This window comes from Typopeltis vanoorti, chromosome 5 (assembly GCF_054136105.1).
Source record: "Typopeltis vanoorti isolate ZY-2024b chromosome 5, IOZ_Tvanoo_1.0, whole genome shotgun sequence".
Lineage (NCBI taxonomy): Eukaryota > Metazoa > Arthropoda > Arachnida > Uropygi > Thelyphonidae > Typopeltis > Typopeltis vanoorti.
Window position 1 is genome coordinate 87,172,198 of NC_143553.1, and position 60,948 is coordinate 87,233,145.

At 33.9% G+C, this 60,948-nt stretch overlaps 1 long non-coding RNA gene across 1 annotated transcript; it reads right to left on the minus strand.

Moving 5' to 3' along the window:
• Window positions 1–49,403: 49,403 nt before the first annotated feature.
• Window positions 49,404–60,723, minus strand: LOC150106622 (uncharacterized). The gene is made up of 2 exons (XR_016548321.1): window positions 60,400–60,723; window positions 49,404–49,633 (listed from the first exon to the last, which is right to left on the minus strand). It is a non-coding gene; the product is annotated as an uncharacterized LOC150106622 (long non-coding RNA).
• Window positions 60,724–60,948: the final 225 nt, after the last annotated feature.

A 60,948-nucleotide genomic window follows, 5' to 3' on the forward strand; every position in this document is an offset into this window, starting at 1 on the left:
ATTCCTAATTAATATTCAATCCTAAAACACAGATATGCAGATACACGCTCTCCTCCCCCCCCACTTCCCTTTAGGATAATAAACGTCACCTTCCTCTACTCCGTAATCAACCGACATAAAACAGGTGGTAACCTTATGACCTAGAAATATCCTCTGCTTTCGAGATAAAAATGATAAGGATTAATGTTTCGAGGGGAAAAGGTTAAAAAAGCTCATCAGGAAATAGTTCATATGTTTGTTTGTTTTTTTGTTTTCTTTTTTATCTAAAACTGTTATTAATGATCTATTTTGAAGCGAAAATTGAGCGCTGTAATATGAAAGAATTGCCGTAATGACTACGCTAAGGTAAGAGAATTTTCGCATTTTGAAATTAAGATTTCAATCTCCGGTATAACAGATTGAAATTAAGATTTCAATCTGTTATACCGAAAAAAGCACAGTGTATATTTGTGCCTTCTTTGGTATGAGAAGGTACCAAATATATATTTGGCACCTTCTTATACCAAATATATATAGTTTTATATATATTTGGCATAAGTATAGCATAATTTTCTTTGTATATTATTTATTAAGGCGTTTCTTTTAATATTTCATTTATATCATAGTCTTACTGCAAGTAAGTGTTAATATTAATGATTAATAAAAGGAAAAGATCCGACACTATTCCGATTTATTTATTTATTTATTTTGGAATGCTGGACTTGCAGAACCTATTTGATGATTCATAAAGCAAATAGATGTTTCATAAAGAAACATCTATTTATTTCATAAAAAAAATGCGGAAATCATTTTTTATTCAAGCATGCAATCGTACGTTGACGCTCGCTATTGTGAAGTCTTATTTCCCGGAATAGAAATCCATCGTCGGCGACTCCTCCTCTCATCCGTGTATTTAATATTTTTGACACTGCATTCAAACACTGAGTATTTACTTGAAAATTGTTCACAAGTATCCTTTTCAATGAATGTTCACTATTTTTTTTAATTTTTTAATTTATTATTATTTTTATTCCATTAATTTTCAGTTTTATTCATTTGACAGTTAAACTTTAAATGACATTTATTAAAATATATTGAAGTTATTATTATTATAGAACTTATATCACATAAGAAAACACAGGAAAAGAAAATGTAATATATTTATCAGATATTCCAATTCGACCGTAATTTTTAAGCTAAATCAAAAACTACTATTATTAATTTACACCACTTTATTTATTTAATAATAGTTATATTAGTAAGCTACATGAATTTAGAGTATAATATAATAAGAGGAAGGAATCAAAAGTCCTTTTTAGGACTTCCAAGGTAACAAATGGCGATGCTGTAGCCAATGAAGTTTTAACTGAGGCTTGGCTATTGCCGTTACCTAGCCATGACTAGAGCTTTTTAGCTCAACAACACTCCATCCATACAGATTTACTTCATTCAGATGACGGGATAAAGAGTCAAGGACTCAGTCCATCTCCCAGTTCTTTTAAGAACTTTAAGAGTATAATACTGGGGGGGGAATCAATCGAGCGTGAGATGCGGTGATTGATTGATTCAATCCAATACCCTTGGAGGGTAATGGATGGCAATGCTGTAGTCAATGAAGTTCTAACTGAGGTTCGGCTATTGCTGTTACCCTCCTGCCATGATCAGAGCTTTAATAGCTCAATAACACTTTATCCCTACACTGTCCTCTACAGATAACGGGGAAGATGAAAAGCATTCTTGCTTCGCCCCTTTAAGCCAGTCCTTATAAGGATAAGAGTATAATAATGGGTGAATCAATCGACCGTGAGATGCGGCGATTGATTCATTCAATCCAATACTCTTGGAGGGTAACCGATGGCAATGTTGTAGCCAATGAAGTTCTAACTGAGGCTCGGCTATTGCTGTTACCCTCCTGCCATGATCAGAGCATTAATTGCTCAATAACACCTTATACCTACAATGTCCTCTACAGATAACGGGGAAGATGAAAAGCATTCTTGCTTCGCCCCTTTAAGCCAGTCCTTATAAGGATAAGGATTTGAGTATAAGGAGGAACATGATTACGGAAAGAATCGACCGTGAGATGCAGTGATTTATTTATACCCTTGGAGGGTAATGGATGGCAATGCTGTAGCCAATGAAGTTCTAACTGAGGCTCGGCTATTGCTGTTACCCTCATGCATGATCAGAGCTTTAATAGCTCAATAACACCTTATCCCTACACTGTCCTCTACAGATAATGGCGAAGATGAAATCCTTATAAGACGAAGGCGAAGTCCTTATAAGGATAAGGACTTAAAGTTAGACTTATAACTTTATGTCCTTATAAGGATAAGGACTTAAAGTGGAACCAACGCTGAGTTAGACGATCTTTCGGTCAATATTGCGTGGTCTAGTGATCGTTCTAATTTTTATACAGGGCTTTACTTAAGTATCAGCTCCACTGCAGCCCATGCATATCGTACGAGGCGACTAAATGGATACCCAGGGAGGGTAACGGATGGCAATGCTATAGCCAATGAAGTTTTAACTGAGGCTCGGCTATTGCCGTTACCCAGCCATGACCAGAGGGATAAAGGAAGAAGGGATAAAGAATCAAGGACTCAGTCCATCTCCCCTCTCCCCAAATTTTAAAATGTATTGGAGATACCAAAATGAAATTAATAAGAATTTAAGAATTAAAATTTATTATTAATAGTAGACGTACAGTAGCGAACAAATTAATCCGAACAACTAAAGTTTTTCAAGTTTTTGATTTTGGTTTGGGTACTGTTAATGCGATTTTAAAGCTCTTAAGGAGACAGGTTTCTTTTCTCCTGACAGAAAAAGAAAATGTGGGCGAAAAAGGAAAACTACACTTACCCAAGATCGTTTAGTAGTTAAAAAAAAGCAAAATGAATCCAAGATTGTTTGCTAAATAGAGACTTGGCAGCTAGTGGGTTAATGTTTCCGACATGATAGTCCGTCGAAGATTGTTGGAAGCAGAGAGGACTGCCCAGAGACCAAAAAAGAAACAACTGTGGACGAAGGCTATGCAGGAAAAGAGGCTCCAGTGGGCACACGAGTACCAAGATTGCTGTTGAGGAGTGGAAGATGGTGGTCATATTCTCAGATGAAAGCCATTTCGTTGTCCAAGGAGAGCGAGATGTGATTCTTCCACACCACAAAAGTTGACAGTTATGTTTATGTTGGATCCATATCGGAATGAAAATAAAAGCTTCGAGTTGTTAAAAGAATCTTATTATTTAGGCGTTTTTTATCTTTATTTAAAAACAACAACAAAAAAATCTTGGTGTAGCCTCGTAGTTCAGTAGAACTAGTGGAAAGAACTGGGTTCGAATTCTTCTAATACACGAAAAACCTCTATAAAGCATAAGCTGAAGGTCAAGTATGGGTTGCTTAAGGAGATACCACTTTTTTCTTCCCGAACATTCGTGCTTTCATCCCGCAATATAAACAAACATAGCAGATAGACAGGCAGAGCAAACCATATCTGTATGGTTTGCTATCAGAGTGCAAAATTTGAAAGCATGAACTCCAGGTTTCTAGTCGTATAAAGTGAAGTTTCTTGGTTCTGACGATTCGTTAAACCCAGCACGTTATTGGTCAATGATGTGTCATTAAGCCTTAATTGGAAAAAAAAATAGGGAAAAATATTTTAAAAATTAATTAAAATTTTTAAAATAAATTTTTTAAAAAATTAGTTTTTTTAAATAAATAAACAAATTCATCTAAATAAACCCGATACTTCTGGTACATGCATACCTTAAGTTTAAATACTGTAATAATAATAATAATAATAATAATAATAATAATAATATTATTATTATTATTATTATTATTAAAAATGTGGTTTGCTATTGTGCAAATAATTGGATAAAAGCGTTAATTCGTACGAACGAATGAAATCCAGTAAGTATTGATATTATAACATTCATTGTATTTCACACATAAAACGTAATTGGCGTTTACAACAATCCGGTTATACGGGATATATGTTCGGGTGCAATATGCTGTCTGCCTATCAGTACTAAGAGATCAGTAGGTCGTTGCTGTGAAAACTAACACACGTGATTAAAAGAGGGCAGGAAACTGCTGTCAGTCATTTCCGAGCAGGGAATTCTCGCAATTCAGGGCGTGGTAAGCACTGGTTTTTGTACTATCACGAATAAAGTATCTTCGTTGAAAACAACGAACTCTATTGACCTCTTCTCGTCAGCAAGAATCTGGAGGTGGAGCTGCATTGAAAATATTTTTCTAGAGAACATGTTCTGGTTATATATTGAAGAATGCATTAATATTTACTCATCCGTTGGTTTTATTTATTTATTTTCCTTAACTGCTGTTGGTTTCAGCTGATGAACAATTTTCTTCTATTCAGTAATCCTTTGATAATAATAACAATCGAAATTGCCATCAGGAAAGTAACACCTTTTTAATCAGAGCAGGGGGGAGGGGGGGATAGAGGCTCCAGATCGTGGACGTATAACTGTCCAAATCAGTCAGCTAGAAAAGTAATAATAAATACTTATTTGGGTTAAAGAAGCAAACTTCTTACGACCTTGAATCTTAATGCGTTTGGTAATTCTACTGTTTTCAGGTATATCATTCAGAGAACGAGGACAAATTCATGGGTGGTCGCATCCTTGCAGGGACTGCGCAAGGATTAAATACGAATCATATTATGATGTTTTTGTATGCTTATGAAAAAATTAACAAAAATATTTTTGTTAATTGATATGATTGTACACATACGCTGTCTCATTCCCTTTAAATCACACTGTCAACTGCTAGATGGTGAACGCTTTTTTTTAGCTGAAAATAAAAATATTGTAATAAAATGTATTTACGATCCACGGTGACACATAGGGTTTAAACAGCCTTGCCTAATCCCCAGTGGAGTAAAAAGCGTTAGGGGATTTATTTTATTTTGGTTTATAACGACACCACATATAAAAACTGATGTATAAAAATTATCACAATTCGTAGAAGCCAAAGTCTATAGAATTAAATTATAATTAAATAATTTGTGTATAAAGTTTACTATAGATTCATGTAGATATAAAGTATTTAAATGCGTTTTTTTTAGATTCTAAATTAGGGCTTTGATAGAAAATATTTTAGTTACTCTTTACTATCAAAGCCTAAAAGTTTTGTTATAACAGAAAATAATTTAATATAATTATTTACAGTTTTCTGATTATAACGTTCATAAATTTATTATTATTAATTGTGTGTATTGCCAAGTTGATTTGCCAGATTGGATTGTGAAAGAAAAAAAAAACTGTACGAAAGCTTTATTAGGTCTTCGAATTCATATACATTTATTTAGGAAAATACAAGTAATCATCCTTAATATCAGGATGTAAGATAATTGTGTAAGATAATTACGATGTATACACATATGTAATGTGCAGTAAGATTATAAATCTGTAAACGATTCCTTAGGTCATAGCAATGGAAAGATTTTGAGTAATAAAATAAAATTTAAACAACAACATATATGCTCAAATCATTTTATTCTAACCATTGTCAATATTTATGAATACAGGCGGTCCTTGACTTAATACCATCATAAGGAATAGATTACTTATTGCTTATAATGAACATTTAAAAAAAATGCTTAATTTGGTCTTTCGATCTTCCTTGTGAAAGTATCAAGAGATGACTGAACAATAGCTCGTTTCTTCTCCTCATAAATTTCTTAATAAGAAGCTAACGTGTCACATATTTCTTTTGGGACTTTTAAGAACCACGCGGCATTAGAATGTATACAAAATGAAAATATGCACCACTAAAACTCTAAAAATATAACATATCCGTGTTGAAAAGTGAGACGGAGCACACATGTGTCACGTGCTTTGTGGGACACCTCTGTTAGATGGCTTGCGAATAAATAGGCGGGATAAATAAAAGTTTCGGTCCAGGATAATTTATCTAAGTCAGAGTTTACGTAAATCATTCGAATTTACACAAGTTGGGGATGAGGATTGTTCCTGTATTTGCATTCAGTTGTATGTAAATGTACCTTATTTAAAAGTTAAGAAAATTTTAGACTTTGGTAATATCTGTAATGCCGTTATAAATGTTCATTTGTCAAGTAGTGATTTAAGATGCCATTGCTTTCAGCTTTAGATAGTAATATTACAAAATGCTCCGAAAAGTTGGTGCAGGGTCTGAAAAAAAAAAAAAATATATATATATATATATATATATACTATCGCCTTGTATTTAGAAAAGGAAAAAAGAATTATTTGAAAAACTTAAATCTAAAAAATATATAAAACCTGTGTGCAGTTTGTTTTTTAAAAAAAAAAACTAGTTTACAAGGAAACGTGTTAAATTTATCCTCGTTAAATTAGGTGAATAATAACTAATTTATGATTTGTTAACATCAACACTATTACAAAGTTAATTATTGAACTAGAAAAGTAGTAAAATAAATCATGATTTCTGATAAGCTTTCATTAATATTTTTCTGCCTAATGAACCGCAGTCGATTTTATGACTACAAATAAATGCCCCAAAAAAGTTCCCAAGTTTATTTATTTTTGCAAAAACAAGAAAAAAATAAAAATATACACAATAAGCATTCAAAATTTAATTTCAATATAAAACTTTTTAATATCATTAAATTAAAAACTTAAGAATACATAAGTATTTAAATATAGTCTTAATAAAAAATATTTTGTCTTCCCGAAGCATTGCGTAATAGAAAAAAAAATAATAAAATCAATTTATAAATTTCCTCCCATAAGCTATATTAATTAATATTAATAAATATTAAAAGACGTTTAATTTATTTACTAAGATTAATAAATATTATTATTATTTTATTTTAATTTATAAATATAAACGTATTGTATTATATTATATTTATAAACATACATTTATATTTATAAATGTGTTATATAAAACGCATTTATATATAAAATGCATTTATATTAATTATATACTAATATTAATTAATATTAATTAACATTAATAAATAATCTACAAATCATACGATAAAAGAAAAGTGCCATCCTTTCAAAAGTTTTTATTTATTTATTTATTTATTTAAGTATGCTACAAAAGTTATTTATTAATATAGCATTTCTTCATTAAAAGAAAAGAAATTCACAAAAATTATAAATTTTTTATACATATAATACATATCTATTTAATGTATAACTTACATTGATTAACAACTGATGAGTTACATTCGTATGACATAAACAAAATGGATACTAGTTCATAAATAAAAGCGATCGATATAAATAATACGCCATTTTAAATCTAAATACAAATATTTCTTTAGAAATATCTGAAGATGAAGATGTATTTAGATTTGTATTTGAATGAAGGAATTTAATATATTTCTTCAGTCCAGAGTGCTAATGTGCTAAATAAATAAATTCTTGGTTTCTCATAATAAAAATAAATAAAAAAAACTACCCTGATCGTTACATTTTTTGTGGGAATTATATTTTATCCACTAACTGGAACTCGCAAAGTATAGTTTGTAATTTTTTTTTTCAAGTATCATTTTACAAAAACTTTTATGCATGTTCACTCACTTTAATCTCGTTACTTATTTTCCTTTATACTATTATTATGTGAGAGGATAATTAAACATACTTTGAGTATAAAATCGATAAGTACGAATAAATGGCCTCTTTACATTCATCGTTACTTTTTTATGTCTTGAGGTTTTCGTAATCTGTCTTCTAAGCAATTAGCAAAGGGAATGCGAAATCCAAGAAATTTACTTAGAAGTAATTAGTAACACACATTCATATTTTATATTATAAATAAATAAATCAAAACTTATTGCCAAGAAGAGATCGCAGTCTGACCATTGATATCAAGTGAAATATCTACGTTTTTTTATAAATATATGAAAGTACATGGATTTCTTGCAACAGAAAAATTTCAATCCAGATTAGAAAAACGAATTATTCCATAATGGTAGATACATTGATAAATAATATAAACACATTTAGTACCAATTACATTAAAAGCAGAACGTCACCATTTCAAAAGTACAAGCATGAAGATTCCAGAAAAAAGTGAAAAAAAGTCGAGATAAACTAAGTGATTTTTGTTTCTTTTTTGCTGAAATATTAATATTATTATTATTATATGGGCACCTCTATGGAATCTGAAGACTCATCGCGAGAGATCCAAATTATCAGCACAACTATCATACCTCTCCTTGAACCCATTAACAGACAAAGCATCATAACTGACTCTGGCAATCCATTCCACTCATTCACAACTCTCCAAGCAAAAAATCTAGTCCTCTCACTCCTACTGACCACACCTTTATTCAACTTCCAGGGATGACCCCTTGTTCTGGTCCCTCTAGCCAAGTACTGAAACATTTCTCCCATCTATCTATGCTATAAAGCCTTTAAGTTACTTAAATGTCTCATCATATCTCCTCTTTTTCTTCTATCAACTAACTTCTGCAATCCACCCCCCCCCCCATTCTATCCTCATAGGGAATTTCACAGGTCACTCGCTTCTGAATTCTTGCCACAGCTTCCTTATCCCTAAGAAACTCAGGGTACCAGACTTGAGTAGAGTAATCCAGATGTGGGCGTATCAAGGCCTTATGAATCCAACTTCCTTATCTCTATTAGGTAATGTGTTCTTCGCTAGCCAAGTAATCTTATGGGCTACTTTAGCAAACTTAAGAATATGTCCTCTAAACTTTAATTCTCTGTCTACCATCACCATCCCTAAATAATCTAGCTTCATCTCTTTCCTGGAGTACAATGCCATCAATATGATGTACGGCTTGTAATCTATTTATCCCAAAATATATAATTTTACATTCATTCACATTAAACTGATACCCATTATATTTTTCCCATACTGACAGCCTATTTAAATTGTCCTGCAAGTTCTCCACATGGCTTTGATTAACTATTACTCTACCTAATTTCGCATCATCAGCAAACAACTGAATATTTATTTTCAGGTTATTTCCTATAACATTTATGTACAAATCAAACAGCAATGGTCCCAGCACTGAACCTTGCGGCACACATCTAGTCACGGCCTCGATTCTACCCCCCCCCCATATACCACTTTTGATATATGTCCAACCCTCATAACCAGTGTCATGTCCATCCCCATTTGTTCAAATTGCGTAACAGAGTTCCATGTGATATTCTGCCAAATGCCTTTGCAAAATCCAGTAAAATCATCGTGTAGCCATTTCCTTTATCCAACTTAGCGGTTACTTTATTATAAAAAGGTAGTAAATTACTAAGTCATGATTGACCCTTCACAAAGCCATGTTGACCCTAATACAGCATCACATTTTTATCTACTCATTCTTGAATTCTCTTTATTACCAATTTTTCTAGTACTTTTACCGCCACGCCTGAGATACTGATTGGTTTATAATTTGCTATGGTAGTCTTAGAACCTCCTTTACACAAAGGAATAATTTTGCCCTCTTTCCACGCCCTTGGAACTCTACCAGAGCTGAGACTTAAATTAAACAGCTTAGTCAAAGGCATTGCCAGTTTCCTTGCACATTCTCGCAAAACCCTAGCAGATATCCCATTTAATCCACACAGCTGTATTTATATTGAGATTCTACAATATCCTAAGAACCTAGAATTCATCCATCTATTCCCGCATTAGTGTCTGTCACATATGTTAAAGCAGTGACCTAGGATGTTATGTGCTTGCAAAGTGGTCACTCAGTAACTCAACTATTTCATTCACTTCTCTCTTCTCGTGACCGTCATCACTCACTAAGGTTAATCTTCCATAGTTATTCTTCATCTTATTTGCCACATAACAAAACTCTTTGGATTTCCTTTGGCCTGCTCAATTAAATTCTTCTCATAATCTGATTTTGGTTTCCTTGACATGCTCGTCAACTTTCTTGCCCGAGCCCTGTACTCTTTATGAGTTTGCTTGTCCCTTTCTCTTTATACACCCTCCACAAGCACTTCTGCAGCTCGTGCTTAATGATATTACTTGTCGATCTAACTCCTACCTGATAAATCCTTCTTATCCTAGGTATGCAATTTAATACCGTTTCCTCTAGATATTCCTTAATTATATCCAATGCACTACTAACATCCTTACCCTGCAGTGTTTTATGCCATAATACAGATTTTAGCTTCTTCCTAAGCATGTCATAATCACCTGCCTTGTAGTTCCACAAATACTCCATCTTGATACAATATTCCTCATGTTTTACAATCTCCCAAGTCAAGACCGCATGGTCACCTTCACTGATTGGAGGCAATGTTGTCGCCTTGGTTATGGATAGCTCTTCTGATCCCATGACAAGGTCCAATACTCTCTCACCCCTACTCCCCTCCATAACATGCTGCCTTAAGTAATTATCTCTTAGTAGGTGAATAAATTCTATTTCTTTCCTGCTATGTGATCTTTCTTCCTTCCAGTCTATATCTCCATAGTTGAAGTGCTCCATAATAATAATTCGACCTGTACTCAAAGTACTAATTTGGCAATGAATGTCTTCCAGATCATCTGTTGAAATCCCTAGCCTATAGCAACGACCAACTGTATATTTTGTGTTACTGGCCTTAATCTCACACCAGATTGTTTCAAATGAATAGCCACCCTCCCGCCTGTTTCCTATTCTTTTTGGTCGAAATTCGTCCGCTATCATACGCAGATCCTCCCCATCCCCATCCTGTCATCTCTATCTTCCCCGAGAATATTAAATCCTTCACATTTAATCCTTGCAACTACATCATCTGTTGTTAGCTAAGTCTCACTAATGTCTACAACTGTTGGTGAGGTTGGACTAACCAATGCCAAAAACTCCTTCCTGTTGTTCCTGATACTTCTGGTATTAATATATAGAACCTGCAGAATCCCTTTACTCACTTACTTCCACCCTAATTGCTTACGTTTTTCCTGAATTCGCGCTTCAACATGCTCGGTCTCCAGATACCTAATACCAAAATCATTTAAATGCAGCCATCAACATTGTACAACTCCTTTCCGTCAAACACAGACCAGAGACCAACAAAATCCTACATCATTCCTACTATACAATCTACGTATAGTTTAATTGGATGCCAACGCCCTCCTCCTTAGTTCGCCTCTATCATAGCGTGGTAGGAGACACAATTTTCACCTTCTGGCCCTTCAGTTTTTCCTCTTCTAACAACTCCTTTACACCCTCCTTTATAGAATACTGAAGAATATCATAATAAGATGCTTCTACTACTTGAAAGTGACACATATTCCATGTTACAGGATGATCCAACTCGGGAACTACAAAACCGAACTAACAACTTACTACAAAATACTAGTGAACTTCCTCGTGATGTACGTCTCTCTCTTCGCTCCCTTCATTCACTTATACCATGGAGTCTCTCTCTCTCTATGGAGTTCGAAAAGTACATAAGGAAAACACTCCTCTTCGCCCTATTGTCGAGGATATTGACTCTCCAACAGATAAACTATCAAAATATCTTGCAAAATATCTCAAGTCTTTTTCTAATAAGTCTTCATCGTTCATCAACTATACCTTAGATTTTGTATCTGGTATTAAAAATTTTTCCATCAACGATGATGATATTATAGCCAGTTTAGATATTATTTCATTATTCTCAAATGTACCAACTGAAGAAGTATTAATATTATTAAAGGATAAATTATCCAAAACAATGTTTACCTTATTAAAGCATTACGTTCAATCTGGCTACTTCCGATATCAAGATACAATCTATAAACAGAACCAGGGCTTGGCGATGGGGAACCCTTTTCCCCCCATTTTGGCGAATATTTTCCTAGAAGACTTTGAAACAAGAGCTATATCTTCCTCTTCATTTAAACCAAAAGTTTGGAAACGTTATGTAGATGATGTTTTTATTATATGGAGTCATGGTGAAAACTGTTTCACGAATTTTCTTCATCATCTAAATAACCAGCATCCAAATATAAAATTCACGGCAGAACTAGAACATGATAACTCCCTTCCTTTCCTGGATATAAAACTCTCATTCTGTTCTGTAAAATTTAGAATCTCCATGTACAGAAAACCGACGCATGCTAATAGATATCTTCACAGTCTTTCTCATCATTTTCCACCACAGAAACTCGGAACTATTTCCACTTTGGGACACAGAGCTCGCTCTATTTTAAACGATCCAGATGACCTTCAAAACGAAATTAATCACCTCTCACATATTTTGAACAAAATGGATATCATAAAAGAACAATTAAGAAATTTCTTATAGATCCTCCTAGGCACCACAATACAGAAACTGCCTATTTTAAAGATAACATCTCAATCCCGTACATCAGTTCGGTCTCCCAAAAATTGGCAAAAGTCCTACAAATGTGCAACATCAGGACGTTGTTCACCACTCTTCCAAAAATCAGATCTCTTATAAGCCATCCTAAACCTAAGCATCATAATCTAAAATATCCTGACGTATGTAAACTATGGTGTGACTGTAATGTTCCTTATTACGGTCAAACTAATAAATCTGTTTAACTTCGCATGGAGGAGCATAAAAGATATTTATATATATAATATATATATTATATATATAAATTATATAATTTATATATATAATGTATATAATTTATATATATAATATTTATTATATATATAAATTATATTAAAAATTTATTAAAAGTTAAAAATTCATTTTCATCTATATCTCCTCCAGAGATTTTTATTAAAAATTAAAACACCTTGTAGCAACTTGTATAAGTAAAGTTGATAAGGCTCTGTATTACTAAGCTTTTTTTTTTTTTTTTTTTTAGCCAATGAAGTTTTAACTGAGGCTCGGCTATTGCTGTTATTACCCAGCCATGACTAGAGCTTTTTAGCTCAATAACACTCCATCCACACAGATTTTCTTCATTCAGATGATAAAGAGTCAAGAACTCAGTCCATCGCCCAGTTCTTATAAGAACTATAAGAACTTTGGTATTTACCTCAGGACAAGACAGTGCTTAACAGATTGAATGGAGCAGTAAGAGATGCACTTAAAACACACAGAAACGAAGTTTGGGATAAAAAGTTAGCCTCTATCTCACCTATTGATCACTCTATCTGGGGCCTACTGAGAAACATCAAAAATAAAACCAGATCCCTCCCCCCTATAATCTCAAACCAGGGCCTAGTCCACACAGATGCAGATAAGGCAGAAGCCATACTTAAAAATCTTGAGGATCAGTGCAAACCTTCTTATAACAACATTGATTTCAATCATCTGTACAAAATCCACAGACAAGTTAGGCATGCACTAAACCTCCCGGATACCAGTGCTGATCATATTGCACTCGCATCACCTGTTGAATTATATGATATTATTAAAAAACTTAAGAACAATAAAGCTCCTGGACCAGACAGCATCTCAAACAGGGTGATCAAGCTGCTGCCTCGAAAAGCTATAGTGCATCTGACCAGTATAATAAATGCAATCTTAAGACTTCACTATTTTCCTTCCACCTGGAAAATGGCTGATGTGATTTCTATACATAAGCCAGGCAAAGACCCACACTTACCGCAGAATTATCGTCCAATCAGTCTCATCTCCAATCTGGGTAAGGTTGCAGAGAAGATCATCCTCTCACGACTTCAAACCTCAGTAAATGACCTAAACATCCTCCCTAAAGAACAGTTTGGATTTCGACAACACCATAGTACTACCCAGCAAATCCACAGAATTGTGGAATATATCACCACCAGCTACAACTAGCGCCAGTGCACAGGAGCGGTATTCCTAGACCTATCTAAAGCATTTGACAAAATCTGGCATTTTGGACTCCTGCACAAACTTATCTCAGCCGGTATCTCACTAAAAATGGTTCATCTAATCCGTTCATATCTTCAGAATAGATCAATCCAAGTTAAAATTAACGGTTCTACATAGTCCCAGCGCCATATCTTTGCTGGAGTGCCGCAGGGATCTCTACTGGCTCCATTGCTGTTTTCTGTATACATGTCAGACATCCCACACAATCCGATGACTTCCATTTTAGTACTGTTTGCGGACGATACGGCAATACTAACCAGATCTCTCAGACCCCACTTCGTTACCAGAAAGCTTCAAGAAAAATCTTCTAAAGCTGGAGGGTTGGTTCTCCAAGTGGAGATTGGAAGTCAACCCCCTGAAAAGCTCAGCGGTTCTCTTCTCAAAACGGCCAATGTCTCCTGCAGGAGATGTGTTACTATTCAATACTAAAATTCCCTGGCAGAAAGAAACAAATTACCTGGGTGTAATTCTCGACAAAAAGCTATCTTTCAACCAACATATCAAGTCTGCATGTGCAAAAGCATCTTAAGCCATAGCTCAGATCTACCCGCTAATTAATAGAAATAGCAAACTCAGCAACAGAATCAAATTGCAGTATACCAGATGACGATTCGTCCTATAATCACCTATGCCTCTCCAGCCTGGAGCCACACCTCTAATACTAACATTATTAAGATACAGCGAGTGCAGAACAAGTGCTTGAGAATGATTTTGAACGCCCCGTGGTATGTTAGAAATAGCCAACTCCACAGAGACACAAATATTCCTATATTCTCTCTTATCTACAATCCTTAGCTTCCAAATTTTTTCTAAAGACGTCCACACATCCCAACGATTTGGTTCAACAAGCTGCATCATACGAGCCAACGGACATATTTAAATATAGAAGACCAAAAACTATATTAGCCTCCTATAGCGATACATAATCTCCATGCCCATTCAGGGCGAGCAAACTTCTCGTAAATTTTACCCTCACTGTAACCACGACAGATAGCGGGGAATATGAAAAGCATTTTGCTTCACCCTTAAAGAATAAATGTCAATTGTCAGTCACTTTGGTATTTAGGAAATTAAAGTCCTTTTTAGGACTTCCAGGGTAACGAATGGCAATGCTGTAGCCAATGAAGTTTTAACTGAGGCTCGGCTATTGCCGTTACCCAGCCATGACTAGAGCTTTTTAGCTCAATAACACTCCATTCACACAGATTTTCTTCATTCAGATGACGGGATAAAGAGTCAAGGACTCAGTCCATCGCCCAGTTCTTTTAAGAACTTTAAGAACCTTGGTATTTAGGATCTAGCTACTCAATGTGGAGACCTCAAAAAAGGTTGAAACCGGTCTGGGTAGTCACCCCAACCCATAATGTATCGCAGTATACATCTTTTAGTGAGATGTGCTTTACATTATGGGAAATACTAAGAATAGTGATCAGAGCTTTACCCACCTTTACAATGAGTTGCCCTGGTGTTGTACCTTCTTTGACTTGAACTAAGTTTCAGGCACAAACTTAGCTGTTTGCTTACTTGGGATTAGGTGTAAAAATAACCAAGCTTATAAAATTACTTGGTTATCCTAATATACAATATCCCCAAGTTAAAAATTAATTTTCATATATATATATATATATATATATATATATATATAAAATATAAATATATAAATATATAAAAAAAGATAAAAAGTGTGAACAGCACAGGAAAGGCACTATACATATGGCAACGTGAAACGTGAAAACGTTATAGTTAGCGTATTCAAAGCTGTTCCTTCGTTGGCCACGTTGTTGGGTGAGTGCGTGCGTATAGCATCTCGTGAGCGCCAGTATGTGATTACAGCAAAATGACAGTCTGGGAGGTTATAGCTTATATATCCCGGTGTATACAAAATATGGTGTGACTGCGACATTCCTTATTTTGGCCAGACGGATAAACGTATTGGATTGCGTATAGAGGAGCACAGGAGGGACATCACTTACAAGGGAACACGTGCCAGTGCTTTATTCAGCCATATCCTTTTTTCTGCCGATTCTGATGATCAAAACTCATAGTCATACAATCCTTTCGGATAGATCTAACAACATTTTCCGTTGCCATGACGAATTGGAGAAAAAAATTGTGGAATCTAGAGAAATCATCCTCAACCCTGTACATTTAAATAATAATTTTAGCTATAACCTCCCAGACTGTCATTCTGCTGTGATCACATACTGGCGCTCACGAGATGCTATACGCACGCACTCACCCAACCATGTGGACAACGAAGGAACAGTTTGAATACGTTAACTACAATGTTTTCACGTTAAATATGTATATTGACTTTCCTGTGCTGTTCGCAGTTTTTATCTTCAATGTTTAATGTTTCTTTTTGTATAAAAACACCTGAAGAAGGCTGTAAAAAGCCGAAACTAGTCGTGTGATACCATTAAAGCTTTTTCCTTTACTCTCGGTTTATGTCATTCAATTCTTTTGAAATATATATATATATATATATATATTACCTTGATGGACCCGCGTTTCATTCAGGATTTCTCTATGAGTGCAGATCAAAAAGATACCTCCAACGATCTCGATCTTCAGCCTTTCTCTTCCATGTTATACCCACATAGATTTCACTAGTGGATCTTCCCATCTTGTAGGTGGTCTTCCTGGTTTTCTCTTTATTCTTGGTTGCCAGTTGAGTATTCTGTATGTCCATCTGTTATCCTTGAGTCTGACTATGTGACCTTCCCATCTCATCTTGCCTTCATATACTGCAGTTGCCACATCTTTTATGCCTGATCTCTTTCTTAGTTCCGTGTTTCCTAACGTGTTCCATTTTTCTGATGTTACAAATCCTGCGTTTTATTGCATGCTGAGTTATTCTGAGAGTCTCTTCTTCTTTTCTTGTCGTGTGCCATGTTTCTGACCCATATGTGAGTGATGGAAGAATGTCACTATTAAATAGTTTTGCCTTCGCAGAGATGTCAAGATTTGGATCAGTAAGTGTTTCTTTTAGTCTGCTGAATGAGAGCCATGCAGCTTTCTTTATTTTTGCGAGTTTAATTATTCATTTTTATTGTTTGTCCTAAGTAACTGTAGAAGTCAACTTGTTCTATAGGGATGTTATCAATTTTGTTATCGATTTTGTTTTTGATCCATTTTGTTTTTTCCAAATTCATTTCTAAGCCTATCTTACTGCTGTTTGTGTATACTTTTTCACCCATTTCTTCTAGGTCTTTTCGGTTGTGGGATATGAGTATTAGATCATCGGCAAACATAAGAATTTGTAGCTTTTCACCATCTATGCTCATTCCTCCGTTTAGGTCTGTTTTTTTTTCAGAATGTATTCTAAAGTGCTAGTAAATAGATTTGGGGAGATCATATCTCCTTGGCGGACCCCTCTCTTTATATCTATATTTATAGGCTGATCGAATCGGGTTATTTTGTGTGGTTTGATTTTTGTTAATTTCTTTTATCATTGGTTGTAAGTAGGGTCCACATTTATTTCCAGTAAGGCACCGATGACTGCTTTGTGTTCTATGGTATCAAATGCTTTTTTAAAATCAATAAAGACAAAACATAGAGGGATTCGGTATTCTCTCCATTTTTCTGTAAGTTGTGAAATGACCTGGATAAGATCTATTGTGGAGAAGCCTCTTCTGAATCCTGCCTGTTCTCTTCTGAAGTTGTCTTCGAGAGTACTTTGAATTTTGTTCAATCTTACTCTGTTCATGATTTTATATATGTGAGAGAGTAGACAGATTGGACGATAGTGTTTTATGTCTTCCTTGTTCCCTTTTTTGAAGAGAAGTATGGTTTTTTAGGTTTTCGTTCAAAGAAAGAAAATCGTTCTTTCTTTGAAGTACCACGTGAATCTGGCAGCCAAGGCTTTGAAAATAATTGGACCACTTTGTTGGATTTCTTCAGCCTTAATATGATCAAGGCTGAAGAAGGCTGAGTAAAGGTAAAGCTGAGGCTTTACCTTTACTCATTTTCTTAAGAGCATGTTCTATTTCGTCTGGAAGTACATCTGGTATATTGCTTTGTTTTGGAATGATAGGTTCTGAAACTTGGCACTTAGTTGCATAGAGACCATTATAAAAATTCTGCACAATTTCTTCTATATTTAGTATATTAGTATGTTTTTTTTTTCCATTTTGATACTGTAAAGCAAATGGAATTGACTGTTTAAAATTAAGTCTTTCTCTCTATTTTTTTTTTCAGGCTTGTTTTTGCCTGCACTGCTTCTCTTAGTTTTTGTATCCCGAAAGCTTTGTAGTTTTCTGGAATTCTTTTTCTTAGTAACTTACAGATAATTTTGTATTCTAGAAAATGTTCTCCAGATTTCTTCAGTTCTTTTCTCTTTTTCATTAGTTCTATAGTTTGAGGTGAGAGTCGTTCTCTTTTCTTTTGTTTCACAGGGATTTCTGATTTTTTCTTGCACTCGTTGAATTTATTAATAAAGTGAATATAGTAATCATTTGTGTAACAGTTCTAAATAATTCATTCGGTCTCTTCTATGTACTTCCCGAACTTGTGGTAGTCTATTTGTTTGGATTGTCTTTTGTGGTTTGATGTTGCCCTGATATGTTGTTCTTTTTTGTGGTCTATTCTTATAATGGCTCTGAGGAGTCTGTGGTCAGAATCTGTGTTGAAGTATGTTTCGCCTATTGTACCAACATTTTGTATCAGTCTTTTCTCCCAGGCCATGTGGTACTATAAACTTTTCGTTTTCTTTTCCACATCCTATTTTGGCATTAAAGTCACCATCAACGAATGTGTATGTTGCCTTGCAATTTAATGCCTTTTCAAGATTCATGTAAAAATTTTCTATTTCTTGATTATCAGCTACAGATGTTGGAGCATAGTAGGATATTAATTTTATTGTTATATTGTTCTCTATTCCAATTACGAGTACACCTATTCTTTCAAATATGATATTACAAGAAAGGATCGACTTGATGAGCTTAGATTTAACAATGAAGCCCACTCCGCCTTGTTTGCCATTGTTTGAGGATGCTCCGAGGATTATTATTATTATTATTATTATTATTATTATTATTATTATTATTATTATTATTATTATTATTATTATTACGTGAGACTCCGAGGAGTCCTTAGACTCTCGAGGGAGGCCCTAAACACCATATCCATCACAACTATTTGACATTCACACAGCATCTATCATACTTTGCCTTGAACGCATTCACTGTCACAGCACCCACAACAGACTCAGGCGGCAGTTTATCCCACTCATTCACCACTCTAAAAGTAAAAAACCCAGCTCTAACACCCTTACTAACTACACTCTTTTCCAGCTTCCATGGATGTCCCCTAGTCCTCCCACTACGAGTCCTGTTCTCAAAAATATCCTCTGAATTAATCCTATAGAAACGCTTCAGCAATTTGAATGTCTCAATCATATCTCCCCTTTTCCGCCTATCAACCAATTTTTGCAACCCACAAATCTTCAACCTGTTTTCATAAGGTTCATTCCATAGACCTGCTATCATCTTGGTCACTCGCCTCTGGATCCTCTCAACCTCCTCCCCATCAAGAAGAAACCTAGGTGACCATATCTGGGCACAGTAGTCGAGATGGGTCTTATCAAGGCTCGATACAGAGGAACAATAACTTGCTTATCTCTGCTTGTCAAAGTATTCTTCAGCATCCAAGTGATTTGATGAGCTGATTTAGCCACTTTTGCAATGTGCCCCTAAACTTCAATTCCCTATCCACCAACACTCCCAAATCCCTGGCCTCATTAATCTCCTAGAGTACAGTTCCACCAATGTGATATACTGCTGCTAATGTTTTCACCCCAAAATGCAAAACCTTACACTTTGCCACATTAAATTGACATCCATTTTCCCTTGCCCAGTCCTCCAAACTATCCAAATCATCCTGCAAAATATTGACATCTTCTGCATTCAGTATTGCCCTACCCAACTTAGCATCATCAGCGAACAAATGAATCGTTCCTCTCAGATCCTTTCCTATATCATTAAAGAACAAATTAAACAGCAGTGGTCCAAGAACAGAACCCTGTGGCACACAACTAGTCACAGGCTGTCTTTTGGACTCTACTCCTGAGTAAACTACTCTCTGGTATCTCTCCATCAACCACCCTCCTATCCATCTCATTAACCCTATATCCATTCCCATATATTTCAGTTTACGGATTAGACTTCCATGTGGTATCCTGTCAAAGGCCTTAGCCAGGTCCAGCAGTATCACTGTAAACCCATTACCCTTATCCAGTTCAGCCGTCACTGTTATAAAACAAGTTACTGAGGCATGATCTACCCTTCACAAAACCATGCTGTCCCCCATACAGTATCTTATGTCCATCAATCCATTCCTGTATTTTTTCCTTGACTATTTTCTCCAAGACCTTGATAACGACTCTTGATATGCTGATCGGTCGGTAATTTGCAACAGTAGTCTTGGATCCTCTTTTATGCAGTGGAACTATTTTCCCCTCTTTCCATCCCTTCGGGACTAAACCAGACCCGAGACTCAGATTAAACAACATGGTCAAGGGCACTGATAATTGCTTAGCCGCTTCACGTAAGACCCCCTGCCGGTATACCATCCAATCCCACAGATGTATTCACATTAAGGTTCTGTAATAGACTATTCACCGCCACTTCATTCATCACAAATCCTATAAACTAATGGTTCCTTCATTTTTTCAATGTCACCAACTGGAAGATATACTCTTGCAAAATGCTCGCTCAGTAATTCCACTATATCAACTGATTCAGTGACCTCCCTACCATCGGCGTTCCTAAAAATCATTCTGCCGTGTACAGTTTTTCTTTTACTAGCAGCATATTGAAAGAACTGTTTGGGATTCTCTTTAGCTTGCATGGCTTATTTCCTCTCATAATCCGTTTTTGCTTTTTTCAACACACTCATTACCCTTCTGGCCTGCGCTTTATAAAGTATGTGCCTGCAGGTCACTATTCTTCTTAAATTCCTTCCACAGTTGTTTCTTTTTTTGGAACTCAAGTTTAATGGTGTTATTCATCCATTTACCCCCACTTGATTTACTATTCGGACTCTAGATATACAGTCAGCCATAACCTCCTGCAAATGCTCCTTGACCACATCCCATGCCCTATCAACATCCAGCCCTTGCAGTTTTACATGCCATGGCACTGAACCAAGCAATCTCCTAAGCTTGTCATACTTGCCAGCACGGTAATTCCACATGTACCCTGTCTTAATCGAAAATTTCGCACATTTAGCCACCTCCCAGGTCAAGACCCGATGATCACTCTCACCAATAGGTGGCAACATGGTCATATTCATTAGAGTCAAATTCTCAGACGCTATTACCAAGTCAAGCACTCTCTCGAACCCCAAGTATTTTCCATTACATGCTGTCTTAGATAGTTATCTCTCAGTAATTTGATAAAATCCAGTTACTTCCTCCCATGCGTATCTGTGAGCCATCGTACCATCTTGCTGTCAGTTCTTTCAATCTTTTTGTTTCATTCATTAGCAGGATACCAAGTTGATATTGGTTAGTTATTTGATTAATAAATCTATTCTGCAGTTTCTTGCCAAAGTTCGAGTATTGAGGGTAGCGATTTCTATTTTCATAGATTTAAGAGGCGTATATATATATATATATATACGCCTCTTAGATTTAAGAGGCCTATATATATATATATATATATATATTATAGCTTCTATATATGTATATTATATATATAGCTTCTACTCGGTTGTAATGATACATTTTAAAGAATAAATTTTAAATGATTTTAAACCGAGATAAAATATTATATTTAATGAAAATGATACAACTAGTTTCAGCCTTTTACAGCCTTCTTCAGGTATCCACTAAAGGTAGAACACAGTAATAAAAATTGAAGTTACAAAAAACTGACAATTACAGGCAAAAAATGCAATATACAATTGATACAAAAACGTTGTATTATTCAAGTCGTTCTATCTAACGCGTTATTGTTTGTTGCATACGTGCTTGCAAGTTCTCGTGAACGCCAGTATTGAACAACTGCAATATGGCTATCAGGGATGTTATAACTCAAACTGATGTTCAAATGTTCAGGATTAAGGAGGATTTCCCTGGACTCCACGAATTTCCTTTCAAACTCATCACTACAGCGAAAAATGTTTTCGGATTTATTCCAACAAACTGAGTGACTCTGTAGATCATCATGAGTAATGTTTGAGAAAAGAACATGACTGGATAGCGCAGATGCATATGATCTTTTATAGGAGATGTCTCTCTTATGCTCCTCAATACGAAGTTCAACAGATTTGTTAGTCAGTCAAAAATAAGGAATATTACAGTGGCACCATAACTTGTAAATACCTGGATATTTCAGGTTATGATGAATAGGCTTCGGATAGCTAATAAGAGAACGGACTTTAGGGAGTGTAGTGAAAAACGTCCCGATGTTGTATTTTTTAAGGACTTTAGCCAATTTATTGGAGACTGAAGTAATGTAAGGTATTGAGATGCTACCTTTAAAATCAGTAGTTTCCGTAGTACACTTCCTAGGAGGATCCAGAAGAAATTTCTTAATTGTTTTTTCAGAATATCCATTTTGTTTAAAGATAAGAGAAAGGTGATTAATTTCTTTTTGGAGTTCATCTGGTTCATTTAAAATAGATCGTGCTCTGTGTCCTAAGGTAGAAATAGTTCTGAACTTTTGCGGTGGAAAGAGATGAGATTGACAGTGCAGATGTCTGTTAGTATGAGTGTGTTTTCGGTATATAGAGATTTTAAATCTATCAGAGCATCGTGTAAGAATTACATCCAGGAAAGGAAGGCAGTTATTTCGTTCTAGTTCGGCAGTGAATTTTATATTAGAATGATGGTTGTTAAGATGTTGAAGAAACTCCATGAGAGATGTGTGTCCATGACTCCATATAATGAAAATGTCGTCAACATAACGCCTCCAAAGTTTCGGCTTAAGCGAGAAGGACGATATGGTTTTCGTTTCAAAATCTTCCAGGAAAATGTTTGCTAGAACCGGGAATAAATGGTTGCCCATTGCTAGGCCTTGGTTTTGTTTGTAAATGGAGTCCCTATATCTGAAGTAGCAAGATTGAATACAATGCTTTAATAAAGAATATCTTTTTAGACAATTTGTCCTTAAGTAATGTTAATACTTCCTCAGTAGGGACGTTAGTAAATAATGAGATAATGTCAAAACTTTCTATGATATCATTTTCACTGATTGAAATATTTTTGATTTGAGAAACGAAGTCTGTGGTGTTTTCGATGAACTATGAAGATTTATTGGAGAAACATTCGAGGTAATCTGCAAGATGTTTCGAAAGCTTATAAGTAGGACCAACAATTCCTTCAACAATAATTGTTGAAGGAATTGATGAAGGAAAAACAGTAATTTACAGTTGAATATATATATATATATATATAAAAGAAAAATTGAAACATTTGTTTATAAAACTAGACTATTGAATGACACAAATGTACAGTGGCTATATGAACAAAGAATTAACCAATATCTAGATAAAATAAAACAAAATGAAGAAATAGAAATGGAATGGCTTAATATAAAAACGATACTAAATGCAGCAGCAAATGAAAGCTTAGGAAAGACCAAAAAATTCAATAAAAGGAAAAAACTGATGATCTGGGATTATAAAATCAAAGAAATAATCAAAAAGAAAAAAGAAACCTATCACAAATGGTTAAGCAGTAAAAGATTAGAAGATGAAATAGATTATATAAAAGAATAAGAGCTATAGCTAAACGAGAAGTCAGAAAAAGGCACAGAGAATCATGGAACAAATTTGTTTCTAATTTAGAACATGATTTATATAAAATAAGACTCAATATATATAAGATTTTAAACACTTAAATGCAGATACCAAATAAAACATAAAATTAAACACCGAATTGAAATTAGAAGAATTTCTAAATTACTACACAGAATTGTGGACTGACAAATATTTTAAAAAATAAAACTTGCAAACAATTAACGAAAATGAAAAGGAAATAACTGAAGAAGAATTAGAAATCAGCCCGAAAGAAATAAGAAACGGAAAATCACCTGGAGAAGATAAGCTAGGTTCAGAACTATATAAATACGCAGGAACAAGATTCAAAGAAAGACTCTTATCATTTTTAAATAAAATTTATTCAACTGGTATCCCCCTGATTCCTATATTTAGTATCAGTATACTAAATTCCTATTACAAAATATATAGCAGAATTTTAAATAGCAAACTAATGAAATATTCTGAAAACTTATTTTAGAAGTACAGAATGGATTTAAAAAAGGACGATCATGTATGGACCCGGCCTTTTGACTAAAATTAATAATAGAGAAAAGAAGAGAATACAATTCAGAAACACATATTGCATTTATTGACTTTGAAAAAGCATTTGACAAAGTTAAAAGAAACATATTATTTAACATATTAAAAGAAAGACAAATACCAAATAATATCCTAAAATCTATCACAAGTATATATGAAAATAATCAAATACAAATAAGATTAAATCACGAGCTATCATATACGAGAGAGATAAACCAAGGGGTCCGACAGGGATGTCCCCTCTCAGCAACTCTTTTTAATATCTACTTAAATGAAATAATAATAAAATGGTATAAAAATTTACATCAAGAAATTAAACTTTCTCCTACAGTAAACTTAAACACTCTCCTCTTTGCCGACGACCAAATAATAATTGCAAATTCTGAAGATAACTTACAGGAAGCTATTTTAGATCTAAATGAGATATCTAAAGATTATGGTATGATGATATCAACAGAAAAATCAAAAACTATGGCCTTTAAAGGACAAGATCCAGCAAGAACTAAAATAGTAATAGATAACAAGATCTTAGAACAGGTGAATTCATTTAACTACCTAGGATGTACGATCACATACGAAATTGAAAAAGATATAAACTTAAAAATTGCAAAATATTTAAAATTAACAGGTGTGATTAACTCTATATTTAAACCAAACCTAGTTCAAAAACAAACCAGACTAAAAGTATGCAATACATTAGCCCTACCAGTCTTAATGTATGGAAGCGAAATCTGGACAATAAAACAAAAAGACAAATAAAGATTAACAATAGCAGAAATGAAGTTTATGAGAAAAACTGCAAAGTATACCCTATTTGATCACAAAAGAAATGAAGAACTTATGAAAGAATAAAACCAAGTACCAGTAATAGAAAAAAAAATATATAAACATAAATGGATGGAACACGTTCAAAGAATGAAAACAGAAAGATTACCAAAACAAGCCTTAAAGTATAAGCCATTAGGAAAAAGAAAACTAGGACGTCCTCTTAAACGATGACTTCTAAGGCCGGAACAGGCCACTAGGCCTAAATCCTTGATACGCATGATGATGATGATAATATATATATATATATATATATATATATATATATATATATATATATATATATATATATATATATATATATATATATATATATAATATTTATTGCATAAAGAGAGAATAATAATAAATATAGGCTGCGTTTTTGAATTCATTTTAATAACGTAGCATCACACTTTATACGATAAAATATCTTAGTATGAAATGTGAACAAAGAAATATTGAACGTTGTATAAATACATTCGGCTCGTATTGTTGTAATGAGAATTAATTGACTTAAAAGTAATAGAAAGGTGACTAAAATAACATCTAAAATGTTCAGACAATAGTTTAAGTATGTGACGAACACAGATGCTCTTTCGTAGGACATTGTGTATGAGGGCATTAATACTACCCGTCTCATTTTTACGAACTCGAAAAACATAATTATAAGAAGTTGGTTGTAATTACGGTATTATATATCGATTGTCTGAATACGACAAGGCAGTCGATGCACGATTTTATTAGTATTCCTAGGTGATGACTAGATTGTGTTACTCTGAAGGTTCTTTCCGATTAACTGTTTCAATGGTTGATTGCAAAGGTGTAGTCCGACCACAGAAGCAGGAGCTGTGGTTGGCAGACTGCCAAGAAGAGTCAATTCATGTTGAAGAGGAGAAAGAAATAAGGCGATGTACGAATTGATCACCAATACGCGAAATCACGTGCTTTATACTCAAACTTTTCCAACTGTTATACAAGCAAAATAGTTACCACTTTAAAAACTAGAATGATCATAAAAGAGAAGTTATTTTTCCGACGTGTAATAATAAACAACTCATCCCACAATACGCATTGATTACCCTATAATCAGAATGGATTCCTCTTCTTTTGACATGCGCAGAAGTGTCGAAGGGTCTCGCATCTGTGGGCGTACTATATAAAGGGCGGTCGCGAGAGAGAGAGAGGTGTGCGCATGTGCTAGCATTATGACTTCTTGGTGGTCACAGTAAATAACAAAATCAGTTTAGTATATATTGCAAATGTTGCTGAAAAGTCTAATAAATGGAACACGCAATAGACATATTTACTAATTTAAAAAAATCTCTGAGAATTGTGAAAAAAAAATATAAAATAAAAAATATTAAAAAAAATATATATATATAGGGATTTGGCACCACTATTCAAAAATATATAAACAAGATAATGATAATGATTACTGAAGCAGATAGAAGGTGAAATATTGATAATACAGGCGTTTTAGCAAGAACGAAAAGAAAGAGGCCCAGAAAGAAATCCAGACTGATATATTAATTGTGCTTTATGTACAGTTTTGATCGTTTTGCTTAGTTTTGATCGGCAAACTACGCCTCGCCTCCTATTATTTTACGACCTCCGTGTTAAGGATAGTTTTTAAATGGATTTCGTGGCAGAATCATGTATGAATAAATCATGTATCATGAATAAAGTATGAAAAATCAATAAAACTACTCTAATTTTTTCTATTTCTACAGAATATGAACAGTTGCAAAAGTTCGTATCCGTTAGTTCTAGTAAATCAGATGATCATTTCGCATGCAGACCAAGATGGAGAGTTTCTCTTGTTTATTTTAATAGCATCACCTCTCTTTCATATAAAAATGATTTTAAGATGTGAACATACTTATTTATTCTACAAAATGTTGAAAGTTTCTGAATTGTATTGTATTATTCTCACATTGTAAAATAGTGAAATTGCGGTTGTATGATTTCAGGGCAAGGTTGTTACTGCTGGCAAATGCAAGATCGTACAGCTGTACTCAGTTAAACAGAAATGGTGTATGGAAAGCATAATTTGAAGAACTGTGCCTGGCATTGGTCTATCTAACACGTCATTCTGAAGTGCCAGATATTCTGAAAACACAGAAAACTGAAAATAGCACTTAAATATTTTATAATTAAAGCAATATAATAATTTAAATTTAACAGAAGTTTAAAATCATTTTTATTTCATAATAATTTTGACTATAATTTTATCATGTATAATACTCTAATATAAAAAATTACCTAATCTTAAAGTCCTTAAAAGGACTGTCTTAAAAGGGCGAAGCAAGAATGCTTTTCATATTCCCCATTATCTGTAGAGGGCAGTGTAAGGATAAGGTGTTATCGGGCTATATAAAGCTCTGATCATGGCAAGAGGGTAACAGCAATAGCCGAGCCTCAGTTAGAACTTCACTGGCTACAGTATTGCCATCCATTACCCTCCAAGGGTACCCATTTTAGTCGCCTCGTACGACATGCATGAGCTACATTGAGGGCTATTCTTATCCCGGCCACCACACGGGGAAAAATTTTAAATGTTGATAAGTATTGTATACCTAAATTAGAAACAGGTGTGTAGAAAAATAGTGCCTTCTGGAATTTAAAATCTTATATTATAAATATGTCACAAATCTATAATGCTAATTATATCGAATGTAGATTATATATATATATATATATATATATATATATATACACAAAACATTTAGTTAGTAATAAAATTGCACTATGCACAAAATTTAAACTAAGCACTCTGAAGAGAGTTACTTATTACACATCCTACAAAGAAGTTTGATCTGCTTTATGCACCGGCCTACGTTATAACGCAGTGTTTGTCTATCCAATTCCACAGAGGATTTTATCTAAAAATACTGTCCGATAATATTTTATATATGATTGATTATTTTAATTATTCATTTGCAAAATATATGATTGATTATTTTAATTATTCATTTGCAAGCTGTCTTTTTTTTTAGACATCTGCCTCCACCTTAGTATTGTGAAGGATAAATATAAGCCTAAATGTTATTAGCAAACATTAAATGAAACTAGTATTTTTTATTATAACAATGATGAGCGATTTGTAATGCAGTTTCTGAGTTTTGTTTTTAAAATTAAAATCATTAAAATCAAAAGTTATTTTAATTTTAAAAACTAACATTAAAAGTTATCCAAGTCCAATTCCAAATGAAGAAATGTTTCATATGAAGAGCTAGAAGATTAAATTTAAGAGCTAGAAGGCCAAATTTCTTCCCTGAAGTAACCATATCAACTTTCTTCCATTAAGTTTATCGGTTATGTTTTCTTTTTATTTCTGTTATTGGAGAAAAAAGTAATTTTTTAAGATATTTAGAGATTAACAAAAAAATTAATAAAAATTTAAAATTAATATTATATTTCAAATTATATTTTATTTTTCTTATTACTTTTAATTGCAAACAAAATAAAGAAAATTAAAATTGCAAACTAAATCAGCTTTGTGTACAAATAAGTTGTAATATGAATCAAATGCGAACAGTGATTTCATCCATTTGGTGATTTCTGTTATAAGATATTCTGATCAGATTATTTACTCATCTGATTAGTATAATTCTCATTTGGGATTTTTAATAAATGAATAGTCTAAACCTAAATTGGAATTAAAAGTACTACATGAAGAACGCATGATGTACATTATTCTACAAATCAAAAATATTACTATAATCAAACTACCGTTCTTCATTCTCTATTTATTACTTTTTATTCGTTCCTTGATGAATAGCATCAATGTAAACAAACGCAATCCAAAATACTAGTATCTTATTTCACAATGATAAACCGTGTAATACAATTTAAATAAAGTATCCTTGATGTATTTAATATCCAGTGCCCTTAGAGATAAAAAGGAAGTTCCATTTTAATATTTCGCCAACTTACGTACGCAGGAACATACTGCTGGCTGCCATCTATTCAAACACTGTTAATTCAACATAAACTAACACACACACACACACACACACACACACGCATGCACGCACACACACATACAGACCTTTTTGGTTTTCCTCTGCACTAGGAAAAGCCCGTTAGTATTTCACTTTATGGAGACCCTACTGGTGAAGTCGAATTAATGGTCATCATGGCATTCGTTGATATAAATAGCGAAATCAAAGTTGCTCTTGAAGTGCCGGATACCATGGTAACATTAGGTAATATAACTCGCATCGTTGAAACTAGAGTAGGACTACTGGTTGATGTTCTATTAAACGACGATAGCATTGTTGGTGAACTGCTAGAAGTGACATTAACGGTAGTAGTTGAATCCCTTACTGATGTTGGACGGAAAGTTGAAGATGAAGTTCTTTCCTCTGAGGTGTTCCTTAAAATTGTACGAATGATGGGAGCCGATGACGGATGCCTGGCTAAAGTAGAGGGCAGGGTAGAGGATGACATCCTTGGCTCTGTATCTCGATTGAAAGATGTAGTAGACGTCCGTGAAGTTCTTGAAGATCTCTGGAGAGCTATTGCAATGGTAGACATTGTAGAAGCTGGTGTGGTTCTAGTGGAGGAGGTTATAGGTGTTCTTGTAGCTATTGTGGAGGATGTAGTATAGGTAACTGTAGGTCTTGTGGAGGTTGTAGTAGCTGTTACTGTGGGACTTGTAGAAGTTGATGTAGTAGGCGAATTTGAAGGGGTCGTATGGTTTTCAGTATATTCTTCAGAAAGATGTTTGTCACAGCTACTAGGAGGATGAAAAGGTTTCCTAATTCGGATTTTATTTTTATATATCTTTCGGTCCACATAGGTATTTCTTAGATACCAGATTTCTGGATTATATAGAACGGTTATTATTGCACTCGTAACTGGAGCTGGTGGCGAACCATTCGCACATGAATAGCTGAGTAATGATCCAAAAATTAAAGCTATTACAGTCCTCATTGCGAAATGTTTTTATATCTTTTTATTTTCATTAACATCGGCAACTAACCTGCAATTGTGCCATCCTTTTGCGAAGTGCTGTCGCGTGAATCATGGGAAGAGTCACTTTCGAAAATATTGACGACGAAGTTAACTATAGCGTGTCGTAAACCATTTGATATTCGCACGGTTGATTTTTGTTATGCATATTTCCACCAATATATTTAAGTTTTATTATTGTTATTATTATTTAAGATGAGATATAAAACAATTAGTTGTTCTTTCTATAGAGATTAACATATCAGGCAGAGTAGAAAAAAATCACTGCTGCGTAGTTTATCCCATGTTTGGACAATTAATAGATGAATCAGTTGCGATCGTCTAATATGTTCATCCAGTATTACTTGTTAAATACTGATTGTTAAATCACTTGTTAAATCCCATTCATATTTCGTTGCTACAAATGTACGTCAACAAATGAAACACTGCCACTTACTTTATTCGTTTCCTCGAAGCTTCCACAACTATTCCGCATGGATGATACAAACGCAAATGTTGGCTAGCTATCTGTTCGTGTCATTTTTGACATCATTTCCCTCCCTGTCCCCATTAAAACAGGATGTCAGTTACGTTACCAATATGTATTTATATCGATATGTCACAGCGCTTATAATGGAATCCTACAAACCATTTTAAAAAGTCATTGTTTTCAGAGGTGATAAAACGCTTTATGCAGGAAACATTCTACTATGTCAGATACGAACACAATATCTAAATAACGGAACGTATCCATTTCATTATGACACGCATTGAAGACTTTACTATGTATTAGCCGAAGTGTAATTTGTTGTTCCTTCTCCATTCCCATGGAACAGGTAACTGACTTTCATCCATACTGCTCAAAAAAAAAAAAAAAGGAGAGAGAAATTTCCTGCTTTTAATTCTATAACGTGCAATTGATTCTGGGATTATTCCAGATATATTGTTGATATATTAAAAACTGAAAATGCCTCTGTAATAAGAATGAAATGAATGACAGCAACAGCGGTAACATACCCAAGACCAGGAGTAGGCAAACTTTTTAGACCATCGACCCCTTCATGGAATCCTTGATCCCTCATCGACCCCATCATGTTAAATAAATGAATAAATGTTATCAATAATAAAAAAAAATAATCACATCTTTAATGTCTGGTATGATGATCTCCTCACCAATGGTATGTGGTTTTCCTTTCTTTTCTATATTAAAAGAGACACTGTATAATGCCTTCGGTCCCCCTTCATAATCTCTACTGGCAGGTACTTTTAAAAATGTCTTTATATTTGGTCGTTTTATGATCTTTACTTTCAGTGCCTTCAATTAAGATCGTTGTTTTTCCTATCAGAGTGAACCCATCCGAGATGGTCTTTCATCTTTTCAGGCTTCAAGGCATCGTTGCTGAAAGTCTTTTCACATAATAGATCAGTGGCGTACTCAGGATTTAATCTTGAGGGGGGAGGGCAAGTTGAGTAGACGATTTGAGAATAGACATTACGCATTGCATACGACCTATGACTGAGCATCTGCAGTGATCGCCAATATATGAAACCCGTGATCTACTCTGATCCGGCTCGGGCAAACAAAGTAGCGCTCGGTCCACCCGAGCACTACCTCGTTCCCTTCGCCTTGCGTTCACAGTGGCCGTGATTCCCGAGAGTTATAGGGTATTCCCACCTTATGTGACCACTAATTCATAAGTAGTATAGAAATAGAAGACACTACACAACATAAATAAAAAAATAATAATTTTAATAATAAAAAGATTTTTGGAAAATTTTCTACTGTTTTTTCCTTTTTCTTTTTTTTTGGGGGGGGGGATGGGCGATCCCCCGGGTACGCCAATGTAATAGGCACATGGGCATTGTTTCATTGGTAAATGATGGCATAAATCCAAATTTTAAATACTCTTGATAATACTGTCGGTACTTCTTACTATCAGGGACCGCCATTATGGGCACTATAACTTAAAAAATTATACAGTAAATTCAAAGTTATCAGATCACTGAACACCACTCTTATAGCTGTAGGCGATAAATGCGCACTAGTCCTGATTGTCTCTGTTCTAGATGTCTTCGTCGGGGGGACCGTGCGCTTCTCCCGCGTTCGCTCAGCCAGTTGGCGTTGATGTTTACTAGGTGTTACTCAAAATCGTTTTAGGTATTTATTGACCCCCTATACATTTATCGACCCCTTGGATAGCCACATCGACCACCAGGGGTCGATATCGACCACTTTGCCGACCCTTGTTCTAAACTATCTTGAGAAGGGAGAAAAATATACAAACCATTATTTACATTTTCTTTTTTTTTTTTTTAATCGCCAGGAAGTTTTGTGCGATAGTGTTATTATTAATATTAGCGAACTAATAAAGAGTTTTTTCATAATTTTTTATATTGAGACCATACACGAGAGGTTGGTTGATCAACCTATAATACATTAGTACCGTATATGGGTATTGGGTTGGAAAAGGAGAAACATGTTTGCATTTGATTTAAAAGCATGTATATTGTATTCCTTAGGAAACACATCAGGGGGAAAACGGTTCCACAATACACCAACAGCAGTGATGAAGGAGGAGGAAAAGAAACTTGTTCTGTGTGTTTCAAGGTGTACCGTGAAACAGTGGCGTACCCAGGGGGAGGGGAGCCAAGGGACCAGCCCCCTCCCCCCGAAAAAAAGAAAAAGGAAAAAACACTAGAAAATTTTCCAAAAATCTTTTCCTAATTAAATTTAATTTTTTTATTTATGTGGTTTCTTGTCTTCGATTTCTATACTACTTATGAATTAGCGGTCACATAAGGTGGGAATACCCTATAGCTCTCGCTAATCACGGCCACTGTGAAGGCGAACGAGGTAGTGCTCGGGCGGACGGAGCCGGGCCAGAGGAGATCACGAGTTTCATGTATTGGCGATCACTGCAGATGCTCAGTCATAGGTCGTATGCAATGCGTAGTGTCTATTCTCAAATCGTCTACTCGACTAGCCCCCCCCCCCCGCATAGATTACATCCTGAGTGCGCCACTGCCGTGAAAGGATGTTAGGCGGCAGCTGTACATGTTCCAACGGGCTTAGTACTGAGTGGGGGAATTATTGATGCTATTTCCGACAAGCATTTTTAATGCAAATATTTGTAGAATACACGTAGTGCAGAGACCAACCGTCTATGCAAAAGTGGGGGGGGGGGGTGAGTTGGTAACGGATTGGTCATTAATTAACTCTAATTGCTTTCCTTTGTATCAAGCATTTTGAGGCAATTCTTGGGGACCCACCCCCACTCCAAATGTGAGAGCAGAATTTAACAGGTGGGAGGATTTGTGATTTGTATAAGTTTAACAGCTGTTCTGAAGTGAAGTAACGTCTTGAGCGAAAGAGAAATCCTAATTTTTTAGAAGATGAGGATGCAATGGCTTTGATGTGTTTATGCCAGGAGAGGCTTGATGTCAGGGTGATTCCAAGAAGAGAAATCTCATCTTGTTTTAAAATTTGGGTGTTGTCAAAAATAATAAAAAAAGAAAATGGTTCCTTTTTATGAGAAATAAAACAGAATTGGGTTTTCTAGCATTGAAATTGGTGGACATTCAATGATGGACTCGCATAACCTATTTTAGGATTGATGAAGGAAATAAATGCTTCATGTAAAAAAAGTGCTTGACTTTTTCATTACTTAATAGTGCCATAAATAACATGAAAAACGCGGAGAGAGCATTTTCGGACTACCACACCTTTTTATTCAAGCATGCAATCGTACGTTGACACTCGCTATTGTGAAGTATTATTGCCCGGAACAGGAATCTGTCGGCGGCGACTCCTCCTCTCATTCAAGTTTTTAATATTTTTGACACTGCATTCGAACACTGGGTATTCACTTGAAAATTGTTCACAAGTTTCCCTTTCAAATGTTCACTATTTTTTTTTTTAATTCCGTTAATAGTTGACAGTTGCACATTTATTGTTTATATGCTTATTTATATGTGTTTATATTTACTGGGTATATGTATAATATATAAGACATAATATCTAAATTACAATGATCTCACAATATACTTTTATATAAAAATTCAACATTATTTACTCCCACGTGGTAGTCTGGTAATCTTTTTTCTGAAAGCATATTGTGAGGTTACTGACTTTATTTCATTTGGTAGTTTATCGAAGTTGCTTGTTGTAAGAGATTCAAAGGACTTATGAAAAATTTCTTCCTTTGCATTGGGAGTTACCAGCAGTTGTTGTGGCCACAGCGTAAACCATAGTTTCACATCGTATGCAGAAAAATGTACAATGTTATTTTTTACGTATAATATACAACCATAAAGATAGAGTTTTTTTAATTGCAAAATATTTTGAATGACAAATAGTTCATTGGTTGAATAGGTTTTATTACTACAAGGAAGCAGATTGTTGTAGTAATCTTCACCCCAACAGGTGATGCCATATTGCAGTGAGGAATTTACCCAAGAATAGTATAAGCAGCTTAAAAATGCTGCATTTACAATTTTTTAACATAATATACTCTGTTAATTACGCGCCTCAACTTATTTGTTAAAATGGGATGTTGACGTTTCATTTCAGATTGCTATCACATGTGGTGGAGGCACAAATACTTGAATATATATATATATATATATATATATATATATATATATATATATATTTTTTTTAACTAAGTTATAGTTGCAGTTTTAGATACCACTACAACTCATTTCATGCTCTTTTATGATTATATTCTGATCTAGCTTATCTGTTAACGTGAAGTATGTATATTTAGTTTTATTGGTATTAATTTTAAGGCCATTATTGCTTAACCACTTATTTAGTTTCAACATATCATGGTTGATTCGATTTTCTAGATTGTCAAGGGACGTTTCAGTGTATATTATTGCCATGTCATCAGTGAACGAGATTATTTTGCCAACAAGTTTGCACTCACACAGATCATTAACATAAAAATATGATGGGTCCACGCACCGAATCGACTTTATATTTTATTTTTTACTTCTGCTACTGAAGGTGTAATAGCTGGTATATTGTTTTCTATTATTCAAGTAGGATTTGAATTGATTATTAGTAACTCCACTAATGCGGTATTTAGACATTTTCAGAAGTATTAAGTCATGATGCACACAGTCAAACGCTTTAAATATATCAAAAGAAACCGCTACTGTGTACATTATTTTATTTATCCCACTATATACTCGCTCGTGGAAATCCAATAGAGCTTTTACGTATTAAATGCGGATCTGAACCCGAATTGATTAGGCGCGTAAAAGGATATGATATTTAATAGTTATTTAATCGTTTTTATTAGGATTTTAATATTGATCTGTAAATTTTAACAAGAACTGTAACAAGAACTGAAACAATCTTTAAGTGTTTTATAAATACCCATATCGAAAGATTTATTAATAAAATGCGTAAAGAACTTTAAACGATGTTTAATTATAATATGTAGTTTTTTCGGCATTTATATGACTGCATTCTATTTTTTGTCCTTTTTTTTTAATTCGATTACTACACTCTACCTAATCCTCATTTACTGCATTAAGATACATCGAATTCTTAACCCACAGAAGGTGACTCATGTCCTTTCTCCTGTCCATAGAATCAAAATCACAACGGCCATAGTTACTGAAGTGGTTATTCATTTTGTTAAGTGCAGCGGTGACATCATTGCACTCTCTGGGAATTCACGTGTGAAAGAAAACAAATTTACATAATTTTTTGTATAGAAAATACTTTTGTACAAATTTTTGGGGAATTAGTAAGAAGTATGGAATTATTTTTATGAGATATAATCACGCTTAACTGGGATTCAAACTTAGTGTTTCCAACTAAAATAAAGAACCAAAAGGCTTCAATTCGGTTATGCAAAATTACATAAGTAAAGTGGATATTAAATCCAGCATTAGTTCAAAGCCTACTGTTTCCAATCTTATTGGAACGCGAACTACTCTGTGTGAAATGTCTTTTAACACAACGCCGTTCGCACGGCCAGTGAGAGCGGCATATGTGAATACTGAAATCGCCGTTTAATGATTCTATCTGTCACGATTCTATCATTTAAAAATCATCCGTAGTTCGAGTGACGTACAATGGCAGGAGAACGGTAAGAAAAGGATTACGCCCGTAGTTTGCCGAACTCTGGTCTAGATGATTTTAAACAGCAAAAGTGATAATGTATAAAATAACAATGTAGATGAGGTGTTTTTATTTATTTATTTTATTTTATTTTTTTTTTTTAAATATAAACGAATAAATTACTAAGCGTAAATTTCATGGTTAAAATTACCACAAAGAGTAAATTTGTAATTTCCTTTTCTCCACCTGATATTGTACGCCCACAGATGCGAGACCCTTCGGTACTTCTGCGCATGTGAAAAGAAGGAGAATCCATTCCGATTATAGGGTAATCAATTCGTATTGTGGGATGAGTTATTTATTATTACACGTCGGGAAATTGACTTCTCTTTTATGATCATTGTGGTTTTTAAAGTGGTAACTATTTTGCTTGTATAACAGTTGGAAAATTTTAGATATAAAGCACGTGATTTCCGTGTTGGCAACCAATTCGTACATCGCCTTATTTCTTTCTCCCCTTCAACATGAATTGACTCTTCTTGGCAGGCTCCCAACGACAGCTCTCGCTTCTGTCGTCGGACTGTAACTTGTTTGCACTCGAATTTTTTTTTCATTTGCTAATATTTCAGCCTGAGCAGAAACTTAAGATTTTTCTGAAATTTCCATTGTGTATTTTATACAATCTGACTAAACTAAAAGACTGAATAAAATACACAATGGAAATTTAGTTCTGAAAAGAATAGGACTACTAAAGCCATTTAATTATTGAAAATTAAGTCGCATAAACTTTATAATTCCAGCTATTCTTCGAAGCAAATTGATGACATATTTTTATGCCAAAGAGGCATAAAAATATGTCATAAACAGCGAATTGACTTTAGGGCCATCTAATACTCAGTCGATTTGGACCTGATGATTTCTTAAATTATGATAAATGTAATCCCCCCCCCCCCCATCAATCAATTCTCTTAATTAGAATTTATTTATTTATTTTTAAGAACTACGATATAAATGTATATAACTCCGTAGTGCAGTCGATAATGATGATTCCTTTCAGATTTAAAGAACTGGGTGCGAATTCTGTCTAAGATGCAAAAAACTTTGTCCTGTTTTAAAGTAAGCAACTTCTGTAAGTAATATTTACTAAAATAAAGAGCCAAAAAGCTTCACTTCGGCGATGCAAAATTATATAAATTAAGTGGATATTAAATCCAACAGAATACAGAAACTATAAAAGTTTCGTGCAAAAATTGACCAGAGAGCTTGCGAGAATACCTTCTCTCTGCGGACCACTAAGTTACAGCAGCGTGGCTGTGGGGGGGGGGGGGGGAATCCACTCCGGGCCGCATTTTTTGGGTTTAAGAAATCTTGCTATACTGTCTATAAAACAGCAACTAAGTGATGAAATAGACTTCGACAATATCATCGACGATTTTACGAACAAAAAAGCAAGAAAAATAATATTTTAAAATGTTGAAATTAAAGTTTTACTTCAAAAATAAACATAGTGTTTTTAATTTATTTCCCTATACGTCATTTTGACTTTTTGTAATTTTTTTTAAAAACCTATGAAGGAATTACCCACACTACTTCGGAACAACTGTGCCATTTATAGCATAATAAATCTAAAAGCATGTTTTGAATACATGTGGAAACATAATTAATTAGATTTGAAGTAAACGATTAAAAGTGTGTCATCAGTGAACAAAGTTTTAATTTTTATTAAACAAATAAATAATATGATATAATTATGTTACTACTTACTTTTAATGAGATGGTTGAGCTTCTCGGCCCTTGCAGAGTTGCTGGATATCTGGCTCAATATTGGACAACTTCAGTCGAAGATCGGTGCCCACACACTAAGACGATTTCTGTTTTTTTTTTTTTTATTTGAAAGAACGATGAAAATCCTTTCTCACAAAGATAGGTTGTAGAAAACTGCATGACGATTTTCAGAGCTTCTTCAGATAATTCGGAAAATTCACTTCTCACTGAAGGCGAGATCCAAAATCGAGCCAAACCAAGATCACGGAATTGCATTTTAAGCCCACTGTCACTTGAAAGCTCAATAAGTTGATCTTTTTTCGATAATCTCGTGACTACAAGCCTGAAATGGATCGTGAACCCACAGAAATTTCTTATAAAAGTTATTCGGAAAATATGTTTCAAAATTCCGTTTCAGATTTTTGAGGTGGTCACAAACCCTTTCCAGAAACTCAGAAAGAATAAAAATGTCATTTTCCACTAAAAAGGATTCCAATGGCATCAAGAACAGTTAAAGAATTCCCTGAAGGAAGAGATTTAGTTCATTTAATTTCGAAAAAAAATGTCAGAAAGATAGGATAGTGTTGATTACCATGCTTCGTCAACAAGGAGTGATGCAAAATTAGAATTATGTTCATTTACAAATAATAAAACTTGGTGCCTTAATTGAAATGGCCTTGTTAGTACTTTGCCCCTGGAAAACCAGCGAATTTCAGAATGAAGCAAAAGTTGTATATATTTACTGCCCATTTCAATTCTCTTAATTCGCAGAGTACTGAAAATAACCTGTTATTTAAGGTCGAGTTTTAATAAAATAAGCTAGCTTTATAGCGTTGTATAGCACAGTTTTAAATTCTGGTGGCATTTCTTTGGAGGCTAACGCTTCCCTATGTATGAAACAATGCACTCAGTTCATATCCGGAGCTACTTCTTTGACCTTAGAAACAACCCCACTATGCCTACCTGTAAGAGCGCGAGCTCCATCGAAACAGAAGCCTATACATTTTTCCCATTGGATCCCTTTGTGTATTGTGTAATTACTGAGAGTGTGAAATATTTCTTCTCCGGTTGTTTGGGATGGCAAAGTTCTACAAAACAGAATATCATCATGAATTATTAGATATATGAATGTTGTTATCATGCGCATATCTTATGTACAGGGCCAGTTTTATCATTAGGCAAACCTCAGCAATCGTCTATGGGCGCTAAGATTTCGGGGCGCCAGATTTTGCTACAAAAAAAAAATAACAGGAACTCCTGTATTCCATAAAATTCATGTATGTAAGCGTACAATTTCTTTGCTGGACGTATATACACGTCCAACAAACCTGGACAATATTCTGTCCACCTGCTGAAAGAACATGGATAAGAAGTGTAGTTTGACCGTCATGTCCATTAGAAGGGAGGCAATAATCCTTCACATTGAAAAGAACACTTAACTGGATTACCTGGCGTATGTAGTAGCTATGTTCAGTTGCCTACAGCAAGAAACGCAATTGCTAGCTGTTTTCTAGGTAACCGGAATCTAAGTTATATCAGACTAAATACCTATGAGTTATATTCATTTTGCTACTTGTTTTTATCGTATAATTATAGTTTTTAATGCCAGCGTAAAATAAGAAATTCTTTCATACTTTCTTCACTTCATATTGTATCATTTTGAAATCTTGTCACTATCAATGTCACTATCAATTTTTTTGCTAATTATTTTAATCGCCAATACATTTTAAAATTCTCCCAGAACTTGATTGAAGATAATTATTTTTGTCAAACAATTATTTTATAAATTCATGAAATTCCTAATCTAAAAATAAATACACCTTCCATCTGTTCCAAATTAAGTTTTCTTTTTTATTCATAATCTTAGTTCGAAGTTCACAGATTGAGCGAAGGTTCGCGCTTTTAAATTTTGCTTTGTAGAGAATCATATGTAAATCTTGAATCATATCATGTAATGAATAATTTTTATAAACGTAATCTGTAGGTTTTTGCATTTCAACTTTCTTGGTTTCCCCCAATCACTCCCTACCAATCGAAATAAACGGCAGTTTTGAAGTAGCGATATTTTTCCTACACTTTATCTTTCGAAACATGTGTAGGTGCATGCGTCAAAATGAAAATTTATTTCCAAAAAATTATCTCTCTCTCACACACACACACACAACACACACAAATATTGCTAGATAACATATGTGCACTTTCTTTTTGTTTGAATTCGTTATTTTCCCAAAGTAATTGTACTGTTGCAGTTTTAAGCGAAAGACAAATGAGAAGAATCTCTGATAAAATACCATTGGATATAAATTTTTGATATTAAAAAGACTCACAATCGAAAATCCCGAGTAATGCAGTTTAACATCATTTATTGTTCATTAAACAAAAAAAAATCGTTCCTAAAATTGAAATGTGGGACCCATATAATTTTATTTTGCAAGGAAATAAAGCAAAATGTCATATTTATTTCAATAAATGTTATTTAAAAAAAAATATTTGACATAATATTTGCAATGTAAACAAACATTTTGATTATTTATTTTCGCACATGTGAAATTCGTTTTTATTTGGGAAGAGACGCAATAAATAAATTGTGCAGCAAAAAATGATCAAATATCGTAGGACAGTAAAGAAATTCCAAATAATACAGTGCACATAAAGACAATAATCCGTTGCGGTGATTATTACCCTTGAAGGGTAATGGATGGCAATGCTGTAGCCAATGAAGATCTAACTGAGGCTTGGCTATTGCTGTTATCCTCCTGCCATGATCAGAGCTTTAATAGCTCAATAACACCTTATCCTACACTATCCTCTACAGATAACGGGGAAGATGAAAAGCATTCTTGCTTCGCCCCTTTAAGCCAGTCCTTATAAGGGTGGGGGGGGGGAATAATTGCATTTTAACAGATAGATTGTTGATGAAGTTTCATCAGCATTCTACATTTTTATTAGGTCAAAGGGATTTTGAGTACATTTGCAAACAGATATATTCAACATAACTTAGCCTGTTTTGTTGTAAAAAGTGCCGCATTTAAAGAAATATTAGCGACATAATAATAAAATAGCAAAATTCATAATGCTTCAGAATAACTTGATAATTTTGATAATACCAAAACAAGATGAGACACATCTGTGGAAATCTATTATTATTATTATTATTATTATTATTATTATTATTATTATTATTATTATTATTTATTATTATTATTATTATTATTATTATTATTATTATTATTATTATTATTATTATTAGAGTCCTTTTAATTATGAACTCTATAAAGATATATTTAATAAATTGGTTGTATTTGTGTGTTTTTAATTAAATAAACTAGTTTCATTTTGTCACAGATGGTTTTCGCTTCTGAACTGCCTGGACTATTGTTCTTATTAATATTACTAAATTCCAATCTTCTTCTCTGGAAATTTTTTCTTAGTAAATGTTTGACTTGTGTTGACCAATCACTGACTTAGCAGTTTAATCCAGAGATTAAATATATAGTCAGTTTAATCCATAGCGTTCTTAAGAATATTTCATCCTGTGATTTCCCAGAATCCTGTTAGGAAAGAACAGATCGCTGAGTATTGAATTTTCGATCATTTTGAAACACGTTTCTGAGACAACAGAGGTTTTTTTTGTGTGCTGCTGCTATTTGTATTAATTAGTGGGTAAGAGCAGTTGCTATATCACATAAACAGAGCATTTGATTTTCAAATTTTATTATTATTTATAAATGAAATTGATTTTCAGTTCATTTTTTTGTGCATCAAGATTCTAGTTATTTTAGGGTAAAATGGCGAGTAAAAAAGTGGATGTTAGCGAGCATAGCAAGTTATCGTTACTATTGATTGCCTCTACGTTTTAACTAAAGCTGGAATTATTATGCTTATTACTGCAACTTAAAAAAAATCGAATCTGGAGTTGAATAAATCTTAATAATTGTGCGATAAAGTTGGTGTATATATATATATATATATATATATACATATATAGTGGTATATATATATACCACTATATATATATATATCACTATATATATATATAGTGGTCTCTCACTAGGCGACAAAATTTACCTTTCACCTAAAGTTGGATGGTTGAAAAGCAGATACGTCAACCATTCTGTCAACCAGGGAGGCATACTGTGCCTCCCTGGTTGACAGAATGGTTGACGTATCTGTGACGTATTTGTTACTGCAAACTGAAGCGTTTTATATTTATATTTAGGTCCATGTTGTAATTCCATAAATATAATGATTTTTGCTACAATTTTTATTACCGTAAATTCAAATTTTTTTTTTAATGAGAATATCTGAACTTTAAAGTTGATGAAGTTTCTATTTTTACCTTGATTAGCAAGCTTAATTTGATTGCATTTTATTTTTTTTTAAACTTTTATCCTTATACTAAGTTATTACCATACCTTTTAATATTTTTTCGGTATTCAGAATTTTTGTAGCAACTATGATCATTTTCAGTGTTGAACGAATAAAAAATTATTTAAGAAGCAACTTGTGCCAAAATAAAAAGTGACCTGTCGTTATTTACGCATTGAATCAGATATAATGGACTCGATTAATTATGACGACATTATAGATATATTTGCTAAAACCAAAGCCAGAAAAAAAATTAGTTATTGATTTTTTATTTAAATTTGAACTGATTTATTTTTAAACTTTTTTAAAATGCAAATATATATTTGCATCATTATGAGGTCTCAAAAATAAGCACTTTTTTTTAGTTTATTGAAAATAAAAGTCAACATTTTCATAATAACTAATTTTAATAACACATTATATATATATATATATATATATAACAATGTTGTATTGTGTATATATATATATATATATATATGTATATGTATACACACATATATATATATATATATATATATATATATATATAACAATGTTGTATTGTGTTATTAAAATTAGTTATTATGGAAATATTGACTTTTATTTTCAATAAACTAAAAAAAAATGCTTATTTTTGAGACCTCATAATAATGTTGCGCCTCGGGCCTCAATAAGCATAAATGTCGCCCTGGACACTTCCTGTTTGTAATGCTAGCGGTGAACGCTCATTTTCTGTACTTAAACGCGTTAAAAATATTTACAGAATTCGTTAAATCAGATGCATTTGAGAAATTTGTCAATTATGTTCATAGAAAACGATATTGCTGAATTATTAGATTATAAATGTATGATAGATAAGTTATATAGTTATAACTTATAAGGTATATATAATTGATAAATGCTTCATTAAGTTACTTAAATTAAGGGGATATTAAATCCCACATAGTTTTAAAACCGAATAAGAAACTCAAAGATAGGAATCAGAGAGTTTCTTGCCGAATATAGTAAAACTATAAAGTATCGGCGACACTAGCGTTAGCCAATGCAAGTGACCCTAGTAGGTAGTACAATACCGGACGACTCGTTGCAAAGGTGGGGGAAGTTCAGATCGCTATTCTTAGGTATTTTCCATAATGTGAAAACACATTTCCTAGGAAATGTATGATGTTATTACATTATGGAGGGAGGTCACTACCCAGACCGGTTTCAGCCTTTTTTGAGGCTTCATCAGTGAGTAGCTAGACCTGAAGCTTATTAGTTCTTTATATTTAAGTAACTTCATTAAGTAAATATTAGCTCTTTATATTTAAGTAACTTCATTAAGTAAATATTAGCTCTTTATATTTAAGTAACTTCATTAAGTAAATATTAGCTCTTTATATTTAAGTAACTTCATTAAGTAAATATTAGCTCTTTATATTTAAGTAACTTCATTAAGTAAATGTATAAAAATTTATTTGTGAATTGCTGAATAGTTTAAAGTCCATATCTTTTATAATTAAATTTATTTTTATTTATAAATATTTCAGTTACTGCATTTTGAAAATTGATAAAAAGAAATCGGGTTTTCAATATCGCAAACGTAAAGCGGAGAAGGAAGAAAGATTGAAAAAAACAAGAAGGTACATTTTTAAAATATCTTTGCCGAGAAGATCGTAATCGCATAAAAGAAGAAAATCTTCAAGATTATTCGTTGGATAATTCGTCCGTAGTTTCGATTAATGAATTGGGGGAGAATTCTACATATACCAAAAATTGGATTAAAACATCGAAGGGGAAATCTACAGATCATATAAGTATTATTGATTCTGAAGCTGGTTGTTCTACAGATCCAATCATAAAAGGATTTGATTTTACAAATTTAAATTAGAATGATCCAGCAACTTGGTGTCCTGTAAAATTTTCCAATATCAATCAATTACGTCAACTATTAGTTGAACATGTATCTGAAAACAGATTCATAATTTTGATTTTCCGAAAGATAATAATAATAGAAGATTTTCAATGACTCATTATACTCGAAGACTATTTAAGGCGAGACAATGCAGCGTTTGTGGTTATTGTATTCAAAATCCACGGATTCTGCATTTTGCTTCTGCTGTGTATTATTTGATCAATGGCGAATTAACCTTGCTGATTCTGGATTGAGGGACTGGAAAAATGCTTCTTCTATTTTAGCTGCGCATGAAAAAAGTCAAAGACACGTTGAAAATTACTATAAGCGGGAAAAATTAGAAATTCGAATAAAAAAAAAGAAAACCATTGATAAAGAGAACTTGCTAGTTATTAGAAAAGAGGAGAAAAATTTGGTGCAAGTATTAGAACGACTCTTTGCTTTAGTTCAGACGTTAGCTATTCAAAATTTATCATTTTGAGGAACAAATGAGACATTGTTTCGCATGGAAACGGAAAGTTTTGAAATTTGTCGAATTTCTAGCCAAGTTTCATCCAATAATGAATGAACATCTTCGAAGAATAAAAGATAAAGATACATATGTGCATTATCTTGGAAAAGATACTCAAAATTAAATAATAAACATCTTCTTCAATGCGATAAAAAAGAAAATTTTAGAATCTGTTGTTGCCACAAAATATTTTTCCATAATTATTGACTGTACGTCCGACATTGGTCACACGGAACAAATGAGCATAGTACTTCGATTCGTAGACCCTAGTAATAGTACGGCTTCTATAAAAGAACTTTTGGGGATTTATAGAAATAAAAAATACCACTGGAGAATTTTTATCAAATGAAATACTAGGAACTTAGACAGTTTTCATTACCAATACAAGATTTACGAGGTCAAGGATACGATAACGCCAGTAATATGAAAGGTGATGTAAAAGGTGTGCAGCGACGAATTTTAAATATTAACCAGAGAGCAATGTATGTACCCTGTAGTTCACATTCATTAAATTTAGTAGTGAATTGCACTGCTAATACTTTAGATGCCACAGCATTTTTTGACGCAGTACATCGTCTATATGTATTTTTTTCCGGTTCGACTCGTCGATGGGAATACCTCAAAAGACACATAAGTAATTTTACACTAAAACTAGTCTGTGATACACGATGGGAGAGTCGAATTGACTCATTAAAGCCCCTAAGATATAATTTGTCAGATGTTTGCGAAGCACTGCAAGAAATATTTTAAGATGATAGTTTATGTGGATTAAGTGGAAATAGCATGAAATTAGGAGCAAGTAGTCTTCTTAAAACTTTAAGGAAGTTCAAAGTTGTCGCATCCTTAGTAATGTCGTATAATATACTTTTTGAAATAAACTTTACAAGTAAACAACTTCAGAATACGAGCCTTGATATAAATGGTGCCATAAATTGTATTAATGATACAAAGAATTTCTTAATGAAAATCCGAAATGAGGATGAATTTGAAAAGATGTTAACAGATGCGGAAAAAATCGCTGAGGTCTTAGGTGTAACGCCTAATTTTGAACAAGAAACAACTAAACTTGTAAAAAAAAAAGAAACAATTTGCGTATGAAGAAGAGAAAGATAAATTCATAACAGATTTTAAACGAAAATTTAAAGTAGATTTTTATTTTTCAATTATTGATACCGCAATTGCATCTGTTGATGAAAAATTCAAGCACATGTCTATAATTAACGAAAAGTTTGGTTTTCTTTTAAATATATATGCATTTCAAAAAATTACTTCAGCAGAACTGCTTAAAAAATGTTTGATATTGGAAAATTATTTAACGCATGATAATTCTAGAGATATTGACGGAACAGATTTATGTAGTGAATTACAAATAATAGCAAGGCGAATTCCAGAAAATACTTCCTCATTAGATGTCCTGTCATACATATGCAAAAATAATTTAGAAAATAGTGTTCCAAATGTGTTTATTGCCCTGAGAATTTTTTTCGACATTGCCAGTATTGGTAGCAAGTTCAGAAAGGAGTTTCTCGAAATTAAAACTTACAACAACTTACACTCGCTCTACGATGGCTCAGGAACGACTCGTTGGTCTAGCAATAATATCTATAGAGCATGAAATTGCATCTACAATCAATATAGATGAATTAATTCAAAACTTTGCCAAAGCAAAAGCCCGAAAGATTAATTTTTCATAATTTTTGTATTTAAGATATAATAATTTTCTTGCTGTACAGATATTAGGAGTAATCATATATGTATTCAAATGTATTGGTTTTGATTAATAAATTTTATATATAAATGTTCATAATGATATTATTTTTATAAATATCCACATGTGTAGGTGTACGTGTGCTTGTGTGAGTATGACAAAATATATATACAGCAATCCCTCGATTAGTGCGCCTAATGCGTTCTTTAAAACAGGCGCATTAATCGAAAATAATAACCTATGGGAAAAAGTATAATTCGTTCCTCAAATTTCTTTTTTGAACCTTAATTTTTTCATAAAAGAATTAAGGTGTGTCTCAGGGCCTAGTTAAAGTAAAATCATGAAGCTGAAAGACAATAAAACATATTCAGAATATAAATCGTATTATTCTACTTCTTAAAAAAGAATTGAGCTAACGTAGTTTGGCGGGCATTTTGTTTATTTTTTTCATACAACCGACGGTATGGCCCTATTGCTTCTTCTACTCTTTTGAAAATTTTACTGCTTCTCTATTCATCAGCGTCAGCCTCTGCATTGCTGCTTAAAAACTTCGCTTGTTACGAAAAATATTATACGCCTCCATTTGTTGTAATCGGCTTGCAGGCAATTTTTAAGACCGATCATAAACAGCGGTATTCTTTTTCCCAAATGTCGAAAGGTTTCGATGTGTGAAAATTAACGATACCCAAATGTTATTAGGCGTTCTGGGTCTGAGCTTTTCGACATATTCTCGAATATTATTCTCCTCAGAATATTTCCACTATAAAATATTTATTCATAAAAAATGCTTAGAAAACTAAAATGACAAATTCCACAGACTTCTCGCGGAACACAGTTTGGGAAACCCTGGTATACATAGTGTACATAGAAGTAGTGTAGTATGCCATTAAAAATAACTTTGTAAAATGTTTTAAATCGGTAACTAAATTATTTCATTCTGTTGAGTGATTTTTTAAAATAGTTAGCCATAAAAATGTATAGACAAAAAAATTTCAAAATCTGTAACATTTATTTGTAAGATGTATACAGGCGCACTAATCGAATTTGGGTATCGAAAAAAATGACGCACTAATTACTGCATAGAGACAATGTATAGGGGAGCCCTAATTTTCTTTGCCTAGGGGCGTCAGATACTCTCGGACCGGTCCTGCTTATGTAGCATATTAACTGCGTATCATTTCTAACATCAGTAGCTCGTCTATTTGCATAATAATCATTAATTCTGCGTCCGACAGTGTCATTTGAAAGAGGAATCAAATCAATATCTTTTAGTAACTTGTTGCAAGAAATAGTTTTTACCACATCTTTTATAGCTGGAAGTAGCAAATTTTCCCCGATAGAATGAGGTTTCCCTGTTTTCGTTATGCGCAAACTTAAGAGATAGGATGCTTCCAGTGCCTTGCTATTAATAGAACCCATGGCCGAAACTATATATTTTCCATGATTTAATGTCCCTAAGCGTCGCTGAAATTCAATTGGCTTAATTTTCACATCACAATGTTTAGTTTCTAAATGTCGTCGGGGTTTCGCAGGTTTCATGCACTCGTTCGACAACACTTCGTAACACAAAGCACATTGAGGTTTCTGTTCACTTTCACCTCCACACCAAGTAAACCCGAATTCCAAATATGAACTGTTATATTTCCTGCTGTATTTTTTCTTTGAACTCTTTGTTTCTTCTACTTTAATAGTATCAGATTTACTCGCCGTTACAATAGGTGTATGACAATTACGATTAGAATCAACTGTTTCATTTGCTCTTCTTTTCAAAGTCCTAATTCTAAGCCACTTTTCCATTATTAAAAAAATGTTTTCGAAAAAATATATAAATACTGGGGGTTAACTCAGTCCAAGTATCACTTAGCACTTCTGAAGATATACTGAGCCTTGGTTGAAGGAGGGAAACCTTCAATAATAAAAATAAACAACAACAAAAAACAATAAACAACAAGAAATTGGTTGAAATGTGGATAACACATGTTCACTTCAAATCTGACAAAACAGCAAGGGGAGGCAGAGGCAATAAAGCTATATTATTGTTCACTTCGCCCCTCTTAATTGGCATTTAATAACTAAGTAACATGAGATACTTGGCATCTCACTATTAATAGATAAGTAGATCGTTTCTGTGACAACCACCACGTGATTAAAAGAGGGAAGCAAACGGCTGTCAATCATCTCGCCCGGTTGGAAAGTTTTGCGATTCAGGGCGTGTTAAGTACGCGTTTCTATAACACACGAATAAAGTATCTTGTTTGAAAATGCTAAATTTCCTCCTACCTCTTCTTATCAACAAGGATCGGGAGGCGTGGCCACATTGAAAATATAACTTCCAAGAGGGCGCAACTGTAGGTCTCCAACCGCAGCTGAACAACTACAGAAGATTGTTAATCTTTTTAAAAATAATCTTTTCAGATAATCTCTAAGGTGACTGCATTATACACTGGATCTAAAACTAATCTAACTGCGTACATTCCAAAGTTTAGTGCAAGAAGTTTTCGTTGCACGCCACAATGAGATAATTAAGATAACTAATGGGGTTAATGCGATTCATTTTCTTGTGTTCCGAACTTCATGTGTTTGAGCCTTGTTCAGGTTATGTACTGACAAATGCATTCGTATTTAATCATTCTTTGGTATTAATTAATTTATTATTTTTTTATTTACTACTACTGGTTGCTTCAGCTAACGAGCAATTTCTTTATATTCAGAAATCCTTTAATAATAACACCTGTCGAAATTGCATTGAGGAAGGTAATACTTTCTTGTCAGAGTGTGTCACCGAGTTGGGGGGGGGGAATGTTTGGCGTACACATACTTTATTTATATCCCGTTCCTCATCCGTCCATTAGGACTGGTTGAACCCTCCTAATGAGGGATTAAGTAATTATGACTGTAAATCCGTGTGTGTGTGTTCACGGGCCGGTTTGCCTGTTGCGAGGGACAAAAAACCCGAGTTTCCGGGTGAAAAAACCCTCCACCCCTGTATGAGATCGGCTAATTCACCTTTAGTAGAAAGAGACCAGATAAAGATTCCTCACGTCATGGACAGGAATTGAACCCAGGTCTTTCTGACCAAAGGGCTTCGTGTATACCAACTGAGCTACAGAGGCTACTTACACACACTGATACAATAATAATAATACAATACAATTACAGTGCATGTAAACATGCATGTGTGATGTAGACTAGTTTATGATTTTATAAATAATTCCTGCAGGTCATAACAACAAAAATTGAAATAAAATAAAGAACGATTTTATAATACAACAAGTTAAACAACAAGACATCATGCACAAATCGTTTTATTCTAAGCTTTGCCACTACATTTATAGGTTTTTGCACATCCAGTTGTATATCAATACATCTTATTAAACAATTAAGAAAGTCAGCAAGTTTTCCAAAGTATGAAGGTGATATCCCAATGCCATTACATTTCCACTTGTGAAGTGATGTTTTAAGATGCCCACGATGCCAGCTTTAGATAGGAAGATTAGAATGGTGAAAGTCAGTGGAGGGTCTGAAAAAAATTATACGTAATGAATGATAATTAATTTTTATTACATTAAATAAGTTCAATGATCATTATAAAGAATGATCAAATATTCTATCGGAGTTAGCTTTATGATTTCTGTGGTTCATTTTATCTGAATTTAGTATTATTTTTTTTCCCGAAACCAGAAATGAATATATATATATATATATATATATATATATATATATATATATATATATATATATATATATATATATATATATATATATATATACAGAGAGAGAGAGAGAGAGAGAGAGAGAGTCAGTCTTCCAATTATGACAGCCATCCTATTAACACGTTCATTGAACACTACCTTATTCCTGTAGCCCATGAACAAGGGGGTTATTGCTGTCTCTAATGTTATATAATAAACATTCTTGCTGAGGGTATAGTTCCTACTAAATGAGAAAACACGAAGAGTCTTCATTGGAAGAGTCTGCAGATTCAGATGCATATTGGTGTAACGCGACAGCAAACTGCTGAAAATATATTCAGGCATTGAGAGGATTAGATAAATACAAAGTCTGTGAAGAGACTGATGACAAAATAGTTCTGCTAACTAAAGAATTGGGTTTGATAGTGAAGATGAGCTCTCAACAAGAGCTAGAAGCCCAGAAAGTTGCAGAAGAAGAAGAAAAGGATAAAAAAAAAGAGGAAGGCATCTTCTTATTACACTTTTAATATTACGTAGAGATTTATATCTGAATTATGAACTACAGCTATAATATTCTTACAGGACGATTTCCCTATAGAATAACAAAGCGTCGTTCTAACTGAGGGGGGGGGGGGGTTGACAAGATAAATGCTACTAGGAAAACAGCATCTCCAATACACTGTTAAATTCTACCACCCTCTCACGTTCTTCAAACAAATAAGAACTCTCAAAAGTAAACAAGAATTCTGCTTTATTACTTCATGCTCTGTTAGCATGCAGTCCCTTGCCGGAAATAGCAGCTGGATTTTCTGGTGATGAATCGACGCCATGCGTCGATTCATCACTTTGAATGACTGTTGTAACTCTATTCACTATGACAAGCTATTTCCTGGAAATCTCAATATGAGTTGATAGGAGTTCGCATGAATCATAATCCAGGTGTGACCCATTCTAATAGAGAAAAATCAGTACATATTTGCTATCGCATCGGAATTATACAAAACAACAACACATACATTCGACTCTGCTTCCCTTGAATCATTCTCAAGTGGTGATTTACAGCGCATGCTATCTTATGTCTGAATTTAACTTCTTTTATGAAGTATTCTTCTCAAATTCCTAATTAAATGCCTAAAATGATTTAAACATTCGTGCTTCTAAGAAGTATTTTGAGATGTATAAAATCTCATGATGAGAAGAGGACATACAAAATAGATTTAGAAAAGTGAAACAATTTTGGAGATAACTAGTACACAGACAACTTGATCAAAATGTCAATGATTTTTAAATGGCATCCGGTGAAGGGAGTACGAAAGACAGCTGCCGCCATCTCGTTAACACTTACCCAATCGTAATATATTAATGTCTGAATTAGTGTCGACTCTATGATTGAGTTTCTGGGAGGATATACTTGCTCGTGCAAAAAATCAACTTAATCAGGAATCGAAGAAAGGTTTAGAACAATTCTAAGGCTAAGAAAGCTCATTCTTCAGCCCTCCTAGTGTCATTGAAACAAAGTGTTTCTACCGCACGGCACAGGCCAACCATGTTATTATTATTATTATTATTATTATTATTATTATTATTATTATTATTATTATTCAAGATGTATTCCAAGATGTATCATATGTAACCAAATGCATGTAATGTACGTATTACATGAAAACCAATGTATGTAATGTATGTATTATATGTAAACCAATGTACGTAATGTAAATATCACATGTAAACAAATAAGTAATGTATCATATGTAAACAAATGTATGTAATGTATATAATAACTGTAACAAATGTATGCAATGTAAAAAAAAAATTATTTTCAATGTAAATCATGAGTTTACACTGTATGTTTGTGAGAATAAGGAAATATAATATTTAGATTGCATATGTGTAAATACTGTTGTATAATCACACCTTTTCAAACTTGAAAAAAATAGTAAACTACAACATGCAATATTATACAACTCATGTAACTCTGAACAATATAATTGTAAATTATTATTATGATTGTTATATATAAAAAAAACCCTGTAATCATCATTACTATTTAAATCTCATTATATGTAGCACAAAGTGCTGAACCTTGTAAAATAATATACTGAATAGATAATGATTGTACATATGTAAATATTTGAAAGAACGATAACAAAAAATTATGTGACACCTCAAAAAAAAATTATTATTATTATTATTACACAGAGACTGTGTAGCTCAGTGGAAGTGACGTTCGCACTCCACGGCGCTTGACCGCACGATGTAAGACTTCGGTTCAAATCTAGTCGCCGACTAGAGGAACATTTTCTATACACAGGAAAATCGTGTCAACAGTGATCTGGACACCTTACACACAACAACCAATATTCGACCAGCACAATATGACACACAGAATCCTGAGCATCAAAAACCTGAAACATGACATTAACAAGGAATTACTTCAACATCACCTATCGAAACAACAGATACACATAAATTATAACACGACCTACAACAACTCTCTAGATCCCTACACCTTTCAACAACTCATACGGGTCTTTTGTGAGATCACATCAGATACCCAAGCAACTCAACAACCTACCAATAAATTTAAAACACATAGATAACTACAGAACATTAAAACACGAACTCTGGAAATTATACCAACAAAGTTAATATATCATTAACACCAATATACACATCGCAAATCACCAGCATCCAATGCCAACATCCCATCCATAAACAGTAACAACAACACAAATTGTGAAGGCTAAATCACATTCTCTTCATAAAAGCTAACCCAAGCTTCGAAGTAGGTGGGATTAATTCGCCTCACACATCTGCACGTAATCCTCATAATCAAAGAATGCATATTATGTAACAAAACAGTCAGTAAAATGTATAACAATAATGAAGATACTGATATATAAAAAAAAAGTGCATATGTAAATAGGCTGCATAATAATAACCTATGGTATTGATTTAAAAAAATGTACATTTATACTTAAAAAAATCACTGTACTCTACATTTGTACTGAACAGAAAATGTAATAGTATACTTTATTGAATATATGTAAATACTCTGTATGATGATAAATAAAATGTTATTACAGTTTAAAAAAAATTATAATTATTATTATTATTATTATGCAAAACATTCTGTATATGTTCTTCGTTGTTAATATTAGAGGAACGTGTGTTGTAAATACATAATATAGAGGCAAAAAAAGTATTATTAAAAATTTTAATTGAAACCCAATGTAGAAAATGCAGCACTTAGTGCTGAATTCTGTAAAATTATAAGTTGCAATGTCACTCAAGATGTTTATTGTAAGTGAAAATTTAGCAATCAATAAAAAATAAAATAAATGATTATTATTATTATTATTAGTCCGCACGGTTAGCCTAGTGGCTATGCGCTTCGCAACCATATGCCTGCGGAAGGAGTGTCCTAGGTTCGATTGCTGTCGGAGACGTGAGGAACTCAAGGATCTGCCATAGCCAAGTTAGCCGGTCTTGGGCGCGGGCAGTAGGGTTTTTCCCCATTTTAGCTGGGGGTTTTTCATCCCGTCAGCAGTCAAACCGACCCCGTGAACACACGCGGACTACAGTCATGAATGCCTCCATTAGGGATGCAGTAGAGGAATGCGTGCCGACTGCATTATTTCACCGTGACTCCTCATTAGGAGGAGACCCAACCCGTCTGAATCAGATGGAAGGGATAGATTTATTATTATTCTCATTAATTTGGTTTGGAGACAGCAGGGACTCATGCAGTGATTAAATTCTGGGTTGTTTGCATATCCGAATAGAGAGAGAGAGAGAGAGAGAGAGAAAAATCATTCTATAAATTACAATATTCTCAGTTCGGTTCGGGGCTTCCTGCATTTATCAGATTATCAGAAACTTTTCTGAGAATTTATGTGCCTTCACACAGGGCCGAACTTGTAAGTGGAATAAAAAGAATGCGAGATGAAAACGTCAATCTTATTTTAGATTTGATTTTGATTCTGATGTTTTCAACTGACCGATGATCTTAATAACAGAACGTAGAATGTCTTGTGGTGCAGACATTAACTAAAGTAGGGATTGAATACGCGTGTCTCATTGGCCATTGTGATTCTTCTAACATTAGCTGTTAGAGGAACTCCAAAACAATGCGTTATGAAGGCGACAAAATGTTAAATAAATTAATGTAGTGTTCTTTTTTTTTTCCCATTTACATTGAATTTTAAAATAGCTCTGTTTGACTGGAAATCTCTGGATAGAAAGCCTGTAAACAATGCGAGGAATATTTTGATCGATTCTTCAGTTGAGTTGGTAAACTCTTTTCTCAGAAAGGGTTTTTCTCGGGGGCTTGGACTTTCCCACTGTTTGTGTGTGTGTATGTGTGTGAAAGATTGCGAGAGAGAGAGAGAGAGAGAGAGGGATTCTGAAAGACTACTGAACACATTTATCATCCACACTATTTTTTATATAAAAACGAACATAAATTACCTTCCGTGACATAAAAGTCCGTTCTCTTTTCTTAAGGAGTTGATCCAGAAGACGTAGAATTAGAACTTATATTCATTTCGGATAGAGTCGATACTTCGTCTGTAAAACCATCCGTAGTTGAGTTATCAGCAGATGACGAAGATGGGAGACAAAGGGGGTGCCATTTAGGATAATGTCCATGTATGCAGTGAATATGGAGTCCTTCAGAGATAGTCGGTAAGGATATCACAACCAGCACTGCAATAACAGAGAAAAGAGTTTTTCCATTCATCGTGGCGAACGTCGATATTTGACCCGGTCTTGTTAGGTGTTTGCTGCTTTTATGCATTCACTTTCAGGTCATGCACCTTTTGGTTTTTATTGCAATACGACCCATCACCTAGGGGGTTCATAGAATTGCCATCTGTTAATTTGTAACATAGAATGATTGACTAAGGTTCTTAAGAAGTACCAGGAAGTGAAATGTTGTTTTTCTTTCTTTAATATTTGGAATGTTAACATGCACACTGCCGTATCACCTGGAGTTGACGTAAATGGTGTGGGAAACCTGCGCTCTATCGGGCGATTTCGAAAGCTCGAAGATTTCCACTCCAACCCAAATGTGCTTTCTGGCTTCTTTCTTCCTTATTCTCCTCCCCCTCTTCTTGATCCTTTACTCTCTTTCCTCCCATATTTCGGAAACAGGGATATTGAAATTTTCCCTCAAGGGTTAGCTTTGCCATATGCTTAATTATTCCGAACTTGTGCTAGTTTTAAAACTTCACAAACCCTCAGCTGTTTTAACAGGAAGTATTTTACGCAATCAAGGGAGGAGGATTCAATTGAAAGTATTCATTCCTCCAAATAAAGCGTTTGGCATGCACGTGGGAAAGCGTGCAAACAGGAATAACTGTCTTATGTTCAAGAGGTCATTTAGAATATTTTTCCGCAGAATGAAATGTGAAGTTGAAACTTCACTCTGAATTGTTTGTTCTATTCAGTTGCTTTATTCTTACTCGTCTTCTAACGAATAACTGTGTAAAATTTCTCTGAATTGTTCTACCCGTTAATATACCCGTTTTATATTTCATAATAGGAAATAAAAAATAACAAATTTAATCACCGATATGTCAGAGTTTACATCCAGATGCGAATCATTATGCAACTATTCGATATATGTCGGTCTCTACAAAACCAAAAATAAACAAAGATTATTAAAAAAATACCAACTGCTTAAAAATAAAAAAAGTTTTACAAGAGGAAAGCATTAGAAACTTTATCAAATAATAAACGAAAATTTATTATAAACAGAAGTAAATGAGGATTGGGAAAAATAGAACGTACAAAAAATCGTTGTAATCTGATAAAATAAAAAAGTAATTTAAAAAATTAATCTGAGAGAAATCCCATCGTAAAACAGTAATGCGATAGCTAAAAGAAAAATTACAACCTTACATACAGAAAACTGGAATGACTATGTGAAACAACGAGAAGCATTGATACGAAGTTTGTCAAAAATGAAGAATGCAGTCATTCACCTATAAAACCTAAAGTATTTGAATAAAAATAATTTAAAATGCTTTTAAATGATTGCAGGAAAATAGAGAAAACTTACCAGTTCAGAGGAGAAGCGCACCATGAAAACAAATACAGAAAGACTAGCAGAGGAGCCCAACTTCTGTGAGAAAACGATCAGACTGAGTTTGTGAGAGAGGGATCACTGTGAACCGCTGTGAACTTCGGAACAGCCTCTTTGCTTATTGGCATTGATCTGTGAGGTTTCGGAAATGAATCTTTGCAGACTGTTGACAATACGTCTTTGTTGCGAACATCACATTTCACTACATCTCAAAGATGTTCCATGGGAAGGAGATCGCCGCCTAACTTCGTGGATTTGTGGTCTTGCCGCCATAGTCTTATTCTTTAGTCCACATGAAAAAATCCAAACTGGAATTCATCCCTAAATCGGGATTATTTGCGACCTTTTCCCCCGCCCTCTGTTGTCCATTTTTTCTATATATATGACTCCCATACGCGGGAGGCCACAAGCCTTATAGCAAATAAGTGCAGTGCCATGTGTTTTCAAATTCTCATGTTTCTTAGCGGACTTTGGCCACAGTCGCTTTTCTGGTAGACAAGACCAGCACGCTTAATGGTGGTTATCTCCATTTGGGACATGTTCACTGTTAATTTATTCCGTAGATACTCGAATTCCACGATTGAGAGGATCTACTGAATACATCAGAAGAATGACGCGAGAAATACAGAAATTTAACTTGCACATTAATTATATATATTAATATTATACGCGCGCACACGCACATACCATAAAAATAATGACATAAAATAATAAAAAACGCATTTCGTGAGTGGGAGATACATAAATACTATTTATAAACACCTGGGTTTCGGGGTGAAATAAGCCCGTATGAAGCCGGCTAACTCACCTTTAGTCGAAACAGACCAGATAAAAGTTTCTCACATCATTGAGAAACCTTTATCTGGTTATTGACGGAAATTGAATCCACTAAATTGAATCCACGTCTTTCCGACCAAAGGGCTTCGTCTATACCGACTGAACTACAAATGCTTTATATTGATCCTAGATGTGCAGAAAAAAAAGAACTTACAGATTCGATTCTAGTCTTAGACTACAAGACGCATTTCTTCCAAAATAAGATGATAAAAGATATGTCTTCGCAGTAGGGAATTTTAATTAAAAGTACAAACTAGATGAAAATATTTCGGTTAATGACTTGGAAATCATATCATTAGCGTTACAGAATGAATAACACACACACACACACACACACACACACACACACACACACACACACACACACACACACACACACATAGGACTACCATATAGTCCTATACTGTGTGGGACTACCACATACCATATACACATGAAAAGATACAGTACAATGAATTTTCCATTGCCCTTTCGTTAACACTGATGACCATTTTTTCATCCCGCCAGCAGGCAAACCGACCCCGTGAACACACGCGGACTACAGTCATGAATACCTCCATGTATTCATGACTGTAGTCATGAATACATGAATAGGGATGCAGTAGAGGAATCTACTGCATCCCTATATTTACTGTAGATACATGTTTTGTTATCTTGTTTTAGTGGATTTTACGCAGTTCTCGCTTGATCCAATAATTTTGTCAATAGAGTTTTTTTTTTTTTTTTGTAGATTTTTTGTTTTAGTCGATCTTTAGCGCCAGTAACTAAGGAATTTTTCTCAGGTAGCGGAACTTTTTAATTTTCGTATCTCCGAAAGAATTAACGGAAAAAAATATCCATACAAAAAAGTCAGAAAAATTTCCTGTCGCCTAGTACACTGTGGATCTCTTACTTTAGGGTGAGTTAGGATATAAAAGATCCTCTTAGACCAGATAATAAGGATTAAAGGGTCTATTTAGTTTTCAAGAATTAGATTTTGAAAAGAACTAAAATATATCCTATGTGATTCGTTGCATCCTGATATTCTGTATCGATTTAAAACTACAAAGAAAAAAAGAAAGAAGGAAAAAAGGAAATGTAGTATACCCCTCTCTCTCTCTCTCTCTCTCTCTCTCTCTCTCTCTCTCTCTTTCTCTCTCTCTCTAACAAATGTCTTTTATGATATAAGACAGACCAACATAAACATAAAGAATTTGCTGAGATTAATTATTATGATTATTTTTTTATTTTCACTATGACGCTGGACTTAGTGTAGTGGGAAAGCATAAAAATAGTAGTGACAGGTTTAACATTTCTAGAGATATAAGAGAAAATATCTACACCTTCATTGCTTACATAAATAGAATACTTATCAGCTTATTTTGAAATGCTAAGATAGCATTTCAAACTAAGCTGATAAGTATTCTGATAAAAAGAAATTGAATAGCCGACTTTCGACAAGAATTTTCTATACAGTCACCGAAGATATTTATGCATTCTCATCTCTCCCAGTGTCACTAAGATACCTCTCCCAGCGTAGAAGAAACTATAAAACATCCTTCAGTAGGAAATGTCTGCACATTACGTCGGTTACAAATTGAGTGCCCGCGGACTGTTTTCCCTCGTTGGTTTAATGAGATAGAAATCGCCGAGTGCAAAATCAAACCTGCGTTACAAATGATCCCAAACCTTTCATTACAAAGATATCTTACGACACCCAACCCAAACAACACATATTTTCATGAAATAACATTTGTTTCATATACCTCTCCTTATTCTTAATGGATTTCTGTCGATACTTATTCTTAACACACAGACATTGATTCAGTTTTCCTACTATTATACAAGATGATAAAAGATTTAATTGATTTAATCCTTCATCCAAGAGAAAGCAATGCAAATTTTCACGTGCATTGTGCTGGTACTTTATTTTTTGAAACCTTTCATACTTAAATAATATAGATATGATGAAATAAAATTTATAACAAAAATTGAACCAAATAGAAGAATTGGTTGGTAGTCCAATATAAACAAGCTGTGGATTGAAATCCCACTGTGGCATGGATGTTCATCAACCTCTTTAATAACTTTCATAAACGTCCATAAGTGATTAGCTATGGGAATCTATAGCCCGTTGGTTTCAAAGCAAACTTGAACTCCACTCCGGCCAGCGAATATAAAGTTTTTAGTCAGTAAATGCAGATGAAATTTGTAAGGCCGTTTCTCCATTAACAACATATAAAGATTTAATATATTTAAATAATGATGCATGCAATTAACACTGAATTACAAAGGACCATTACAACTGGATATTGTCCCAATTTATTCTGAATGATCGTTTTATTATGTACAATTAATAGTAAGTATAATTCTTTTGCCTTCAAAATAGCTTTCGACACCTCTACGTGTCTATGCCTCCACTGAAGCTGGACCAAAAATGTCGAATTGATTAATTCATTCTAGAGTTTCTCGGGTTTGGCTCTTTAATGGGCACCACTCGCGAATATTTGTTCCACCTCAACCCACAGATAGTCATCTCAGTTGAAATCCGGTGGAGGAGCAGTCCAATGAAGTAAATTCTTCATCATGCTACTTGAATCATCAGTACTTTATAATATGGTGCATTATCGTGCTGGAGGAAGCCACTGCTAATTGATTAACTGTGAACATGAAGAAAAACACCTGCTCAGCAAATATGTTCAAGTACATCGTTCCATTATTATTACAGAACCTAATATATATATATACAAAGAAATTCCACCTACACTACTATACTATTACCATTATACCAACTATGGATATCTATTAAAACGGGTTCTTCTTTCTTGCTACCGTTGCCATATTCTGATCCTTCAGCGAGTTCTCAAATGTCTGGTGTTTTGTGCCTACTATTTTTAGCTAACAGAAATGGATCTTGGCGAGATTAATGATCTGACCCATTCATAACAGGGTGGGTGCAATCACTGCGCGATCCGATGGGCTCGTTTCTATTTTTATTTATTTTCTATTTAGCGCTGCTACCTTCCGACTGTGTTTGGTAAGCAAGACTGCACGATTCTTATAGCCTCTATTAATATCTCCCATCAGGAAGTTATTTCCAGCAACAACACTCCGAAATAACTAAAATTATAGGCCAATGTGTTATGCTTGTTAAATGGATATGTTCTGAGGCCATTTTCTGTTCTGTGGTAAGAAAAACGTCTTTTTCTGGGAGAAAAAATCCTTCCATCTTCGCAGTTTACTTGATTTGGGTTCTTGCCATGATATCGATATCTACTCTAAATTGATATTATGACAACATACCAAATTTATATTTTTAAACACAATACACGATAGCGTTGTGGTATTTTCGATAAATCAGAATTCAAGGGAAGGAGATCTTTTGATCTTGCTGCAGAGCAACATATTAAACTATTCATGGAACGAAACAGTCACAGTTCAAAACTGCTATGGTTCAGGCTTTATTGTCCATAATCAGTGGACTACGACGCCACTACAGTGACTCCCTTAATATTAAAAATTGAAAGATTTTTCAGATCATTAAATTATTTTGTACCATCAAATCACTAATGTTTAGATTATATTGAAACTTATATTAAATGAAGTTTGTGTTTAAAATCTGAGATTTTCAATGATCCCTCCTTAACTCAAAATAATAAAGCTATCTAATTATCACGAACAAAATATTACCTTTCAATAGACTGCTGTAGTTTCAGTGATGCGGTGTCTTAAGGTTACGATCCTCCTGCTTGGGCAGTTTCTGTACTTCCTTCAGTAGTTTCTGTTCCTCCTTCAGTAGTTCCTGTTCCTCCTCCTTCAGTAGTTTCTGGTCCTCCAGGTGTGGTTTCAGATTGTACAGTTATCGTTGTTAGATACTGGGCACAAAAGCGTGGAAACAAGCGTCTAAATAAAGGCCAATTTTCGCATTTCCATTCCCACCACCAGTCCCAGTCAAAAAACAGTTGAGTGGTCGTAGGGAAACTTGCCACTAACAGCAAGGTTACGAAGCAAATTGCAAACACTTTCATCTTGCAGGAGAGTTGTAAAGTAGAGTATTCGAATACATTATGCGGATTTTTATAGGATTATTCGTGAGCGTAAGTGTATTGCTGTCATTTTATGGAAATGAAAAACCTGTCACTCAAGACAGCTTGTAAAATTGCTTCATCCAATCAGCCATGCGCTCAAATTTCATCAGGCATTAACGTGTTGAATATATATATTTGCATCTACATATCA